Source organism: Adiantum capillus-veneris, chromosome 21 (genome assembly GCF_014529385.1).
Source record: "Adiantum capillus-veneris isolate H3 chromosome 21, ASM1452938v2, whole genome shotgun sequence".
Taxonomy (NCBI): Eukaryota; Viridiplantae; Streptophyta; class Polypodiopsida; order Polypodiales; family Pteridaceae; genus Adiantum; species Adiantum capillus-veneris.
In genome coordinates this window covers 35,608,241-35,680,329 of record NC_140951.1, presented here as the reverse complement: position 1 = coordinate 35,680,329, position 72,089 = coordinate 35,608,241, and the positions used below count along the sequence as shown (strand labels likewise).

Sequence of the window (72,089 nt, the reverse complement as noted above, 5' to 3'; positions counted from 1 at the left end):
AACACCATTGTTGCTCCCTTCTTGGATACATGTTGACTATTTTGAGGGGGTCGATTATCCTTAAGAGACTCTTGGATTGCCTTGGTGAGGTCTGTCAAGAATGTCTCAAATACCTTTGGCTCATTGGCAATGGGCTTTGCAGTCATGGGTTCATACTCAATGGCTTGTGAGCTAGTGGATCTCGTGTCAGTAGACACCCTCATGCCTGCTATCATCAAGTTGTCCTCTAATTGGATTGCATTGGCAGTGACATCTTCCCAGGTTGTGATACCTCTAATCACTAGTCCATTATAGATTCCTTCATTCCTCAACCCTCGAATGAATCGATCAAGTAGTTGGTTATTGTTGAAGCGCTCATTTACAGGGCACGAGAGTTTAAGTGCTTTAGACGACTAATGAAGTCCCTTACTGACTCTCCTTCCTTACGTTCGGCCTTCTGTAGCTGAGATGCTACACCCCAAAGCACACCTTCTCGTATGTACTCCTTTAGAAACAACCTTCGAAGGGTAGGGTAGATTGTTTTCTCGTCCACCCTTAGGGTCCTATACCAATCTCCAGCCTTCCCACTTAATGTCAAGCTTAAGGCATTGCACTTATGTAGTTCGTTGCGTTCCCCTAAGGAATCACATACTTGTTCAAACACTTCAATGTGTTTTCTAGCATCTTCGTCCCCATTGAATTTTTGCGTGAGTTTGGCAATTTGTACTGCCTTACTTCTAGGCTCTCTATCAGATGCATGACGCATATTTTCCGCGATAGATCGACCTATGGTTTGAGCAAACGCTGCCAAGTCACCTATGTGAGGAGGTAGGGCCGGTGGAGGTACTCTTGGAATCATATGTGGGAGAGGAACGGGTACCGGTCTTGGCATATGTGTGATGATGCAGGATATGGAACATAACGGGCATAGGTCCACTCGGATAAGGGCTAGGGAGCGGCACTGAGGAGCATAAGCAAGTGGTACAATTGGAGGTGTGGGGGCCATGTGTGCATAAGGGGCTAGAGGCACATATGGTCGAGGCCCCATATTAGGTACTACGACACTAGGTAGTGGCACTGCGCTAACCGTAGATGTCATCGGTACATTCTCTGTCAGGCTTATCCCTGGAGTGAGCACTGTGTTTTCCTTAATAGAGGGTTGAGCCAAGTTAGGGAAGCTAAAGTTTTCGCTCGGAGGCTCAGATTGCATAGAGACCCCAGGTGAAATGACGTAAGATGGGTCCATGGGGCTCATTAGAGGAGTCTCCATTTGTGATAGAGTAGGCTGTTGAGCCTTGCTCGTATCCAGAAATCTCATGGGGCCAGTTGAGAGTATATTTACCCCTCGGTTTTGCCTTTCTAATTGAATAATGCCATGGATAACATTACAGATCATTTTCTGTTGATCTTCGATGCTCGTGGCACTAGAGGTGGATTGTACAATCTCTATCCATCCTACATGGTAGGCGTGGCCAGAGTGTAGATCCGTCAACACCTCAGTGTGGAGGTCGTATGTCCAATGATCATTAATGAACAATCCTTCTAGAGTCACGTGTTAATGGTTTCTTGTGAGGTAGAAGCAATGTTGCTCCCCGTGGTTTTACTTGTCACCAACGGTACTCTAGAGGGAACTTCTGAAGGAGGCGGCTCAACAGGGCCTTCTTGGTAAGAAGTTGGCAGGATATCCACATGGACACTCTTTGGGGGTGTGGGGTCCACGTGCGATGTGAAAGGAGAGTCCACTTCCCCACCCCCTTCGTGTGCTTCATTTGCATCAGGTTCCGAGCGAGTAGCTCTACCTAATGTTTCCATGAAACGGCTAAACATACTAGTACTAGGCTGTGGAGCTTCGGGAGGTGCATGGTCTTCTCTCTCAGTGTTTTGGGTAGGGTATGCTTCCATGATTTCTGAGTCGGAGGAAGAATCACTAGCGGCTATTTTAGGGTCTTGGGTGGTGCTACCTTGTGTCCCCGCTGAGGGTCTAGAGCTTATCGTGGATGGGTAATGGGTGTCCGTATGAACAGAGGCACCCTCAATATGCTCGTGTTCTAGCACCCGCCCAGAGCGTAAGTGCATGTGCTTTTGATACCCTTAGGTGTCAAAAAGCTGCTCTAGGAGGCCTTGTGACTAGTTTTTAGCGTGTTTTTTGTTTGTTTTTTTGCTAGATTTTTTAGAGCGTGTCGTGGAATGGGCCGTGTGATAGCTCGAAACGAGCGTATCGGTCAGAGGGTCGTGCCGTGCTTTACAGCCCTCCGTTTGGTCACTCTATGCCCTCGGAATCCCTAAAACTGTCAATTTCCAGTAGGGAACTAGGCCCAAACTAGAAAGTCTAAGGGTGCAAGTGGGAAGAGAAAGGAGGAGAGTGGAGGACTTGTCCCACATGCTCTCATTCTCTCTTGAGGGAGTAGGGTATATATATAAGAGTGAGTCTAGTATATATCATAAGACTGAGGACTGAGGCCTGGGCCTGGGCCTGGGCCTGGGCCTGGGAAAACGATCCCGATCTATCTTTTATACAAACCAACCCGTCCGTTTTAAGAGTCAAGTTTTTTATTTTCGAAAAATTTAGCCGCCCGCTCGCTCGCGTTTTTTATTTCCGAATTTTTATTTTCTCTTTTTTTAAAAAAAACAAAATTATTATTTTTTTTGGGAGAAAAAATAAAAAACTTTTTTTTTTTTTTTTTGTGCAGAAAATACAGAAATTGAAAACGCAGGTATGCAAAAAATGCAGAAAATGCAGATATGCAGAAAATTGAAAATTGCAGAAATTGCAGAAAATGCAAAAATTACAGAAAATTAAAAAAACGCAGAAATGCAGAAAATTGCAGAAATTGAGAACGCCGAACTTGAAAATGCAGAAATTGCGGAAATTGAAAAAACGCAGACAATAGCAGAAATTGAAACTTGAGAGCAATTGCAAAAAACGCAAAAAACAGAAATCTCCACACACTCCTTCCCTGCCTTTCCTATGATAGAAATTGCACCAGAAGAAAGCGTAAAGTGCTAACCGAGCTCAGTGTAGGGCATATCCCCGGCAGCGGCGCCAAAAATGTGCGCTCCTTGCCGCACTGTCGAAGCAAGGGACTTGCCAATACACCGTATGCGAGCCACAAACGGCTCCAAGCACACAACAAGCCTAAACTAGCAAGCTCAAGAAAACAAAGGGTGTGTCACTCACCGCTCTACGCTCGCCTTCGTGGTGGATTCCTCGCCGCGATGAAGAAGAAGCTGCAGTCGTGCCGCGCTCAACCGCTTCGCCGCCGTCGTGCCTTCGTAATGCTCGATCGCACACACACACTCCCTCTCTCTCTCTCTCTCTCTCTCTCTCTCACACACACACACACACACAAGGAGGTGAAGAAGAAGAAGATGGAGATGGAGCAAGAGCACTCTTCAATTGCACAAATGAGAGAATGAGTAAAAATTAGGTTTAGTTGGCTTTTATAGGAGCTCACCCCATTCACACTTGGGCGCCCATGCTTAACCAACTAATCCCTTGAATGTCCAAGTTAAAGTGCGCCTCTCATCGGCGATCACTCTACCTTTCCCTATTGGTCCGACAAGCCCGGTACCTGACTCTACCAAATACATAATACGCGTCCATCGTAGGTGATGGGTGTCCGTGAGCCGTGAGGGTTAACAAGTTATGACTGCATCTTTGTTTTGAAGAAGAGACACAAAAGTGTAGAAATGAGTACAAACTCTAGTCTTTGCAGGTAGTTTTAACATAACCAACATGGAAGGTCAAAAAATATCTAGTACTCTGTCTTTTGAGCATAAATCTCATAAGCTAGGAGCAGTATTGACAATAGAGGAAAATCACTTGGTATCTTCACTTTTATACCAATCTTTTAATAGAAGATCCAAACCATGTGTACTACAACTAGAAAGAAAAACATGTTGGTACCATCGCTTCAAGATTTTTCCGGCATTCTTGCAATTCTTTGCATTGTCCATCACAAATTGGACTACATGTTTAGCACCCACTTCCTCTATCATAGAGGAAATTACATCAGCAATATAAATCCCAAAATTAATTGAACCATGTGAATCCACATCACAAACAAATGTTTTGCCTCTATGTGAAACAATCATTAAATTAATTAGTGGTTTTCTTTGTACATTGGACCAGCCGGTGCTGACTATAATACATCTAGAAAGCTCTATATTGCTAAGAATTACTCTTTGCACACGTTCTTTTACTTGAGCATATCTTTTTTCCAATAGATCATTTTGCATAGCATGGTATATGGGCGATGAAAACCTTGGTCCAAACTTATCAATTTTCTTTCATGCTCTCTTCCAATGCTCACTGGCCACCATCTTTATAGCACTCCCTGAAAAGTATATTGCTTCAGCAAGAGGCGAGCTGTGCATCATCGAGTAGACTGTTACGTAAGTTTTCTTGCAATGAAGTTTGATGCGTAGACACCTTTTCCCAGGTCAAAATGACACTTTGATGAAGATGCACTGGGTAGATTGCTTTTTGGCTGCAAATTGGGATTTGTTGGAGTGCAAGCCGATGATGCTTCCGGAATTTGTTGATTGAAACCATGATATTTTGGCATCCTTGAAACATTAGTATTAGATGTGTAATGTTTTCTTGATTCTTTCTTTTGAATTTATTTCCTCAAGCGTTTGACCACTGTAATTGCACTGGGGTGGATACATGTGCGACCCTGTTTCTCGCGTCCACCTAGAAAATGTTCCCTAGTCGAGGTGCCCCACCTGATTTTGTTGTATGGCATAGCTTACACTCCAATCCATGAATCAATCACCGATGTTAAATGCATATTGCCACTTTATCATAGGTGCCTTTTTTTTTTTTGCTATTTTGAATTTGGGTTCTATCTCACTAGGTCCAATGTTTTCTTCCATCTCAAATAACCTATTCAAGAAAGCATGGAACAATAAATATATAACTAAAGTAACAACAAAGATACTCACGTACTACAAAAATGTACATCTTTGCACAAACATATACTAATTTTGATGATAAAATGTAGCCACACAACAATTTAAAAATTCAAGTATTGTGTTTATTATGCTTTAACAAATAGGTTGTTTATTGTATCTACTTTAACAAAGAACAAAGTTGATGACAACTCATGCTAACTTCATCGCTCAAAGTTTTTAGATTATGCATTATTTGTTTTTTAAACTTGCTTTACATGCATAGTCAAATATATAGACCTACTTAATCGATAATTTTGATGTTCTCTAAAATGTCCTCATATATTAATCTTTGTATATGTATAGACATCAATTTTTATTAAACCTCGAGCATCATAGCATGATAAATGCAAGTAATCTTTAAGCCATATAAATGTGTGTTTTCAAATTAAGATACATGATATTAATAGCATACATGCAATGAACATTGCATACCCGATGAAGGACGTCTTTTGAATCCAATTAAGGATACTTTACACCAATCAAACAAGGGATGTATGTTTGCCCAATACTATAGTATAAGACAGTAGATCCTTTTTTAATGGGGATCATATCAAATATCAAGAACCAATACTAGCCCCTAATCAGGACTCTTGGATCTATCAATTCATTTATAAAATAGCATATGCAAGCAAGTAACGTATAAATTACATGTGCTGCTCAAATGCAATCAAGCTCGGGTGACTCTAACTTTGTCCATAAATCTCCGCAGGTATGAGCTACTAGAAACCACATTCTGTCCACAATTCAAAGAACTAAAGACTAGTTGCTTAGTAGCCTTAGATGAGCCTATAAGGAAAGATGATCGTCCCTAAAATAAGGACATTCTTCTCAAAAGGACCCTCCTACCCAACCGGGAGTTCTAAACAAAGGAAATCTTTCCCAAAAACCTAAAAATGTGGCTAATCATCTGCTTTTTATAGCTATGACATAGCCTGCCAGGATTAAGATATTCTCAATGGGCCCGTCGGGTATTTCATTTACTAGACAGGCCCCAACCGGAATATCTAAATCCCAGACGGTTTACAAGTAGACCAAGTGTAAGCCGATCATTGCAAAAGTTGTGTGAATATGGATGTGATCACATCATAAATTATGTTATTAACACATGTTATTAACTTGTTGATGCATTTGTGAACATGTTAATGAAATCCTTGATCCTCTCTCTACACCTAAACATACGTATACCTAAACCTAAATATATGTTGTCGTGCTGTGGCATGTACATAGTGGGCACAAACACTAGGAGATTTATTTTGTGACTTTTAGATACATAAGTATATTTCCCATAATTTATATACGCATATCTAAGTATAATAATAATCTTTTTATTGCATCCTATTATTTATCTCAAGGGTAACATATTCTTACTTTACCATTACTAAAGTATTATGGGAAAAAGCATCAATAGATGCACCTCTTTAACTTGGAGGGGAAAAAATATTGGTTCTTTCTTTTTACTATCTCAGTATCCTCTTACTTTAGCTAGATCCTATAGCTAATGTGATTTTCAATATATATATTCTATGTATTTTCTATATTTTTCTTATATTTATTTTTAATAGCTACTAAAAATGAATGAAATCATAGTGGGACACTAGCTTGCATGATTTTCATAGATACTCCTATTTTAATACATTATTGCAAGGATGATTACAAAATGTTGTCAATGAAAAATTTCATGCTTTCATATTGCATGAGGTGTCCATTGGAATCAAATGGAAGTCTAAGCTAAGGGGACCACAAGAAGACTTTTACTGCCAAAAAGATACCCTATTTTGAATATTTTTTTACACGTGATTTCAATCCAAATTGAAAAAGTATATACAATTGGGGTCGTACATTATGAGCTGAATTTTTGTCTCTACTTTTATTTTTCTATTTGGAGCTACGGTTTGGGAAATATGCTCAAAATGGTTTAGGAGATATGCTCAAAATGGTGGACCCCAATCTGTCCACATCATGCAGGGACGACCCATTTCAAACTTTGTAAGTTCCTATTCACACAGGCTCCTCTCCTTCTTGTGTAACCATTGGGGGTTCCCTTCACATATAAAAGGGAACCTTTTCTTCCTTGAAAACCATTCATTAGGGAGTGAGAGGATTAATGCCTAACTATACTTAGCTATAAACATAAGTCTAAGCCTAAGCTTGCTCCTTGAGGAGGGCTAGAAAATCTTGTAAGCAATCTCCAGAAGATTAAATCTAATCAAAGTAGGACGTGAACTTGATGTATCAATCAAGGCTTGAAGTCTTCCCTCTTCTTCTCTCTCCATCCAAATGACGAATAACTCCTTAAGGGTTTGTCAAGTAAGATGTGTTTTACTTTGAGGTTTTGTTGGTGTCCTGTTGATTTATTTAATTCAACCTACATCTCTAACTTTATCTCCTTCTCTAACCAAATCTATCTCTCTCTCCCTTAAATTCTTTGCTAATCTATCTCTCCAAGTATCTTGGTCCATAATCACCTATCTATCTCTACATAAGCCTCTACCTCTATCTCTAGCTATCGACCATAACCAGATCCTTTTCTATATGCTTATATTATCTTAAATGAATAACCCACATGATACCAAATTTCATAATGTACATTCTCTTAGGGTAAATGTGTGTTTAAGTCAAAAATTTCACTTCCAACAAAGAAGTCATCACAAGAAATTCTTCTCTCTCCACTCTCCATTATTCTCTTAGATTATTATAACTCATTTGATGTGCACATATTTATTTTTCTCTAGAGGGTGAGTCTTGATTGATTACGAACCATGAAGACTTATATACACAATTCATTCCAATTGCTAGGCAAAATATATACATCTTTGTGAGTACAAAATTACAGTTTCAAAGAACAATTTGGGGTTTGTTTGGAAGACAAAGATTAGCCGCTATAAATGCATCAATAAATCCTTTCATCCTACCCTTGATTAGATATGATAAAATCTTGGATGTTTTCACCTTTGTCTTATTTTGAGAGTTCTATGCATACATGAGAGGGTGAGAGAGAGTCTTCTATAGTTGCATTTTAAGTATTCCCCACCAAACACCACACTTCATGGACTGAATTATTGCTACCTCCTCACAAGCTCTCATACATGTGTACAATGCATGCTCTTTGTAGAATTGTGGAAAAGTTGGTGTATCTGTACATTGGGTTTGCTTGGAAACTCAAGAACTCAAAAGAGAAGAAGGGCGTGGTAGAGGCACTTGAACTAGTTTTGTCAAAGATGGGTCTCCATGGGGAGCAATGTGAAAATCTAGTGGGATGAGAAAAGGTTAACCAATGATAAAGATGTGCCTTGAAAACCATCTATTGGTGGGGTCAAGGCATGCCATTTTTTATCTAAACCAACAAGCGAAAAAGATAAGAAGCTAACCAAGCGTAGAAGGATATATCAGTCCACCTATGTCATCAAAATTGAGTTTCAGCAATTTAAAAATCTGCATATGATAGTGAAGGACCAAGAGCCCACAACTCGCAATGCCAAGGGTGAACTGTGGCATTCCATCGATGTGCTATTTTCAAATGTGTGACAAAGATAAGTGGACACAAATGATCTTAAAAATTTTAAGGAGAACCTTCAGCTACTAAAGAAAGCATTTAGGGCAGCATTGAATGAAACTCAGATTACTCATTACATGGTATTGTTAAAACATCCTTTTAAATGAAAAGGACTAAAAGGATGTTTAAAATTCTTTACAACTTGTTTTATTTGTAGCACATCATTTTCAATCACTTACCATACTTCATTCAATAGTATGGAAACCCAGGCATATGGAACACCCAAGGCTTGGGAAAATCTCATTACATGGACAGGAATGCATATTTCAGACATACACAACATGGTGGCTCTCAAGATAAGGCAGACAATTAAAAAAATTTGTTTCAGTGGTTTTATCACAGAATCCTTCACCGGTTGCAACAAAAACATGTATTGGACTGCTCGGCAATAGCAAAAGCAATTAGGCATTTGCAACAAAAGAAAAGGAAATGAGTAGAGGCATTCAACAACTCCAGTGCTCGTGAAGGCTAGAGCAAGTGGAGAGAGACAATGCATATGTTAACCATATGTGGATCAAGAGAATTTTATTTTAGATCACAACATCTACAAGAGATGTCTAATGATTTAATAGATCCTGTACAAGTCACAAGTCTCTCAACTTGATGACAAATAGTGGATATCTTTTTTCACATTACCCTTGTATTGGAATAATTAAATGTTTTCCATAATCCAAGAGTTCATATGAGTTTTGTTTACCTAAAGTGAGTTCCATTACTGCATATGTGTAATAATAAGCTGCACGACCACCGGACAATATCCAAAACATTATGTTGCAAAAACTTTGTCGATGAGGATAACTTTGTTTGCAATTTGTGCTAGCATTGGTCCACCTAGTAAGTGTGAGAGAATCTTGAGGACGAACGTTGCAGTACTTCCCTTTTTGGGACACTCCATTGTGAAAGACTAGTATGGGTGCCTCAAAAATTCTAGCAAGGTATTTTTATAGTGTTGCATCCCTTCCACAATACTCTCTTGTCCGACGATGAAGGAAGTCATCCTTTTCAGTAATCCATGATTGTACACAAAAGGATGAGTTAGAGAAAGATAGTGACAGTGAGATTTGGAGGGGGGGGGGGGGGGGGGGGGGGGGGGGGGGGGACCTACCATGAAGCTCTCATCTTGCATATATAAGTCATCCTTCCATAGGTCCACTGACCTCATGGACCCTTGTGCGGGACACGTAACCAATCCTCTACTTCTTGATTACTGCTTGATGGCTTGAGATTATTTCTGATAGCTTGGAAGGTAGCCTCATCTGAGAATGTCTCTCTATACTTTTTTGTCTCATCAAAGCAGAGTTTGAGACACTCTAGTGGGTAATTGAGGTTTACATCGCCTCGTCCTCCACTGCTGTCACTTAGATACAAATCCACTCCTCTCCTCTTGAAATTTGGAGATTGTGGTAAGTGCAAAGTCCTCCCTTAAAGAAAATATACTTTGAATGTCATGGAGGAAAATGTATGATCGATCACCAAATTTGAACTCTGGCAGTCCAAGTAGCATCAATGTGGCTTGCTTCTCATTAAAGCCAGACACATCTAAAGGTAGTTTGATTTCAAATGTTTTAACTGAGAGTATTTTGCTTCGTTCCACCTCTTTAGCCTCCACCTCAAGATTAATATCATCCTCAATCTTCGACACCTCATTGGACTCCATGTCCTCATCATCCTGTTCATCGGGTGGTAGATCCTCTTCCTCCATTACCTTTGAAGGACCCTTCAAGAGACTAGCAAATAAAGATAGAAGGAACCCAAAGGATTCTTTGATTAGCTTGCAATCTCGTTCGTGCATAGGACACCATGAGTGTCTACAAATGATAGGCAGATGATGGTACTTCTTGTATGACTATCTTGTGGAATCACAATCTTTTAAGTGCACCACCACCATGTCAACAAGGACCACCCTATCCCTTTGGACCTCAAGCTCAAACTTGTATCTTTCAGACTTGAGGAAACCACTGTGCTAAGCTATAAGGTCATCAAGAATGAATGGGGCATTAAAGATATAAGAGACCTTGTCGAACATTTTAGCAGCTCGTGCAGATACTGCAAAATCAAACAGCCTTTCATCCACACATACAGGATCTTCAACACCATCTACCCCTTCCTCCTTACATTTTGTAGTTGGCTTATAGGCAGAAGAAAGATCAATGTCTCTCTTTTTGGTGCTAGTCTCTCCAAGAAATATATCTTTGGTCTCTGCAAAGTCCACATCTCTCTTTAAGGAGCCTCTTGGCAACTGAGGTGGTCTCCCTTCTGCTTCCTGTTCACCAAAGACAATTTATGGATCGACCCTTTGCCTCTTCATTCTATGAGATCCTAATCCTAACAAAAACATAATACATGCAATAATAGGTAAGTATTGGGACTAAGAAGCTTCAGCAACATACCATAGACACACCAATTGACTTTTTTATTAAATATTATAACACATTTCTCAAAAATTGCAAGTTGTTGGTGTCTTGTTTGGTTGTGTGTGTGTGTGTGTGTGTGTGAGATTGGTCTCATAGGTCATGTTGGCATTTTAAAGAGGTTAATAGAGCATCTCATTTTATTTGAGTGCCTAATCTCCGTGTTGGAGTCTTGTTTGGCTGTGTGTGTGTGTGTGTGTGTGTGTGTGTGTGTGTGTGTGTGTGTGTGTGTGTGTGTGTGTGTGTGTGTGTATGTGAGAGAGAGAGAGAGAGAGAGAGAGAGAGAGAGAGAGAGAGAGAGAGAGAGATTGGTCTCATAGGCCATGTTGGCATTTAAAGAGGTTAATAGAGCATCTCATTTTATTTGAGTGCCTACTCCTCTATCTCCTTGTTTCGCTACCCATTTTATGCTCTACAGTGCACGAAGGACAATCGGCAGACAGAAACTACAAATACGTGCGCCATAAGACAAGAACAAAGTATCGTCTGTGTGTGTGTGTGTGTGTGTGTGTGTGTGTGTGTGTGTGACAGTGTAAGATCCCCAAATTTTGGGTCTATTTTAAAAATAGATTCTAATCTCCGTTTTGTCAAATTTTGATTTAAGATGCTTGATTTACACTATTGTAAGGTTCTAAAGTAAAAAGCAAAGTCGTTACCATATTCCAATAGGTCAGACGGACGTTTGGTTTAGTTTTCACAAGTAAAGTGTACCGACCTTTTCTCCCTTGGCAACCACTAAGGATCCCTTTGAGATCTTCCGCCATTTGTTTCCGAATGCAATGTTGTGACCTTCATCGTCCAATTGTCCTGTAGAGATCAAGTTTTTGCAAAGAGAAGGAACATGCCTAGCATCTTTAAGCTTTCATTCATTTCCGTTAGCAGTTTTGACACAAACTGTACCTTTGCCGACAATTTCACAAGCTTTATCATCTCCCAAGTATACATACCCAAAATTATCTTTGGTGTAATCTTGGAAATGTTGCTTGTGTGGTGTCGCATGGAATGAAGCCCCAGAATCTACTATCCAGGAATTAGACACATTGTCTAATGAGAGAATTAGAGCATCTTGCTCTACTGTACCTGCCACATTGGACTCCGATGTTGGCTTGTTGTCTTGAGACTCTGACTCCTTCTTCTTCTTGGACTAGCAATCCTTCTTGATGTGGCCCTTCTTGCCGCAGTTCCAACATTCAAGAACTGTGACTTGCTCCGCCTTGAGTGATCACGACCCTTTTGATTTTTGAACCTCTCCTAAGGCCTTCCTCTTGTTTCCACTGACAATGCAACACTTGATGATTCACTTGAGCTTCTCCTTCACATTTCCTCGCTTAGGAGAACACCCACCACATCACCAAACTTAAGAATATTTGTGCTACAGATAGAATTACTTACATCCATCACAAGGCTGTCCCAACTATCTGGTAGAGATGATAGTAGTAGGAGAGCTCGCACTTCATCATCGAAATTGATTTTCACTGATCGAAGTTGACTTACATTGGTGTTAAAGTCATTTAGGTGTTCTGCAACTGAACCATTCTTTTCCATCTTTAGATTGAACAAGCGCTTCATGAGAAATACCTTATTGGATGCCGATGATTTCTCATAGAGGCCGTCAAGTGACTTCATCAAGTCCTCCGTGGTCTTCATCTCCAAAACAATAAAGGCCACCGTTGGCGCCAAGCTTAACCGGATTGTTCCCAGTGCCTTTCGGTTAAGGACAATCCATGCTTCATCTACCATCGTTAAGGGCTTATTTACGAGACCGCCTAGTGGTAAATAGAGGTCCTTCTGGTAGTGATAGTCTTCAATCTGCATCTTCCAATGTTGGTAGTTTTGTCGTTGAACTTCTCGATCTTGAGTTTCCCTTCCTCCGCCATTACTCCCACTCAATTCAAGGAATCCTTTCCTTGAGATACTTTAGCTATGAGAAAACCTTGCTCTGATACCAGTTGTTAGGAAATATGACGTAGCTAAGTAGATAATTGAGTAGATTACTTAATGAAGAGAGATAATTTTCACACACAAGAGATTATAAAGTAGAGAGAGAGAGAGTACACACGATATACGTGGTTCACCCAATGTGGGCTACGTCCATGGAAAAGCAGCCACTCAATGGCTTTAGTACTTCAAAACAAGAAGTAGATTACAAAGTGATTATACCCTTTTGGAGCTCCCAGCTTGTTTCACTCTCACCACCTCACATCAACTTCACAATGCACCACAGTGATTCACAATCCGTTTTTGTGTGTAGAAGAGGCCTCCTTTTATAGGCCAAAAGGGATGCCCTCACTCATGAGAGGCAGGTGTGTGTAGCCACCCTTGCGTTGACAAGTCCAAATCAGACCCTCCAATCCGTCCATGTGTGGCCGCCCTTGAGAAGATAAGTCCATCTTTGAAATCGACCACCGGCCCACCGCCCATCAGCCAACTGGCCAATCGGCCAAACGACCGGCCGTTTTTCGATCGCTTTCGACCACCATCCGGCCATAATATTCCGACGAAGCCAGTCTCGAGCTTCGCTCGAGAGTGACCGTGAAAATTTTGGTTTTTGACGAGTGATTTTTCTTCATGCATGATGGCTTCTCCTCATAATGGGGGCCTTACAAATGTGCGTTTTTAATACAAAAAATTACAAGGGGTAAATCAAGCTCCATACTTAACAATATTTCTCTCTCTTTTCAAGGATTGTCAATGCCAAATTAGCTAGGTGTAAATTGTTATGTTGCTTTCTCAAATTAAGTACTCTCTCTATGCTCATTAGGACTTGTTCTTAATGAAATGCTCACTATGTTATCAATCTCTGCTACACATAGGTGACTAGTGCATTAAATGTTACATGCCTCTAACACTATGTATCTCAAGCTCATAGGCACCACCGAGCTTCACTTTACCACCATGAGTTTTCATACATAGAGAACCATCCTCTATGAGGTGCCACATGGAAATTGGCTCCATAATCTGTGATCAAAGCTAGCATTTTGTGCAATAAGAGCATTTGGGCTATTATTTTGGTGAAAACTAAAATATATGAGGAACTTTGGACCTTAGGTACATCTGTAATCTTGAGAGACTTTAGCACATTGAGATCCTTAATCTTAGCTTTTTCTTTGTCGTCATTGTCAGACTTCTTGCTATTTTGAGACTTTTTCTTATCTCTTTGCCATGCACAACAATCTTTCTTTAAATGTCCTTTCTTGTGCCAATGATAGCACTCAATGGTGCACAAGGAATCTTTGCATTTTTTCAAAGAATTCCCACAACCTTTGCATTTGGTACGATAATGAGTGCAACCTCTTCGACCTTTGTCGCTTACAATATATGCATCACCTTGCTTTGCAGGATCCATGGACGTCTTGCATGTCTCTTCACTAGGTTGACTGGAAACTGCAACATCACAAGCTCCATGGACTTCCCGTTTGTCTCTTCACTGATTCGAGGGGAAACTACAACATACCATATTGCATTGTCAAAATCAAGTCCTTGTGACGTCAATTGACAAAAAAGTGCATTGAACACATTGAAGTGCTAAAAAACCATGTCACCTTCTTTCATACGAAGCGCAAAGAGCTTGTTCATCAAGTACACCTTGTTACTTACGCCTTTTCTCTCATATGTAATGCATAGCTTGTCCCATAAGGCTCTAATAGTAGCTTCACCCACTATAGTGAGGTACACAGACTTTGTGATGTGTAGGCACATTGTGGACCTAGATTTATTATCAACAATTTTTCTCTTTGCAACCATGTAGCCATCACCCTCTGGGCACTCAAAGAGTGGCTCTAATTGGCCCTTTTGGTTTGACACATCCTGGATTTTCTCTTTTTACATTAAAAAAATCATACCACTGAACTTTCTAGTATTGTAAATTTTCTTATCAAAAGAAGATGTCATATCTGTGAGACTTGAGCAGTATGGTGAGAAATTAGAATGCAAAAAACTATGGCGAGAACCTCCTTTGTAATAGGAGCAAAATCTCAAGCCAAAATGGTGCTTCCTTCGTTCCATCCTAACAAGATACTAATGGAGGAATGGTTTTTAGAAGCGGCACGTGACATGATGCAAATGTATGGTTAACATAATCATTTTGGTTTTTTTAAACACATTCATCATTGCCATGATTCTCACCATGACCACCACCACCACCACCATTCACTTTCTCTTCTTGTTTGTCATTACTAAAGCCATCCCATTGCCCAACGTTCCATGCTCACACTCTTTTTCCAAAACTTTACTTTTTCCACTCATCCAATGTTATTGTTAGATTCTCCTCTCCAATTTTCATGGGTTTGAATGGACGTTGCAAAGAATTTCCCTTTGCAAACACTCCTCAAATTATTGAACATGAGAGCAAGTATGTTGTAGCCTATTGCATGCTAGGTCGTGTATGTAATATGTTGATTTGTGCCTATCAATTGCATGTATGCAACATGTTTATTTGTGCCTATAAAGTGTATGTATGCCTATAAAGTGTATGTTGCAAAGAATTTCCCTTTGCAAACACTCCTCAAATTATTGAACATGAGAGCAAGTATGTTGTAGCCTATTGCATGCTAGGTCGTGTATGTAATATGTTGATTTGTGCCTATCAATTGCATGTATGCAACATGTTTATTTGTGTCTATCAAGTACCTTGCAATGGAGACAACTTGGAGCTTCATTTTCTGATCTTCACACCCACACAAACTGCACAAAAGTATGGATTTTATCACCCCCATATCCTATCATGCATTGATGTACGCATTAATGATACCAAACCTAAATGAATCTTGTTCAAATTGCACGGATAAGCTCAACGATACCTTACACGGATAAGCTCAATGATACCCTACAAAGAGCATTCACTTTGAGAGATCACGTGTGTGGGTTTTTATCTTTAATTAAGAGTGCATTAGGCTGGTTAACCTTTAAGAGAAATGACTGAAGATTCTCAAATGGTAAAGTGTAAGTTGTGTGTAGGTGCAAATCTTGTTTGTGACCACCACCACCAACTAGTTTACATACTTGGGACCATATTTTCAAGCATGGATAACTTTGCTTCTAGGTGGTGGAACTTACATGGGAACTTGTGTGTGTGCTTATTTACAACCCCGATGATTCAGTAATAATATCAGGGGCCGTCACTTGTGTGCATGAAATGGCCCCTTTTAACCCCTATATACGTGACCATTGTTTGTGAAGTGAACCTTTAGTACCTCTGTAAAACCCCCTCCCTTGCACTCATGTGTTACCATATGACAACCCTTAGTGAATTGGCATTAATTGAGACTTAGTGACACCCATTATTAAATCATGAAGATATTTGTTCGTTAATGATGGTCATGGGCGTGCAAGTGTAAGCAATTTGTCATGTTTATCTCTCAATATCTCATATGGTCCTTACCTTCAGCTTTAAAGGTAGGGCCTCATGCATGTAAGGCCTTTGTGAGTTTAAATTTTGATTTTGTAGGTGTGTTGTTCCTTTTGAGTCCCTTCATCAGGACTAGTGATGCTCTTCACTATTGATTTCTTTTAAGAGGTTAAGATTTTTTTGGAACATCATGAGAAGAGCTTGGTATTGATATTCTTAATATGTGGTATATGCAAATGAAGCATTATTGTTGTATACAACTTCAATGGTGTAGATGGCAAGCTGCATGTGCAATGCAAGTGCTACATTGAATGAGCTACTTGAGTGAATGTCAAGAAGTTGGTTTTCTTATCATTCAGATCCACGACACATTGATGCATCTCTGTTGTAATCCTTAACGGTCATCAATTAACAACACAATATGTGTGTCAACTCCTTGGTAAAGCCCTCTGTTTATTTTCTATTGGTTTGTGAAAGGATCAAGGGAAGTAATATATCTTGTAACAAACAAAATGCAAACATGCAACCACCGTCTTCAACCAGCATGGGTGCAACTTGCCCCTACGATAAAGGCCTGGATAGTGAGATAGGTCTTTGGACCAATTATATAGTTGATCGGGCCTCTCTTCAAGAACAAAGAAGCGCCAATGAAGGGATGGTTTTACTGATGTGGGTCTATCCTATTTGCTTGTGCTGGATTTCTAAACCATATTCCATGTGTCCTATCTCATAGTCTAGTGCATCATGTTTTGTAATGAGAAATGTTGCAAATGCTGTATATATGGATCCTTAAGTCTTATCATCAGCTCTTAGATGAACCCATTCGCTTGTGTCCGATTTCTAAACCCAATTCTGTGTGTCCTATCTCACGGTCTAGTATATCATGTTTTGTAACGAGAAATGTTACAAATGTCGTACAAATTAATCCTTAAGTCTTATCATCAACTCTTAGCTGAACCCCTCACAATCGTGCAATCTCACTGTCCATTTTTTAGGACCTTTACTCAACCAACGGGCGTCAAGATTCAAGCACGGGTCATTGGATCCGATAGGTGCTCAGGGTGCCAAGGAGCTAGCGAAGATTTCACACACCTGTTCTTGGTCTGTCCGACTATTAGAGTAATGGCAGGGAAGGTGTGCAAGTGGATACAAAAAACGTGGAAGATAGGCTTCTTCAAGAATGATTTGTGTCTAGGGGGGAGACAGTTTCAAAGTCCTGCCCTTCTTGTTTGTACTCAAATTGTAAGATTTTGCTTGTTCCACAATATCTAGAAGGCCAGGAACTGCCGCGTCTTTGATAACGACCTTTTTGTGGCTAGTTTCTCAGTGTTTGTACAAGAAAGTGAGGAGCTCATATATGTGATAGGTAAAGGTCACAACTTGGATGACTCGCTTAGAGCAACCCGGGACATTGGGTTAGCTTAAATATGATGTAATTCAGGATCCTCAAGGCTCAGCACGAGCTTGAAGGTTGTAATTTTCTGTATGACATTCTAATACAATCACTTACAATTGTGAGTTTTGCCCCCCCCCCCCCCCCCCCCAAAAAAAAAAAAAAAGCGACCTTTACTCAACCAAGAAGAGAATGAGTTTTAACTGTCAACTGTAGAGCAAAAACATGGCAACGAGCTCGGATGCAAGAGCCCCCGCCACTAAAGATCCTCCCCCTCCCCTTCTCCCTGCCGCTGACGCGCACGTGCCGCCTCCCCTTTCCTCCATCGCCTCTCCTCCCAAGACACCTGCTGCATCTGCCCCTCCGGTCAGCTCTCTCTCTCTCTCTCTCTCTCTCTCTCTCTCTCTCTCTCTGTGTGTGTGTGTGTGTGTGTGTGTGTGTGTGTGTGTGTGTGTGTGTACGATGAAGTGATAATCGTAGTTGTAGTCACACATACTACGCTTGCATAATCGACTCATTTTACAAGGCAGCTTGTTTCCATCCGTTGCAAATGGTGTCTTCAAGTTCATGGATTCTTGTTAGTTGATACACTGATACGATACCAACTCATATGGTATGAGCGAAATGCAAACGTATGCAGAAGTCATGACCTATTGACAAAACAATGTTCAATGGTATCCAACTTTGTGTGTATCGGGGATCAAACAACAAAATAAAACCCTTGTGTACAGAGGTTCTGTCACTCTATCTCTATTACTTTCTTTTACTTCCTTGCATTTCTGCTCTCTACCTAGGGCTAGTCACTAATGTGAGCCTACAAGTTGGACCGTCTACTATGCCACAAGGGTAGTTGTAATCAGACTGCCCTGTCTATTATGTAAGATAAAATAATTGCAAAGTAGGATCTTGTAGTAAATAAAAGTAGATAAACGTTGCAAATTAAACAATCAAGAGTTTTTTTTGTTTGGATTACCAACTTGATACAATGTGATGGCCTTGTTCATCCATGCGCTCTCAAGGTAAAGCTTAAATGACGACATAGATAACTTAAGTTAATAGGGTGTACAAATAGCAAGGATTGGATATCACAAAATTGGATGCTTTGGCTCATGGCAATGGCCTCTATTTATAGTGTTGGTAAATTAGTTTGTACCACATGGGCAGTTTGGACGGCATTGTCTGTGCTCCGTTTGTGGCCTCCGGCCATGATCACCAGAGAGACGCCAAGTCACATATGAAGCAAGCTTTTGTAGTTGGCATTAGACATTGGTATGAACTTCTCATGCCGAGATGATTGTGGTGTTGAGTTTTCTATTTACAGTATTTTGATTGTCATTAGTCAATCTTTGGATCTTCACTCATGTATGAATTTGTGGCCTCCGGCCATGATCACCAGAGAGACGCCAAGTCACATATGAAGCAAGCTTTTGTAGTTGGCATTAGACATTGGTCATGATTGATATGAACTTCTCATGCCGAGATGATTGTGGTGTTGAGTTTTCTATTTACAGTATTTTGATTGTCATTAGTCAATCTTTGGATCTTCACTCATGTATGATGTACATTGTCTCTTACAGTTTATGGTACTGAATACTGAACAGTGAAAACTCAGATCATTATACATTTAAATAGTCTGTCATGCTATCACTGAAATTGGTATTGTGTCCCATGTTCGTATCATGGACCATGGTAGGTCACTTGTGACTTGATTGATGTTTAATGCAAGTAGGGATTTCCATTTAGCTATATAGAGTGATAGTGTACATATTTGTAGGCTTCTCTTGTGAAATTCCTTTTTTTTATAAAATTTATAAAAGGGTTATTTATCAATAGTGCGTATTTTTACGTACCTTAAACCTCAATTCATACAGGAGTGCGTACCTTACATACCAAATACATACAATATTTTATGTTTGGTTCCACCTTGGTTGGTTCTGATTCGGGCTCGAAGACGTGGATGCCCGTTGTTTTGGAAAATCCTTATTGTAGTGATCCTTAGCCTCAGGGCAATTACGGCAAGGAGGAGATCCTCCAAGGAGGGGACATTTGCTTTGGTAATGCCCATATCACCCACATCTGTAGCACAAAATGGGTCGATTGGACGGGCGAGACGGAGGACGAGGTGGTCTCTGCTCTTGCTGCATGCAGGTGGAGGCTGAGGTGTAGAAGCTCTGAGGGACCGAGGGAGTGTTAGCGTGATAAAAGCTCTGAGATGGAAAACTGCTCTACAAACCTTGCATAGGGGGGTGTATTCAACAAAGGTGGCATGTAGTTTGGATGGCGATAGCGGAAAACCATGTTAGATGGAGGTGTCGACCCTTGTCGAATAGTAGGAGCAAGGCTTTGTTGAAGGTGCCGTAATCCCTTTAGGTAGTAGAAATCCTTGTCTTCATGTCCAGATTTTTCACATAGGTGGCAGTAAGCCGTCCGAAGAGGGCATTCATGTGGAGGATGCCCTATGGAGCGACATGAGCTACACCAGACCACCGCTTTAGACTCTTGCTGAGCCTTTGCTCTTCTAGCGCCCACTTGATTTGGTCCAAAGCCTCTTGATGTGGGGACTTTTCTTGTCGAAGAGAGGAGGACCTCTCTTCGACAGGAGGACCTCTCCTCCTGAAGAGCTTGTTGTAATTTTGATGCTTCGAGTTCCGTGCTTAAAGAAATCAAGGGGTCAGAGGCACTTTCCATGAGGACTGAGGCGGACACTACTTGGGGGGAGTCCTTGAATAACCGCCTTGCCCGGGAGCAACCGCAATAAAATCCTCTAGAGTTGCTTCAGGTCGAAGAGTCTCCCGCAACTTTTGTTGAGACGTTTGGGGAAGAGCCTTCTCCACCCACTTCTTGATCATGAAGTCTCTTGGCTGCTGGGGAAGCTTGGCCACCAGAGACTTCGTTCTTGTCATGAGTTTTGCGAATGTCTCATTAGGTTGGAGCACCAAGTTTACCAACTCATCCAAGACTTTCTCTTGAAAGTCACCTGGTCTGAAAGCTTCACGGAACTGTCGCTGCTGTGTTGCCAATTTGTAAAGTGGTTCTCTGGAACTGATTGTACCTTTTAACTACTAAGCCATCCAAGGTGGACGGAAAGAGCACTAAGTAGGCATCTTCTCTGTTTAGGCCTCGACCTTTACAGAGGGATACAAACGTCCTAGCGTGGTCATTTGCATCCTTGGTGGAGAGTCCTTTGAAAGTCGCATAAAATGGACGAGCTCTGACAATTCCGAGGTGCCGACTTTTGACATTTGAGAGTGTGGGAAGATTGAGTGTGTCAGGTGTAGCGGAAGGGTTTAAGGATTTAAACTCGGATCTAGTATTTTGCACAAACACAAGGTTACTTTATTTCCCTTTAGAGAACTAAATTGAACACAATGAAAGAGAGGCAAAGAGAGAGAGAAAAGAGAGACGACACCACATGTCAGGTTCCAACCACCCTCAAGGGCTCCCTTGCTCTGTTGCTAGAGCAAGTACTTGCTTTAATTTTTTTCCAAGTAAGAATTTCCTTCTATTAGTTAATACAATTGCCCATCGGGCTGCAAACTGTCCCAACAAGGATCCATCATTAAGACTCATCTAGGAGAAGTCCTATCGGAAATTGAGTTCGCTGCTGCTGTTTCTGCGCACGCCATAACCCCCCCCCCCCCTTGTCACAAAAATACGGAAGCGTAAACTGACATTTAATTGCACTTCAAATACTCAAGAGAATTAGAGAGAGAGAGAAAGCTTGACACTTCATTGGGGACCAGAAGATGGGCTGGTCCCCCCCCCCCCATAAAGAGAATATCTTTATTACTAAGGGAGAATCTTTACAAGCACAGGAACGGGGCGAAAGCCCGTCCTCTATTCTTTCTTGGCCTTTTTCTGCTTCTGACTGAGAGAGTAGAAAAACTGCTCTCTGACTACTGAGAGGATCTATCCTCTTCTGCGAGATTTTGGGAAGCTCTCGTAGGGGAGAGTCTACCTTCCACAAAACTCATCGGAAGCTCTCACGAATGAGGGTCTATCTTCCGCTAACTGTGCCCCTTTGGACGTAATCATTCCTGCAATTAACCAACCACAGAAACATGCCAAACACACACACACGCTTGCTGTAATTTTCTGCACATAACCAGAAATTGTTACCTGAGCGCGTTCCAATGCCAAAATGGAGGTCCTTTTCGCGATGGAAATACTCCAAACTTGGTGTATGTGTAGAGTAGGTAGTGGGGAATGAGATTCTAATAAGACTTTGCTGAAATTCACCCTAATACAAGTGATTAGGGGCTGAAAACAGGGAATTTGTAGCAGCTAGACAAGGGAGAAAGAGAGTTTTCTACTACTTTACGCGATGAAACTTCTCCCAAAGCTGCAAGCAACCATGAGAGGCGTTGTTCTAGGTGATGGGTGCTCAGAGGCTCCACATACACCACAAGGTGCTGCTCTCAAGCTTCAATGGAGAGCTTCACTGCGTAGAGGATGATCAACTTGGGGGGGGTAGTGCACTGCCAACCTGGCAAGAGGGGGAGGGGTTGCTTTCTTATAGCCTCCCAGAAGAGGGGGCGCTAGCATGAAGAGAGAGAGAGAGAGAGAGAGAGAGAGAGAGAGAGAGAGAGAGAGAGAGATTGCATGGGAAAGTGTGCCAAGTGGCACACTTACTTTAAAACTTTTAAACCATTCAACTTTTGACTTTTAAAAATCCTATGCTAGTTAATGAAATGTGTAATTAAGTGCACAACTACACACATAGATGCAACAAATGAAAACTTTATCTGCTCCCTAGCGCATTGCCGTACCAGCAATGCTCTGGCATTACCTGTTCGCACTTGTCCGGCCATTTGGTCCAGCGCAAATCATTTAAGATACTTTTAACTAACTTATCCTAAGGCCGTAAACTAGTCAGGCCTTAGGGTTAGTAGTATAAGGACCCCATCTCATTCCTGTGCTTGCACTAGCGCGCGTAATTTTTTGAGCCTGTAATCTGAGGCTACTATCTACCCCTTCATTGAAGACCCGATTTTCCAATCACTAGGTCTTCAGGGTATTTTCTGCTAGGGTCTCCTTGAGGTGCACTGGCCCAAACCTGGGCGCACCTGAGGCCCCAAAAGTGCTAAATCTATTCTGATGTGCACACAACTAATTAGATAATTCTTTTCTCGTAAATAAATTAATTATTTACAAAGTCTGACTTAGTTACATCCCTCTTGGTTCTAAACAGTTGACCTCAACTGAAGAGCGTCAACATAACTGTGCAAGATGTTTGGGTAGTCCTTAAGATCGGACTCAGTCATCCACTTTGCATCTAAAGGAGTGTAATTCTTGAACTTGACTAAATACTTTCGATGTAGACTCCCCGACTTGAGTTGTCTCTCCGAGTGGTGTATTATCTGTTCAGGATGAAGGAGTTCCTCAGTCTCTTCGACTTCTGGAGGATCTTCTTGTACTGGCGCCACTGGAGGAGGTCCAACATATGGTCGGAGGAGACTGACATGAAAAGTATTATGGATGTGCTAGTGAGAAGGCAAATCCAATCTGAAAGTCACGTCATTGACTTTATCTGTAATTTTGAAAGGGCCGTAAAATCTATGGGAAAGTTTGACAACTTTCCCTTTGCCGACCCGCTTTTTCAGTCTAGCTTTCTCAAACCGAAGCAGGACATATTGTCCTTTTTTTAGATTGAGATTCCTTCTGTGCTTGTCTGCTTTTCTCTTTTGTAGCTCTTGAGTACGAAGAATCGCTTGCTTTACTTGTTGATGGGCAATATCAATATTGCGTACAAATTCATCTCCGGCGAAGATGTTTTCTTTGGTAACCATAATAGGAAGTAAGAGTGGCTTCCCATAAATAATTTCGAAGGGAGCTTTACCAGTTGAAGAATGTATGGTATTATGATACGCAAACTCAACGATTGGTAAGTACTGTTCCCATTCGGATTGTCGTTCCGAAACATAGCACTTGAGGAGATCTAAAACAGTGGCATTAGCGATTTCGCTTTGACCATCTGTTTGAGGATGATAAGCTGATGAAAAGTCAAGCTTAGTTCCCAAGTTTTCAAACAATGCCTGCCAAAATAGACTAGTCATGCGGGGATCTCTATTGCTGACAATAGTCTTTGGCAATCCATGGTGTTTAAAAATCTGAGCTAGAAATATTCTAGCCATGTGATCAGCTTTGATCGTCTTCTTTACTGGAAGAAAATGTGCTTGCTTACTGAATCTGTCTACTATAGTCCAGATTGCATCATTTCCATTCTTGGATCGAGGAAGATCCGTAATAAAATCCATGGCAATACTTTCCCATGGCGTGTTAGGCACAGGGAGCGGCTGAAGCTTGCCATACTTTATGTCTGTCATATTTTACTTTTTGGCAGACTAAACACTCACGTACATGTTTTTCAATGTCCGCACGGAGTGACAAGTGTTGGCCAAAAGAAATACCTTTCGAGGGCACTAGTGGTGGAAGCAATTCCCCGATGCCCGGCATAAGGAGAATTATGTGCTTCATCCATCACCTTCTGTCGTAAGGGCTGAGCTATGCATATTGCTTGTTGACGATAGAGTGTATTATCCTTGATGGAATAAGGTGGCTTTGAGTGACCAGCTTGAAGATCTGCCCAAATTGTGGCGAAGTCTGGATCTTGAGGATACATCTCGCTGAGAGATTCTAGTTCTTCATGATAAATTGTTGTTAGTGCATTGATCTTTGGACGCCTGGAGAGAGCATCTGCAACTGCATTCTTCGTTCCAGAAGTATGTAAAATCTGAAAATGGAACATTGAAAGAAAGTTGGCCCATCTCATCGGCTTTTCTAATAACTTTCTCTGTGTGAGAAAGTAGCGAAGACTTTGATGATCTGTCTTGATAATAAAATCAGCTCCTAATAGATAGTGTTTCCAAATGGAAAGAGCATGAATTACTGCCATTAGCTCTTTCTCGTATATGGAGACATGCAACTCTGCATCTTTAAGGCGCCGACTTTCATAGGCTATCGCGTGACCCTCTTGGTTCAAAACTGCTCCTACACAATCTCCAGATGCATCGCAGTATACCTCGAAAGGTTTGCGAAGATTAGGGACGGTGAGAACAGGTCCGTGACTGAGTAGATACTTAAGCTTTTCGAAAGCTTGTTTTTGTCCAGACCCCCAATGGAATGGAATCCGCTTCTTTGTCAGGTCATGGAGGGGACCTGCTATCGCGGCAAAAGCTCGAATGAAACGCCGATAATAGGAACAGAGGCCAAGGAAACTTCGTACATCATGTACTGTAGTTGGCGTAGGCCATTCTACAACTGCTTGAATCTTAGCAGGGTCCATCCTCACCTGATTGTGAGACACTATATGGCCCAAATAGTGGATTTCTTTTAAAAAGAACTCTCTTCTTAGCATTCACAAATAATTTGTGTTTGCGTAATTCTTCAAACACTAAGGCGAGATGCTTATAGTGTTCGTCTTCCGTCTCTGAGAAGATTAAGACGTCATCAAAGAAAACGCCTGTGAAGCTTCTATATGAGTGGAAGATTCTATCCATCATTCTGTTGAATGTGGCTGGTGCATTAGTGAGTCCAAAAGGCATCACTAAGAATTCATACAACCCGAAGGTTGTTCTAAATGAAGTCTTATGCACATCCTGAGGAGCTATGCGGATTTGATGATAACCGCTCTTCAAGTCTATACGACTAAAAACACTTGCTCCTTGTAACTTGTTAAGAATGTCGTCAATCCGAGGGATTGGAAATCGGTTCTTGATTGTGATCTTGTTTAGAGATCTATAGTCTATGCACATGCGGAATGTGCCATCCTTTTTCTGTACTAGCAAGACAGGTGAACAATATGGAGAAGTACTAGGCCTTATTAAGCCCTTCTCCAAAAGTTCGTTAACCTGCTTGAGAATTTCCTCTTGCTGCATTAGACTGACTCGATAAGGGGGCTGATCTGGAGGAGAACTTCCTGGGATCAAATCAATTGTATGATCCTTAGCTCGCGAAGGTGGGAGTTCATTTGGAAGTTCAACTGCGAAGCAATCTTTATAACTTTCTAATAACTTAAGTCTTTTTTGCTCTAAAGAGGAAGAAAGTTGTGAAACAGACACATCTCTCTCTCTTGCAAAAATCAAGTACGCTGAAACACACTTTTTCATTTCTTTCTTGATGGCAATGTGATTGGCGATAGGGATACGCCAATCACCTGCATCTGCAAGTACAAGATACTCCTTTCCTTTATGAGCAAAGGATAAGGTTTTCTGAACATAGTCCGGAATGGGATGCATCTTGTAGTGCCAAGGCATTCCCAAGATAACATCGCATCCTTCAAGTGAAGCTAGTAAGAAAGACTCTTGATCCTTGTAGTCGTCGACCTTTAGATTCAACTTCCCTATGATTGGAGTAGAGTTTGAGTTCTGCCCTTTGAAAGCAGATTGTGCTTGAATAGAAACTCCAAAACGATTGGGCTGTAAGTTCAGGTCATCAGCTAGCTTGGTAGAGATGAAGTTGTCTGTACTGCCAGGGTCAAACAAAATAAGAGCCCGTTGGTTGTTGATACTACCCCAAGCTTTGAGAAGAGCTCTTTCTTTTCCATCCTTGGTTGTATTTCCCTGTACATCTTGGACTGCATTGGAAGAGGGTGGTTGTGGAGGTTTGGTAGGACAGTCACCCTTCATATGACCAACTTGTCCACACTTGAAGCATCTTCCTTCACTAATGTATGTTCGCAACTCAGCAGGAGAGAGATATCTCCCTTTCTTGGGCTGATTTGGCTTTGCTTCTGCTTCGGAGGCGGTTCTTTTCTTCTTTTGCGAAGAAGAAGTAGAGGTAGGCTGCTCATGGAGAGCCTTCTGCTTTGCATGGTAAGTGCTTTTCTCCATCTTCCTGGGAGTACCCTTGTCATGTATTCCATCAGCTATGCGGGCTGATTCCATAAGTATCTGCAAGTTACCTCGAGGGTAAAGCTTCATAGCCTTTTGCAAGGCTTCATGCAATCCTGCTTCAAACTTGCGCATCTTTTCCGAATCGTCAATCTTCTTGAATGGAGTGACTTTCAAGAGAACGTCCCAAAACCTATCCACATAGCGTGGAACAGTTTCGTTCTCCGACTGTGAAAGTCGATCCCATTCTTTCTTTACCTCTTCCTCATAGTCTGGAGGAAGGAACTGTGAGTAGAACTCCTTCTTGAAAGCAATCCAATCTTGGGGTTTGCGATCTTCCAGGATAAGGGTTAACCACCAACTGCTGGCGGTGCCTTTTAGGTACATACTAACATGGCGAAGCTTGGATCTTTCTTTAAAATTCCCTTTAGCAAATGCAACTTCGAATTGGCGGATGAAAGCCAAAGCTTTGTCATTGTCACGCCGTCCATTGTAGGTGTCGAATTTCACATCTTTGTCTCCCGACTTGAATGTTTTCTGCCTGTGGTGCTTCTTCTTGTGGTGCTCCTTCTTTCTATGCTTAGACTCCTTATGGACAGGAGTCTTTTCCCTTGAATGTACTTCTTGTTGCGACGGATCGTCAAGAAACATGTCTTCCGGAGCAACGATGTCATCCAGATCCTTCATGAAAGAGAACTGAGGGGAATCAGGGGGTTCCTGCTCTTGAACCTTTGGGTTAAACCGCACATGACGTTCTGGAGGTTTCCTGTGCCTCTCGTGCATGCGGGAGGTTCCAATCAAAGGATCTTTCCTTGGTTCTGGCGCCTTTGGGTTCTGCGGGATTTCTCCCGACCCCATCGGCATTTTCTCCTTCCCTTTCTCAAGAGTATGGAGAATCTTTTGGACTTCTGGATGGGAGAGAGCTTTTTGTAACTCTTCCACCTACTGTTGAAGGAGAGAGAACTCTATCTCGTGTCCTCCCATTTCTGCAGACTGCCAAGAGTCGTCAATCCCTTAAGGAAGAGAGAGACGACCTTGCTCTGATACCACTGTCACAAAAATACGGAAGCGTAAAGTGACATTTAATTGCACTTCAAATACTCAAGAGAATTAGAGAGAGAGAGAAAGCTTGACACTTCATTGGGGACCAGAAGATGGGCTGGTCCCCCCCCATAAAGAGAATATCTTTATTACTAAGGGAGAATCTTTACAAACATAGGAACGGGGCGAAAGCCCGTCCTCTATTCTTTCTTGGCCTTTTTCTGCTTCTGACTGAGAGAGTAGAAAAACTGCTCTCTGACTACTGAGAGGATCTATCCTCTTCTGCGAGATTTTGGGAAGCTCTCGTAGCGGAGAGTCTACCTTCCACAAAACTCATCGGAAGCTCTCACGAATGAGGGTCTATCTTCCGCTAACTGTGCCCCTTTGGACGTAATCATTCGTGCAATTAACCAACCACAGAAACATGCCAAACACACACACACACGCTTGCTGTAATTTTCTGCACATAACCAGAAATTGTTACCTGAGCGCATTCCAATGCCAAAATGGAGGTCCTTTTCGCGATGGAAATGCTCCAAACTTGGTGTATGTGTAGAGTAGGTAGTGGGGAATGAGATTCTAATAAGACTTTGCTGAAATTCACCCTAATACAAGTGATTAGGGGTTGAAAACAGGGAATTTGCAGCAGCTAGAAAAGGGAGAAAGAGAGTTTTCTACTACTTTACGCGATGAAACTTCTCCCAAAGCTGCAAGCAACCATGAGAGGCCTTGTTCTAGGTGATGGGTGCTCAGAGGCTCCACATACACCACAAGGTGCTGCTCTCAAGCTTCAATGGAGAGCTTCACTGCGTAGAGGATGATCAACTTGGGGGGGGTAGTGCATTGCCAACCTGGCAAGAGGGGGAGGGGCTGCTTTCTTATAGCCTCCCAGAAGAGGGGGCGCTAGCATGAAGAGAGAGAGAGAGAGAGAGAGAGAGAGAGAGAGAGAGAGAGAGAGAGAGAGAGAGAGAGAGAGAGAGAGATTGCATGGGAAAGTGTGCCAAGTGACACACTTACTTTAAAACTTTAAAACCATTCAACTTTTGACTTTTAAAAATCCTATGCTAGTTAATGAAATGTGTAATTAAGTGCACAACTACACACATAGATGCAACAAATGAAAACTTTATCTGCTCCCTAGCGCATTGCCGTACCAGCAATGCTCTGGCATTACCTGTTCGCACTTGTCCGGCCATTTGGTCCAGCGTAAATCATTTAAGATACTTTTAACTAACTTATCCTAAGGCCGTAAAATAATCAGGCCTTAGGGTTAGTAGTCTAAGGACCCCATCTCATTCCTGTGCTTGCACTAGCGCGCGTAATTTTTTGAGCCTGTAATCTGAGGCTACTACCTACCCCTTCATTGAAGACCCGATTTCCCAATCGCTAGGTCTTCAGGGTATTTTCTGCTAGGGTCTCCCTGAGGTGCACTGGCCCAAACCTGGGCGCACGTGCGGCCCCAGAACTGCTAAATCTTTTCTGATGTGCACACAACTAATTAGATAATTCTTTTCTCGTAAATAAATTAATTATTTACAAAGTCTGACTTAGTTACACCCCCCCCCCCCCACACACACCTGTCCCCCCCTTCGTGCTGCCTTGTCCCTGCCAGCTTTCCTCATCCCCTTCCCTCTCGCGCTGACCTGGATTGCCCCCTCCCCCCCTTCCTCCCCCGCGCTGCCACAGCCTTTCCCAATTCCCACACTCCCCCCCCGATATTGCTTCCCAGCGGCATCGATTTGCCCCGCCTCTTCGCCTCGTCTTCATCAACGCCTGCAGACACAGAATGGCGGCTTTTGCTCCACCTCAGAGGGATTCTACAGAAGCCTCCTCACCTGACACCACGGAGCCGACCCTTTGACTTGCTCTCTCGCCAGAAGAGCAAGCGAGCTCGATGGCCAAAGTGGAACGCTTGCAAGCCACTTCGGTTATCTGTAAGATCATTGGCACTCGGCCCAGTCGGGGCGAGGTTCGAGATCTAGTTCAGGCCCGCCTTCTCTCCGATGTGGGCAAGATCACCGATGTCTAGATCCTCGGGAGAGGGTACTACCAGATAAAGTTCGAGTCTTCATAGATGACGACTAAGGTGATTTCGATGAGCCCACTCGGCATTCGAGCAGCTCGAGCTTACTTCAGACGATGGCATCATGATTTTGACCCTACTACAGATGTGCTTGAGCAAGAGGCCAATTTGCCGATTTCGGTTTGCTTCTCAGGCCTGAGGCGAGAGTACCTCCCTCTTCTCTCTAGGATTGGTTCCATGTTCGGGACAGTTCTGGAGTCTCTGCGCATTGCAGCTTCAGTTGTGGCCAAGGCCGCAGGTTTACTACTGTGCGGGTTCTTGTTCGAGACACTCTCCCTCCCGAAGGTGGTACTGCTGCCTCGGGTGAGTGGGGGTTGCATCATACAGTGTGGAGTATTCGGGTCTCCCGAATCAGTGTTTCATTTGCAGACAGATGGGCCATTTGGCAAAGGCCTGTCCTTGCAGGAGACCTCGACCCACAACGCATGCACAACCTCCCAAGGTTGGGCATGCCCAGTAGCCAGATACACAAGACGCACAGGCTAGTACCTCGACAGAGACTAGCGATCAGACAGCTGACGGTTGGCAACAGGTGCCTGGCCGCCGCCGACAGGGGTGGGCTCGCCGCACTGCTCCCCTTGGTGGCCGACCTTCTGCAGCTTAGCAGCAGTGGATTCCGACAAGGAACCGTTTTGACCCCCTTCAACAAGACCCGCCGCCTGAGGAGGCCCTGCCACTTCAGTTCCTCCGTCCCTGCCTCCACCTCCTCCCTCAGACGCTGCCGCTCCGCCTCCCCTGCCTCCTCCCCCTCCTGCACCTCCACCTCCACCCCCGCCTCGCGTCCCTCTTCTCTCCCCGGTGGGGCCCACAGCCTCATCTCCCGATGCCTCCTTCACTCCTCCTTAGACGCAGGGGACTGGACACGCGTCTGTCGCGAGGCGATCTCTTGGTAGTGCTTTGGCTACGAGCCGTGTGGCTCGGGAGGGACAGCCCCTTTGGAGGCCGCCTTTTCTGGTGCAGACTTCGCCTTTTGCAGTAGTCCCTAGAGGTTTGACTAGCTTTAACATTCGTAGACTCTGGGACTTCTTCGACTACAGCTTCACATGGTTCCTACGTGACTCTTCTCCTGACCTGGAGGAGGCTTGCTTTCGAGTCCACGTCCTCTTTCTTGCAGCTCGAGGCATTGGGTCTCTCCTTCCCGCTGTGCGATAGGGATCCTACAAAGTGGACCCTGCACACAATTCTTGACTGGCTCGAGATTCAGACTATTGAGTTCTCACACCTCACAGGAGACTTAGGGGTGACAAATCTGGATAGACACTTTGGCCTCTTGCCAACTTCAGCGTGAGGCCACCGGATGCAGTGGGTTGTAGGCACATTGTGGTGCATCTGATTGCTGACACTCAGAGCCCTCCTTGCTATGTATTTGTACATGACGATTCTTGGACAGAGGATGTAGCCCTACGGGTTGCACGCTCGGCTTGGGCGTGGGTGGGACAGTCATTCCATATGCGCTTGTCTAGAGGCCGTTCGGATGCGGATTACTCCCCATCAAACCGGTCTCAAAGATAGCGAGGTTGGATGCTATTGCAACATTTGTTTTCTCTCATTGACTCCATGAGGATCATCTCATGGAATGTGCAGGGATTAGGAGGGCCCCAATTTCAACGTCAGAGAGGTCGGCTGCGTCAGGAGCTTCAGCGATGCCTTGTGGGTGGTGAGATTGATATTCTTATGCTACAGGAGCATCATCTGTGTGAGAGCCGCATTAGACGGTGTGGTCAAATTTTGCGTGGTCGCTATGAGACGTTTTGGTCAGCTGCATTTGGACCTGGAGGCATCCAGGGAGGGGTACGTATGACTATTGCTGATTCAGGCCATTGTGGGTAGAGGTATTATTGTACCAGGCAGAGCTCAGTGGATTACTATGCAGGTTCAGGGTTGCCTCATGGGTTTCCTGAACATTTATGCACCCAATGTGGCAAGTGCACGGGCAGAGTTCTGGTCTTAGGTCGTGGAGTCTTTGCCGCATGCAGAGCAGTGGTGTGTTGGGGGGCACTTCAACATGTTGGAGGACCCCTTTGATTGGATTGGAGGTGCCTCACGGTGCACGGGGCTGAGCTGATAGCTTGGGAGCGGTTTTGTATGACTTTGAGGGTTTCTGATGTTTGACAGCACTTAGGTTTTGTGAGACCCTTTGACAGCTTGGTTTTCTCTCGTTCTGATCGCAGAGTTGGAGGAGTGAATCTATCTAGGATAGATCGTTTTCACGCTAGTGACTGCATTTGTGACTTGTGTGGGTCAGTTTGCATCTTCTCTGGGACATCCTTTTCAGACCATGCACTAGTGATCCTCACAGTGACAGATAGACAGAGGGGCAGCACGATGCTACGCATCTCCGAGAGTTTTGTTTTATCTAGTTTTGTTTCGTAGCAAACAAAGTGATTTAGTTTGTTTGTTTGTTTTTGTTTTTCTTTTCTTTTCTTGTGTCCCTTGCATTTATAGTTTTATGAGTGCTTTATTCCCTCTTATAATTTGTGAGTTCAAACTATTCTGAACTTATGAAGGTATATCCCTGAGAGGATCTTGCTGGACTCTGAGCTCAGAGAGCGAGTGGTGGCTCTTTGGATAGAGGGCTTGTACACGCAAGACTCTTCGGATGACAGAGTGGCCTTTGGACTTTCTCAGCTTAGTCAATTCTTTCTTCAGGAGTCTACGGCCTGCTTGGCTGCAGCGAGAGAGGAGGAGCAGCGTCTTCGACGGGGCATTGCTTCCCTGTAGAGGATGCAGGAGCAGCACCCAGACAGTCCCTGGTTAGAGGAGCAGTTGCAGCAAGCTCGCGAGGAGCTTGCCAGCATAGAGGAGAGGCGTCATGAGTTTGCTTTCCATGGATAGGCATCTTAGTGGACCCAGGTGGGTGACAGAGTGACGGGGGCGTTCTTTGAGATAGTGGGACCCCGGCATGTGCACGCTAGTGTCGGCCAGTTGAGGAGGCCTGACGGGTCAGTTGCTTCAGAGCCAAAGGACATTGGTGCAATTGCTACTAACTTTTACCGTGACCTGTTGTCTGCAGAGCCTCAGTCAGAGCGACGGGATGCATGTAGAGAGCAGGTTTGGGCACAGATGCCTTGTCTTGTGACTGAGGAGATGTGCCAGAGGCTTGAGCTGCCTCTTCAGCTAGAGGAGCTCCACGTGGCCCTCAAAGCACTTCCCCGTGGTCGATGCACATTTGAAAAGTGCCATCTTTCTTCTGAACAAGCAATACTGGTGAACAATAAGGAGAAGTACTAGGACGAACAAGACCCTTCTCCAAAAGTTCATTTACTTGTTTCAGAATTTCTTCTTGTAAGAGACTAATTCTGTAAGGTGGTTGATTTGTGGGTGAACTACCCGGAATTAGATCGATACGATGATCTTCGGCCTTTCAAAGGTAAATCTTGATACAGAGTACTTTCCAATTTTCAAATTCGAATGCCCTTGCATAGGAGTAGAATTTGTGGTCAACCCCTCAAAGTCTGAACCATAACTAATTGGAGTTCCCAACCTCGGAAGTGAGACTGAGAGATTTTTAGGTATCCAACGAGGTGAAGTTATTTGTCGAGCCTGGATCAAACAGGAGCAAGGCTCTTTGCCCATTCAAACACCCCCACCCCTTTAGTAGCTGCTTTTTCCCTTTTTCCTTTCTGGTGTTAGCTTGTACATCAAGGATTGAATTTGATGCAGGAGGAGGAGAGTCTTTCTTATGTTGTGGGCAATCTGGTTTCGTGTGGCTTTTCTTGCCACAGTAGAAACATTTGCCCTCTTCCATGTAGGCTTTCAACTGAGAGGGAGTGAGGAATTTACCCTTCTTAGCCCCCTCTGGCTTCTTTTCCGGGCCTTTGGGCTGATCGAAGGCCGCTTTCATGTGGGGGTATCTGTCTCAGTAGAGAGAGCCTTCTACTTTGCATGAAAGGTACTAAACTCCTGCTTGCGAGGAGCTGCTTTCAAATGCAAGTTACTGGCTACCAGGGCGGATAGCATCATATTTTGAAGAGTGTTTCTAGGGTACACCTTCATGCTTTTTTGAAGTATTGTCTGGAGTCCAACTTCAACTTGCGCATCTTCTCTTCATCATAAACTTTCATAAAAGGAGTGACTTTGATGAGAATCTCCCAGAACTTATCGACGTAGTCAAAAACAACTTCATTCTCTTTTTGGGAGAGCCAATCCCATTCTTCTTTACATTTGTCTCGAAATCAGGAGGAAGGAACTGAGCATAGAAGTGCTTTTGAATTCCTCCCGATCTTTGGGTTTGCGCCCTTCGAGAATTGTAGTGAGCCGCCAATGGCTAGTTGTATCTTTTAGATACATGCTAACATGGCATATTTTCAAGCGTTCTGAGAAGTTTCCTTCTGCGCAGGCATTTGAGCTGACGGATGAAAGCGAGAGCCTTGTTGACAACCCTCCTTCCATCGTAGTATTCAAACTTGATATCTTTATCTCCAACTTTGGACGTCTTCTTCTTCTTGTGATGTCGGGACCGCTTCTTAGAGATAGCTTTGGAATCTTTGTGCATAGGGATTTTGTGTGGACTCTTCCTTTGATCCTCGTCTTACTTTCCTACTTTTAGTGGTTGATCTACAACCTTGTCTAGATGCAAGTGGAGATCCTCGTCAAGAACGATATTATCCATGTTTTTTTATAAAAGAGTAATTTGACGAGTAATTCGGCGAAGGGATTGAATCTTCTTCGTGTTGTCGGGAGGTTCCTACTGCAAGGTCCCTGTGGGGTTGTGTTGGAGCCCCGGTTTGAGGTATTTCTTGAGTTGGCCCTGGAAAATATTGGGGTGGCTTCTCCACCATCTTTGCTTTCCCTTTTTCAAGGGTCTTCAGCACTTGTTGCACATCGGGCTGAGCGAGAGCGGCCTGTAGTTCTACCATCTGCTGCCTAAGTCACTCGAGCTCTCTTGCTTGTCCTGCCATGATGAGTATTTTCTTTTTTGCCAAGGACTGTCTCTCCTTAGGAAAGGAAAAGAGAGGACCTTGCTCTGATACCACTTTCATAGAAACGGAAGTGTGCACTTAAATACTTCAGAGTTAAATTAACTCTTCTACGTAGGATTCCGCACAATGAAAATAGTACTGAGGCAATAATGCAAAAAAGGACACAACACTAGAGACCAAAAAATGGGTTGGTTGCTCGGGAGCACCCTTGAGGAGATTTTTTATTAGTTTTGAACTATTACGAGCACATAAAGCGAAAAAGTTTACACTGTTCTTGTCAGAGGGACTATTCTGATGCATAGAGATGCATGTATTCATGAGCCGATTTGGCTGAAATTTGTCATATCTGTAGCCGAGAACGGTTATTCTTGCTGCATTCTGGAGTTTTCTTGGCGGGAACGATCTCTACTGCTATTTGTTCACCTGGGATACCCGAATGGGAGCCCCTTGACTGAAATTATCGATTCGAATTCGACAGATCACTGAAAAAGTGAACGAACATTCAATTTTACGCTTGTTTGAGTGCGGCTGTTCCCAAGGGGGACGCACACAAGCTCTAATGGCTGTCCGGCACCTTCGTTATGAGCTGTATAGGTTCTGCACTGCCCTCACAAGAGCTCTAAGCATAAGATTGCTAGTGGGAGAGAGAAAGGACTGAACTGAGCACTGAGAGAGAGAGAGAGAGAGAGAGAGAGAGAGAGAGAGAGAGAGAGGGCTGAACTGGGAGCTGAGAGAGAAGACTTTGTGAGCGTGTGTAAACTGTTGCAGAGAGCTCTCAAATGATAGCGCTATCTACTTATAAGGCCTAGCGTTGGATTTTTCCATGCTAGATGATACCGGGGAGAGAGAGAGAGAGAGAGAGAGAGAGAGAGAGAGAGAGAGAGAGAGAGAGAGAGAGAGAGAGAAGGCTCGCAAACTTGCCAATGCTGGTCTTTTCTAAAAACTCATGCTAGTTGCTGTATTATTTTAATGTTACTAAATTTGGTTGTGTTCAGATTGGCCTGACCACCCATTTTCAGAGGTTTTAAACCTTACACTTAATAACGAGCGTTAAAACCTGGGTTTCTGACCCATCAAGAGCATTATTAACTTTGTTGTTTTCATACCTCTCTCGACTTAGTTTGCCAACTCCCGCTGGGATGTATTTCCACTGTCAAGTCGGTCACTTTCTTGGGCGACCACCGTAAAAATATTAAATTATAACTTTTTTGAGCGAATTGGGGACACCATCTTGTTCATGTGCTTGTTTTGAATTGTTCTGCACTGCGTTCGGCTACTGCTCTACTTATCATACTATCCGGGCACGGACAAATTCCCGAGATGGCACAGTGCATCGAAAAATTTACTCGTTCTTTTAAATTATGAATTGGTACCAATAAATTCATAAATCATTGTGTGTGCACAAAAATTGATTTTCATCTATTTGTAGCCGTATCTTAAAATTTTACAGACCCTAACTACTGCGATGAGGACATCAAGGCGAGTAGAGGCCCCCATCCAGTTGGGAGCGAGAGGCGTGTGCCACTCTGTTGGTATAGCCTCGATGATGCCTTGACATATGCTCTGTATCCCCCACATGCCGCGTAGATGCTCTGACTCTCCTTAGGAAGTGCTGTAAACTGCAACCAGTCTCCCAGGGTGTGGGCTGGACCCTCTGCCATGGAACCCAATGAGACATGGGGTTTACTGCCAACCATGTGACCTCGCTGTGTATTGACCAACTGGCTCCATGTAAGAGGCTACCTCAAGCGCTTCTCAATGCATGTGGGCTGATGCTGCTCAAGTCCACGCTTGAGTTGCTCCAAGACCGAAGTAAGCTCAATGCGAATTTGTCCTCCCATCTCCTCTCAGGCCCACTCTGCGCATCTTCATGAAAATCCAACAAGTGGAGGGGCTCCAAGGGCCACCCGTCTGTGGAACTCGGCCTCTGATCAGGTGTAACAAAACCTCTTTACAAGGCTTCTTCCTTGGAAGATGACCTCGGAAAATGAGCTTCCCAAGGAGAGCTCTACTCTACCATGCTGGATCGATGATGCCCAGCCCCCCCCCCGAGAGCAAGGTAGAGTGATGACTTGCTAGGAGACTTTGGCCCGAGCTGACTGCGTGTCTCTCCTTGTCCATAGAAAGTTCCCGATCAGCCTCTCTCGCTGGTTGATGCAAGAACTTGAGAAGATCGAGCAAGATGTGATGGACCACATGATGGCCAAGAGCACCTGGTTGGCCACAACATCCTTGCCAGCAAGAGAAAGCCGTGTCGAGCTCCAATGCAACAACTTTCTCCTTATAGCTGTTGTCCAAGCTATGCATAATAAAAATGATAATCTTATTCTTCCTGTTTGGACAAGCAGCGAAGTTGAGGTCACATATTGTCAAGTTTGGATCTTTGTACTTCTTTGGTTATTTGCAGCCTTGTATGTTTGTAGTAGTATTCATTTTTCGATTTCGTATGTAGCTTACATTAGGACTTCAAAATTTGTTCCTTTAGAAGTTGTGTGAAGTTTGATTTCTAGGATTAAGTTTTTAAGATGTCTTATCCTTTTTTGTTTAAAGTTGAGTACTTGTTTTAAGTTTTAGCCAAGTAAGCTGCGTCAACTTATTTTGCGCATGCCTTTTCTAAACATATTTTTAAGTTAATAATGTTTTGTTTTATCTAGTTTTGTTTCGTAGCAAATAAAGTGGTTTAGTTTTTTTTTTTTCCTTTTCTTTTCTTTTCTTGTGTCCCTTGCTTTTATAGTTTTATGAGTGCTTGATTACCTCTTATAATTCGTGAGTTCAAACTATTCTGAATTTATGAAGGTATATATATAACTTCCTCCTAATGGCTAGGAGGAGGGTAGCACTCTGCTGCTCTGGTGACAAGTCCAAGCCAACCCTGGTGTGAGCAGGCCCTGGAGGTGTTTTGCTGTGTGAGGGACTCACACCTGTGCAAACTGGACTCAATGACCTCCAAAAACATGCATGAGAGGCCCTGAGTTATCCGCAAACTTGGCGTTCAAAAGCTCTTCTCCTCAAATGGGTAACCGTAGGCCACGCAAACCAACCTTCTGTGAGGCTAGAAATCTGTTCATCGCCTCTGCGTAGAAAAGAAACTGGAAGGGGGCAAGATGATACTTTCAAGTAGTGGCCGATTTCTCAAACTCAAAGCCTTTGCAAGAATTTTATAGGCTGAGTTGAGAATGGTGATGGGCCGCCACTGCCGAATCTCATATGGAGATCCCTCCTCCTTGGGGATGAGATAGATCAAACCCTTGCTCATGCTATCAGGCATCTCCCCAGTGTGCAAAATGTGTTGGTATGCACTACATAGGTCCTGTCGAAGCATGTCCTAGCACTCCAAGAAAAAGTTGGGAGTCAAACCATCCTCTCCTTGGCAACTACCATGAGGGAGTGCTTTGAGAGCCTCATGAATCTCTTTGGCAGGAGAGGGCTCTCAAGAATTTGTCGCATCTCCTCAGTGACGAGGCAAGGCATCTGTGACTACACTTGCTCTCTGCATGCATCCTTGCACTTTGATCACGGCTTAGCTGAGAGCAACTTTCGGTAAAAGTCGGTAGCTACTACCTATATGTCCTCAGGCTCTATGGCAACCGTCCCATCATGTCTCCTCAACTGGGGAACATTGGTATGCGCATGGTGGTGCTGCTCCTGCATTCTCTGTAAGAAGGCAATGCCCTGACGTAGCTGCTTGTCCTCTTCTCGGGTTGCAACCAGTCGTGCTGTCGACTCCTGGAGAAAGAAGCGACTAAGCTCCCTGAGACCATTGGGCACTCTACGAGTAACATCCCCCTGTGCATCCAAACTCTTGGTCCACAACGTAACAATATGCTCTTTGAGCTCTATATCTAGCAAGATCCACTCCTTTGCCTGCCGGCTAGAGTAAGGATCATTGGCTCTATATCTACCAAGATCCTCTTAGGGTTGCGTAACATAACACTACCACTCCTTTGCCTGTCGGCTAGAGTAAGGATCATTGGCGCGTGATCAGAGAAAGTAGTCCTTGCCAAAATGCCTACTGGACCACCCAAGTCACATAAGTGATCATTAGCATACAAGTGATCTATCCTGGATAGATTCACTCCATGTGCTTTATGGTCAGATTGAGAGGCTGTATGACAGCCGTGCAAAGCCAGCATTCTGCCATACACCCGAGATCCTCAAGGTCATACATAGCCGCTCCCAATGTAAGGTGCAACGGAAATGAATGTTGAACTTTGCTCAAGATGAGTGCTCCAAATTGTGCTCAAGGTTCCTTTTTACTTACGGAAGGGAGAGCCTTCCGTTCCTTTAGTGAGAGAGTGCAATGGACACAAACAAAGTGATGAACACTGTGAATGAAGGTGCATGAGATTGAGAGATAGAGAGAGAAGAATATGACACCAAAATGTTGTCAAAACCCTCCTCCGAAGGCCCCACTCTCTATGGAGAGAGCGGTTTACTATTGATTGCACAATCTGGTACAAGATGTTGATGCAAATCTAATGGGGCTATGTCGATGTCGACGGTGTGGACGACGAAGACGAGACTATGGCTGAAAACTGCATGCTTCGAATTTGCAACTGCTTGCTGAATTTCTACTGCAAAAACGTTGACTGTGGGCTGCTGAAAACGCTAAGTTTGCTGTCCCAAAAACGCTGGTTAAGACTGAGGTAATGCCGCGGAAAACGCTGCCTGCTGGTGCTTTCAAAACAGTGGATAGGCTGGCTGTTTTGATGTGGAATCGTTGCTGTTCTTGCCTTCCAAAAACACTACTGGCTGGCTGATCTTGACATCGCTTTCTGCTGGTCTTTCCTTGCTGAATGTGGCTGCCGGAAAACACTAATGGCAAGGCTGATTGGCGCCAAGAGCAGGGGCTGAATCTGTGATGAAATCGATGATGCAATGATGCTGAAAACGCTGATTCAAGGACCTGAAAATGCCAGGCTATGGCGAGGGTTGTCTTGCTGAAAAGGGTCTCCAGAGGCCTGCTGCACTTGAGTGCCTGATGCTCTCCTTCTTCTTCTGCCAGACAGTGCTAGCTTTGGTTTGCTTATATATTATCTTAGCAAAATTGCCATACCTAGTTCCCAACAAAAGTCGCTTATTTAAAAATGTAAAAAATAGGGAAAATAGGTTTAATGCACTGGAAAATTCCCCCGATGGATTTTGATGGTAATGCTGATGATCATGCTGTGTGCAACCGGAGGATATGCATCTAATCTAAGTGACTGGTCATGCACGGTCTGCGAACAGACTCACAAAAGTGCCAGAACACTTTCTATCCTAGATTGACTTGACTGGATTGAACCCTGTTCATGCTGTAGCTTGTCCACGGACACATAGGGTTGGATGTGTCACGTGATATCCCCTCCTTTTCAAAGTGAGGTACTGGTAGCGAACTGTATGGCGTCGAGGGAGATCGCCAATAGCATCCAGAATCTTGGAAAGAACTCTTTGCCGGCCCACTCTGATGTGTGGGTCGTGCGGTACTTGAACTTCATAAAGGTGTGCAATGCTTGCTTCTTTGGGCCGCGCCGAAAGCGACACAAAGTCATCTGTAGTTCCTTCAATGCTTCATCTTTGTCCATAGTCATGTGTCTACCTTCTTCAAGAATCTCTGAGGCTGAAAATTCCTAAAACCACTTTCAACACAAAAACATGAACATACCTATTCCATGTAAAGTGATTGGAAAAAATCTTGTCTTCCTCAAAGACTGTGCATGCAATGTAGATGAACAAATAGACGGAGTGCCAAACCTTTTACCACACACACGCAAACAATGAGATCGAATCTTGTCTTTCTGATCTATATCAATCAACTGTGGCAAAACACAATGGAAATGCCGATGCTTGGTGTTCATACTTTCTTGTGCTCTTTTTACAACTATGTCGTGCCAAGTAAGTGACATAGAATGTGACTTCCTTGAATGCATACTTTTCAGCTTTTCATGAATAATCCGCATACATTCATGCTCATTCATGAGTGAAACGTGCTCAAAGGGATCACATAAAGACACTGACTAAAATACAGGAAACGATCACGAATGAAACACTCGAACAATGCGTGCTGACGAATCATTCGAACACATAGTACTTCCTGTAAGGGGTCTTTGGACCTAGGCTCGAGAGCCAAGATCGGATCGTCGTGTTTGATCGAATGTGCCTGGGGGGGGGGGGGGGGGTGTTGTGGATCTTGACTCGAAAGTCAAGATCGATTCTTCGTGATTGATCGAATCTGCAACGAGGTTAACTTCGCTAGAAAAAGCATTAACTAAACCATCAACCCTGTGAACAATCACGTCTTGATCATACAAATCATCATGCTTGTGAGAAAACACATCTTGATCATTATGCAAATCATCATGCTCATCATTATCATGCAATTCATCATACTTATCATTATCATTCAAATCATCATGCTCATCAGTATCAGGCAATTCCTCATGCTTATCATCATGCAAATCCTGTGTGTCATGCTTTGGAGAAGAAGAGACTGAGAGAGTCTCCTTTTCCCGAATCTCTTGCATTTGTGCTTGCACTTGAGAAAAGAGTCGCAATAACTCTTGCATGTGTTGCGCTTGCTCATGCTCACGCTCTATGGCTGCCTTTCTTTCTGCGTGTCTGCGATCCATTTCTGCTTTTCTTTCTTTGCATTCACGATCAAATTCTACCATTCTTTCTGCTTTTCTTGCTTTGTGTTCTAACTTCCTGTGCATAAACATTTGCTCCAACTCCTCCATAGGAGTTAGTGCAATCATGGGTGTAGATGGGGAAGGGGGAGGGTTGGAAAAACCTCCTGGTGGGGAAAATTCGTCTTCGCCTCTCTCATGCTCATCACCTCCAAGCGAAGTATCCATTCCGCTTCGAGTGATGACCATCCACTGAAGTCGTGGTTTCTTGTGGGTTCTTGTGGTCTTGGGTTCTTAAGTTCACAAGGAACTTGGGTTCTTGGGGGTCTTGGTTCTAGGGGTTCTCGAGTTCTTGGGGTTCTCGAGTTCTTGAGGTTCTTGCGGGTCTTGAGGTTCTTGGGTTCTTGAGGTTCTTGAGTTCTTCTTTCGCTTGCAATCTGTGTTAGAGAAGGATCTTCTCTTCACCCGAGTTCTACTCTTTTCTGCGGGCGCACCCCTTTGCGGCCTTCCGCTCACACCAAGGTTTCTTTTTCCCACCTCACGTCGATTGGCCGGCCGTTAAGTGCACGGTCAGCTCTCAATGAGTGGAAAGAGGCACAAGGGGAGGCTGGACAAGCCCTTCTTTCTTGGGTTTCCTGTCACTCTTCAAAAACACGATTAGGAATCGACACGCCCAAGTGAACTTGGGTTCGTGCGACCTCAACGAGAAAAAAATTTATTGTGGTTCTTGTGGTTCTTTCCTTGAGTGATACAGAACATTGTCAAAGCTCTGATACCAATGAAAGGTGCAGCGGAAGTGAACGTTGAACTTTACTCAAGATGAGTGCTCCGAACTGTGCTCAAGGTTCCTTTTTACTTACGGAAGGGAGAGCCTTCCGTTCCTTTAGTGAGAGAGTGCAATGGACACAAACAAAGTGATGAACACTGTGAATGAAGGTGCATGAGATTGAGAGATAGAGAGAGAAGAATACGACACCAGAATGTTGTCAAAACCCTCCTCCGAAGGCCCTACTCTCTATGGAGAGAGCGGTCTACTATTGATTGCACAATCTGGTACAAGATGCTGATGCAAATCTAATGGGGCTATGTCGATGTTGACGGTGTGGACGACGAAGACGAGACTATGGCTGAAAACTGCATGCTTTGAATCTGTAACTGCTTGCTGAATTTCTACTGCAAAAACACTCACTGTTGTAGTAGGCTACAGTGTCACTTTCACAAGACACAGTTAGTACAGTTGGTTTGACTTGGTTCACACTGGACGGACTCTCTGGGCTGGGCAGTGACACGTGGCAGGGATACGGACGGTGGTCTATTGGACATCGTGGCCAAGTCACCACCACCACTCAGTTTGGAGATAGACTTAGATGGCTGACATTTATGAGCCGTTGGTGGCTCTTTATGGGGGTACATGTGAGTAGTAGCTGTTGGGTCACGATTATCATCTTCTAGATATATGGTCCAGCGTCGCCGATTTGGGTAGCGAGTCTATACACACAGCACGTCTTCACCCTCCCTGCACTCCCATTGTACCTGTGAGTCTTGGGCTGGAGCTGAGTGTGCTGCCACGCCAGAGTCTGTATCTGTTCTTTGAGATAGTCGAGTCATATGTTCTGGTCTGCTGTTGTGTCTCTGTGAGCTCAGTTGTTATCTATTGTTCCTTTGTTTTCAGTCTGTTTTGAGTGAGATTGTCACGCACATTGCACTGAGGAGCACCCACTGTAGAGAGCACGACACACTATCCGCGCTACAAGTGTGGGCTGCTGAAAACACTAAGTTTGCTGTCCCAAAAACTCTGGTTAAGGCTGAGGTAATGCTGCGGACGCTGCTTGCTGGTGCTTTTAAAACGTTGGATAGGCTGGCTGTTTTGTTATGGAATCGCTGCTGTTCTTGCCTTCCAAAAACGCTACTGGCTGGCTGATCTTGACATCGCTTTTTGCTGGTCTTCCTTGCTGAATGTGGCTGCCAAAAAACGCCAATGGCAGGGCTGATAGGCGCAAAGAGCAGGGGCTGAATCTGTGATGAAATCAATGATGCAATGATGCTGAAAAGGCTGATTCAAGGAGCTGAAAATGCCAGGCTATGGCGAGGGTCGTCTTGCTGAGAAGGGTCTCCAGAGGCCTGTTGCACTTGAGTGCCTGATGCTCTCCTTCTTCTTCTGCCAGATAGTGCTAGCTCTGGTTTGCTTATATATATTCTTAGCAAAATTGCCCTACCTAGTTCTCAACAAAAGTCACTCATTTAAAAATGTAAAAAATAGGGAAAATAGGTTTAATGCACTGGAAAATTCCCCTGATGGATTCTGATGATCATGCTGTGTGCAACCGGAGGATATGCATCTAATCTAAGTGACTGGTCATGCACGGTTTGCGAACAGACTCACGAAAGTGCCAAATCACTTCCTATCCTAGACTGACTTGACTGAACTGAACCCTGTTCATGCTGTAGCTTGTCCACGGACACATAGGGTTCGATGTGTCACGTGACATCCAAGCAACCAACTCGGCCCCATGTACAGTACCACGACTGCCCCTAATCTTGTTCAAGGGGTCCTTAAGCATGTTGAAATCCCTCCAATGCACCACTCCTCTGCATGAGGTAGGGACTCCACCAAATGTGACCAAAACTCAGCCCATGCACTTGCATGGTTGAGTGCATAAATGTTCAGAGAACTCGTAAGGCAGACATGTATCAGCATAGTGACTAACTTGCTTGGCACACTGATGCCTTTGCCCACAATGGCCTTTTGCCATAAGTCCGCAATTGTCACGTGACACATCCAACCCTATGTGTCCGTGGACAAGCTACAACATGACCAAGGTTCAGTTCAGTCAAGTCAATCTAGAATAGGAAGTTATCTGGCACTTTTGTGAGTCTGTGTGCAGACGGTGCATGTCCAGACACTTAGATTAGATGCATATCCTCTGGTTTCACACAGCATGATCATCAGATTTCCATACGAACCCATGAGGAGCATTTTTACAGTGCCTAGACCTATTTTCCCTATTTTGACATTTTTCACTTATTATTTTTAAGTGACTTTTGTTGGAAAGTAGGTAGGACAAATTTGCTAAGTTTGTATATAAGCAAACCTAGCGCTAGCACTTTTTGGCAGAAGAGGCAGCAGGAGCACCTTGCTCAACAGGCAACTTCTCAGCAAGACCAACCCCCGCAACAACTTTGGCGTTTTCTCTCACCAGAAGGCCTAGCGTTTTTGCACCAGATCAGCCAGCGTTTTTGCACTTGTAGATTCCGGCAACAGTAGAACATCAGATCAGCCTAGTGTTTTGCATTTGCAAGACAACCGGCAGCAGCAGAGCAGAATTCAGCCCTAGCGTTGTTGCATCTGCAGGACAACTCAGCGTTTTTGCAGATCATCGCGACAGATTCAGCCCTAGGACCAGCGTTTTCAGTTTTCAGCCCTTAGCACTTGCAGAAGAAGTCCCGAACCTCGCAGATCTCACCTTCCCTAAGCAGATCCTCGTTGCACGGTCAGATCTCGCGAAGTTTGTAGTTTCAGCTCGGAAAACGCAGATTTCAGCATCTGCGTTTTCAGCGTGTCGTCGGCACATCATCGCCATCGACATCGTCAGATTTGCAGATTACAGCCCATCTCGTCGTCGTCCTCATCGTCGTCGACATCGTCGGCAAGTCCAAAGCATTGTAGAGATTTGTGCAATCATAAGTAGATCGCTCTCGCCATAGAGAGTGGGGCCTTCGGAGGAGGGTTTGACAACATTCTGGTGTTGTATTCTTCTCTCTCTATATCTCACTCTCATGCGTCTTCATTCAAAGTGTTCACCACTTTGTTGTGTCCATTGCACTCTCTCACTAAAGGGACGGAAGGCTCTCTCTTCCGTAAGTAAAAGGAACCTTGAGCACAATTCGGAGCACTCATCTTGAGCAAAGTTCAACATTCATTCCGTTGCACCTTACATTGGTATCAGAGCTTTGGCAGTGTTCTGTATCACTCAAGGAAAGAACCACAAGAGCCACATAATTTTTTTTTTTGCTTGTTGAGGTCGCACAAACCCAAGTTCACTTGGGCATGTCGATTTCTAATCGTGTTTTTGAAGAGTGATAGGAAACCCAAGAAAGAAGGGCTTGTCCAGCCTCCCCTTGTGCCTCTTTTCACTCATTGAGAGCGGACCGTACACTTAGCAGCCGGCCAATCAACGTGAGGTGGGAAAAAGCAACCTTGGTGTGAGCGCAAGGCCGCTAAGGGGTGCGCCCGCAGAAAAGAGCAGAACTCGGGTGAAGAGAAGATCCTTCTCTAACACAGATTGCAAGCGAAAGAAGAACCGCAAGAACTCAAGAACCTCAAGACCTCAAGACCGTCAAGAACCCTAAGAACCAAGACCCCCAAGAACCCAAGTTCCTCGTGAACTTAAGAACCCAAGACCGCAAGAACCCACAAGAACCCAAGACTTCAGTGGATGGTCATCACTCGAAGCGGAATGGATACTTCGCTTGGAGGTGATGAGCATGTGAAAGGCGCAGAAGAATTTTCCCGACCAGGAGGTTTTCCGACCCTCCCCCTTTCCCATCTACGCCAAGGATTGCACTAACTCCTATGAAGGAGTTGACGCAGTTGTTTATGGACAACAAGTTCGAACGCGAAGCAAGAGAAGCAGAAAGAAAGGCCTACGAAGAAAGTATGGCAGCCATAGATCGTGAATACGACGCAAAAATGGAAGCCATAGAGCGTGAACACAAGCGCGAGAACAAAGAAAGACTAGCAAGATTTGATCGCGAGAACAAAGCAAGAATGCAAGAGATGTTGCGACTCGTTTCTCAAGTTCAGGCACAGATGCAAGAGATTCAGGAAAAGGAGACTCTCTCAGTCTCTTCTTCTCCAAAGCAAGACACACAGGATTTACATGATGATAAGCATGATGATTTGAATGACAATGACAAGCATGAAGCATTGCATGACAATGAAAAGCATGATGATTTGTATGATCAAGACGTGATTGTTCACAAGGATGATGTGCTAGTTGATACTTTCTCTAGTGAAGCTAACCTCATTGCAGATTCGATCAATCACGAAGAACAGATATTGGCTCTCGAGTCGAGGTCCACAGAACCCCCACATGACAATTCGATCAAACACGAAGAACCGATCTTGGCTCTCGAGCCTAGGTCCAAAGAACTCTCACAGGAAGTATAATGTGTTCGCATGATTAGTCAGCACGCATTGTTCGAGTGTTTCACTCGTGATCGTATCCTGTATTTTAGTCAGCGTCTTTCTGTGATCCCTTTTCCTAGGCATGGCATATTGTACGTTGAGCACGTTTCACTTATGAATGAACAGGGATGTATGCGGATTGTTCATGAAAAGCTGAAAAGTATGCATTCAAGGAAGTCACATTCCATGTCTCTTCCTTGGCACGACACAGTTGTAGAAAGAGCACGAGAAAGTAAGAGCACCAAGCATGGGCATTTCCGTTTTGAATTGCCACAATTGATTGATTTAGATTAGAAAGACAAGATTCGATCTCATTGTTTGCGTGTGTGTGGCGAACCGTTTGGCACGCCGTCTATTTGTTCATCTACATTGCATGCACAATCTTTGAGGAAGAGGAGATTTTTTCCAGTCACTTTACATGGAATGGGTATGTTCATGTTTGTGTTGGAAGTGGAATTTTCAACCTCGGAGATTCTTGAAGAAGGAAGAAGCATGCCTCTAGACAAAGTTGAAGTATTGAAGGAGCTACAGAAGCCTTTGTGTCGCTTTCGGCACGGCCCAAAGAAGAAGGCATTGCAGACCTTTATGAAGTTCAAGTATCGCATGACCTACGCATCACAGTGGGCCGACGAAGAGTCCTTTCCAGGATTCTGGGTATTGTTGGCGATCTCTCTCGACGCTATACAGTTCGGTACCAGTACCTCACTTTGAAAAGGAGGGGATGTCACGTGACACATCCAACCCTATGTGTCCGTGGACAATCTACAGCATGACCAGGGTTCAGTTCAGTCAAGTCAGTCTAGAATAGGAAGTGATCTGGCACTTTTGTGAGTCTGCTCGGAGATCGTGCATGTCCAGACACTTAGATTAGATGCATATCCTCTGGTTGCACACAGCATGATCATCAAATTTCCATCAGAACCCATCAGGAGCATTTTTACAGTGCATAGACCTATTTTCCCTATTTTTGACATTTTTCACTTATTATTTTTAAGTGACTTTTGTTGGAAAGTAGGTAGGGAAAATTTGCTAAGTTTGTATATAAGCAAACCTAGCGCTAGCACTTTCTGGCAAAAGAGGCAGCAGGAGCACCTTGCTCAACAGGCAACTTCTCAGCAAGACCAACCCCCGCGACAACTCTGGCGTTTTCTCTCACCAGAAGGCCTAGCGTTTTTGCACCAGATCAGCCAGCGTTTTTGCACTTGCAGATTCTGGAGACAGTAGAACATCAGATCAGCCTAGCGTTTTGCATGTGCACGACAACCGGTAGCAACAGAGCAGAATTCAGCCCTCACGTTTTTGCATGTGTAGGACAACTCAGTATTTTTGTAGATCATCGCGACAGATTCAGCCCTAGGACCAGCGTTTTCAGTTTTGAGCCCTTAGCAGTCGGAGAAGAAGTCCCAAACCTCGCAGATCTCACCTTCCCGCAGCAGTTCAGCCCGGAAAACGCAGATTTCAGTATCTGCGTTTTCAGCGCGTCGTCGTCACATCATCGCCAATGACATCGTCATCGACATAGAGTCAGAATTCAGCAGATAAAGATTTGCAGATTACAGCCATTAGCATTTTCAGATTTCAACCCGCCTCGTCGTCGTCCTCATCGTCGTCATCATCGTCGGCAAGTCCAAAGCATTGTAGAGATTTGTGCAATCATAAGTAGACCGCTCTCGCCATAGAGAGTGGGGCCTTCGGAGGAGGGTTTGACAACATTCTGGTGTCGTATTCTTCTCTCTCTATATCTCACTCTCATGCACCTTCATTCACAGTGTTCACCACTTTGTTGTGTCCATTGCACTCTCTCACTAAAGGGACGGAAGGCTCTCCCTTCCGTAAGTGAAAGGACCTTGAGCACAGTCCGGAGCACTCATCTTGAGCAAAGTTCAACATTCATTCTGCTGCACCTTACAACAATAGTTGTACATACACCTCCTTGAATGCCACCAAGCCCAAGAGTAGTAGACCAAAAGGTCTCATAGCGATCACGCAAGATCTGTTCTTAGCGCCTAATACGACTCTCACACAAGTGATGCTCCTGGAGCACAAGCATATCAATCGCTCCACCCACAAGGCATCTCTAGAGCTCCTGTCTCAGTCGACCTCTCTGACATAGAAACTAGGGTCCTCCTAGCCCCTGCACATTCCATGAAACTATTCCCATGGGGTTAGTTAGAGAAAGCCGATGTTGCCATCACAACGTATCTTGCAATCTTCGAGGTAGGCTTGGATGGGGAGTAATCCGCATCTGAACGACCTCGAGAAAGCCATGTCTGGAGTGTCTGCCGAACCCATACCCAAGCAGGACGTACAGTCCCTAGAGCTACATCCTCCGTCCAAGAGTCCTCATGAACATATACATAGCAGGGTGCACTCTGAGTGTTTGCAAAAATGTGTATCACAATGTGTCTACATCGTGCTGTATCTAGTGGTGGCAAACTTGGCCAACGTCCCCGAATACTCCACATTGTGACGGAGCCAACCACCACTCACCAGAGGTAGTAGAACGACCTTTGAGAGGGTGTGGGTGTCTCGAACCAGAACATGTACTGTAGGTATGTCCACTGCCTTGGCAGCAATGGAAGCTGCCGCGCAAGGTGTCTCCAACACGGTCCCAATCTCAGAACTTATATTGGAAAGTAGTGGGAGGTACTCTCCTCGGGCTAGGGAAGCAGATTGAAATGGGCAAGTCTGCCTCCTCAACAAGAACATCGGTACCCGGATCGAAGCCATGGCGCCACTGTCGAAAATGAGCTCTCATTGCTCGGATGGGCAGGGGGCTCATTGCAATGACCTTGGACGCCATCTCGAAAGTCTCAAACTCTATCTGGTAGTAGTCGCGCCCGAGAAGCTGAATGTCGATGATCTTCCCCACCTCTGCTAATAGGCGGGCTTGGAGGAGGTCACGCACCTCTCCTCTATTAGGTCAGGTGCCGATTATCTTGCAGATAATAGAGGTGGCGTGAAGGTGCCCCTCCTCTGCCTTTAAGCTCGCCTGCTCTGTCGGCGAAAGAGCAAGTTGGATGGTGGGTTCTGTGGTGTTGGGCAAGGGGGCTTCAATTGAGTCTCACTGTGGCGGAGCAGAATCTTCAATCTGTGTCTATTGCTGTGACTGCGTACGAAGACCGAAAGAGTGCAAGGGAGGTGGGTCGGAAACCGAAGAAAGGTCCGCCAACTCCTCCAAAGGAGAGGAGAGAGAGCACTGCAGAGGGGAGGCAGTGGCGGCGGGGGGGGGGGGGGGGGGTCAGCGTGCTATGCGAGCGATGGTGAGCAGTAGCAGCGAGCCCATGGTACCTTTCTCCGCTACCCACTCTTCCAAGTACTTGCTTTAATTACTTGCACACATGCTGATACAATGGCTAAATGCTGAATACTGAGTGCTCCATGTTGCTGATCTGCAAAAACGCTAGATAATGATATTGCTGCAAAAACGCTAGGGCTGATCTGGTGCAAACACGCTGGTTGATCTGATGCAAACACGCTGGCTGATTGGGTGCAAACACGCTGGCTGATCTGATGCAAAAACGCTAGGGCTGATCTGGTGCAAACACGCTGGTTGATCTGATGCAAACACGCTGGCTGATTGGGTGCAAAAACGTTGGCTGATCTGATGCAAACACGCTGGCTGCTCTGCTGTCATGGGCTGAAAACGGAAAAACGTCGGTATTGATGGGGTGTTGGCAATGGAAACGCTGATGGATGCTGAGGGAAAATTCTAGGGTACTGCTGGGTACTGGGTAGTGATCTTTTGATGCTCCCAATGGGAATGAAGGGGTTGCCTATATAGGTTCTTTTGCGATTTTACCTACCTACTTTTTATAAATGTCATGTCAAAGTCACTTATTAATAAATGACTTAAGTGAATGTTCATATGCCTAAATGCTTAAGTGACTATACTGTGCAAGAGAGGGTATGCAACTATGACCTGCCAGAGCATGCACGTCCTTCTAGAGGCTCACTAAGTGCCAGGGTAGATCCTAAGCTAACTAAGACCGACGTTAAACTGTAGCAGTAGCTTGTCCACGTGGCTCAAGTGCAATGTGCACAGAGTGATTGCTTGGGCATAAATCTGAGCATAGGTCAATGGGAGAGCCTTGAATCAGAGATGCGATGAGATCGACGGTAGATCCGATCAAACTGCCTACTGAAGGGGTCGCACTTGATCGAGGCTGGAAGTGAAGTTTGCAATCAATAATGCAACCGCCAAGGTGTAAATCTGCAAGCAAATCAGAAAATCAGGCAACAAAAAATGTAGAAAGGGGTCGCTTTGGAGCTGAAGATAGTAGATCCGGCTCCTGTTTTGCCAAAATGCAAGAGGGGGGTTGCCAAAATGCAGAGGCAATCTGCCTTATAGGGTCCGTTTGGACTTGGATAACTGAGAATGAGGGGGCAGGCAGGTGTCAGTTATGTGCCAAAAAAGTGACCTAGAGTCCTGGAAATAGGGGGCACCCAGTTTAGGATTGACTCATGCTCATCAATATATATGTAGGGCCATTATAGCAATGCGACCATGAGATGCAACCTAGAATGCCATCATTTGATGACATATCTCCAACAGTCGGCTTCCAAAAATCTGGGCACCTAGTTTGTAGTCTAATTTAATGAAAGACCAGCCAATTTCTTCATAATTTTGAAGTGTAAACAGGTCAATTACTTAAAAATTGATTTGTTCATGCAGTTTTGACCTGCAAAACTCAATCAAAGTTTAAATTGTTGTGACACATGCTAACTCACACTTGTCTGGGCATCCCCTGTAGCATTCACTCTGGAACATGTGCATGTAGTGATGCATTGCAATTGTGGAATATATCTATTTTTGTCACGTGCACATCTAACCCTGTGTACGTGGACAAGCTACTTCATGACATGGCTTCAGTTCAGTTCAATCAGCCTAGATTAGGAAGTGATCTGGCACTTTTGTGAGTCTGTTTGGAGACCGTGCATGTCCAGACACTTAGATTACATGCACATCCTTTGGTTGCACACAACATGATCATCAGATTTCCATTAGAACCCATCAGGAGCATTTTTAAAGTGCATAGACCTATTTTCCCTATTTTTGACATTTTTCACTTATTATTTTTAAGTGACTTTTGTTGAAAAGTAGGTAGGGAAAATTTGCTAAGTTTGTATATAAACAAACCTAGCGCTAGCACTTTCTGGCAAAAGAGGCAACAGGAGCACCTTGCTCAACAGGCAACTTCTCAGCAAGACCAACCCCCGCGACAACTCTGGCGTTTTCTCTCACCAGATTGCCTAGCGTTTTTGCACCAGATCAGCCAGCGTTTTTGCACTTGCAGATTCCGGCGACAGTAGAACATCAGATCAGAACCCATCAGGAGCATTTTTACAGTGCATAGATCTATTTTTGCTATTTTTGACCATTTTCACTTATGATTTTTAAGTGACTTTTGTTGGAAACTAGGTAGGGCAAATTTGATAAGCTTGTATATAAGAAACCCTAGCACTAGCACTCTTTGGCAGAAGAGGCAGTAGGAACTTCGGTTCAACAGGCAACTTCTCAGCAGGGCCCCCAACAACAGACCTAGCGTTTTTGCATCAGCAAGAGGCTAGCGTTCTTGCCTTGAAGACCCGCCTTGGCGTTTGCATTGCAGATCAGCCCCGACGACAGCAAGATAGCAGATTCCCACAGCAACACAGGAGATCAACCCTAGCGTTAGCAGATTTCCACCGCAAGACAACATTAGCCCTAGCGTTTTTGCATCAGCATAGCCATTCAACATTTTGTAGATTCACCACGACGGAACACCAAGAAGCACGAGCGTTTTTAGTTTTTAGCGTTTAGACACAGCAGAAGAAGTCCCAGACCTCGTAGATCTCACCTTCCCGCAGCAGATCCTCGCCGCACGGTCAGATCCCGCGAAGTTTGCAGATTCAACCCGGGAAACGCAGATTTCAGCATCTGCGTTTTCAGCGTGTCGTCGTTGCATCGTTGCCATTGACATCATCACCGACATAGAGTCAGAATTCAATAGATAAAGATTTGCAGATTTCAGCCATTAACACTTTCAAATTTCAGCCCGTCTCGTCGTCGTCCTCATTGTCGTCGACATCGTGGGCAAGTCCAAAGCATTGTAGAGATTTGTGCAATCAATAGTAGACCGCTCTTGCCATAGAGAGTGGGGCCTTCGGAGGTGGATTTGATAACATTCTGGTGTCGTATTCTTCTTTCTCTATCTCTCAGTCTCATGCACCTTCATTCACAGTGTTCATCACTTTGTTTGTGTCCATTGCACTCTCTCTTTAAAGGAACGGAAGGCTCTCCCTTTCGTAAGTAAAAGGAATCCTTGAGCACAGTTCGGAGCACTCATCTTGAGCAAAGTTCAACATTCACTTCCACTGCACCTTACATTGGTATCAGAGCTTTGGCTGTGTTCTGTATCTCTCAAGGAAAGAACCACAAGAACCACATAATTTTTTTTGCTTATTGCAGTCGCACGTAACCCAAGTCCTCTTGGGCGTGCCGATTCCTAATCGTGTTTTTGAAGAGTGACAGGAAATCCAAGAGAAAAGGGCTTGTCTAGCCTCCCCTTGTGCCTCTTTTCATTCATCGAGAGCGGACCGTGCACTTAGCGGCCGGCCAATCCACGTGAGGTGGAAAAAAACAACCTTGGTGTGAGTGCAAGGCCGCCAAGGGGTGCGCCCGTGGACATGTAGAGAAGATCCTTCTCTAACACAGATTGCAAGCTACAGAAGAACCTCAAGAACCTCAAGACTCCAGAACCGCAAGAACCTCAAGACCCTCAAGAACCTCAAGAAGTCAAGAACCTTAAGAACCCAAGACCCACAAGAACCCAAGTTGCTCGTGAACTTAAGAACCCAAAACTTCAGTGGATGGTCATCACCCGAAGTGGAATGGATATTTTGCCTGAAGGTGATGGGCATGAAGAAGGTGAAGAAGACCAAGAGGTTTTTCCGACCCCCCCCTTTCCCATCTACGCCATGGTTTGCACCAAATCCTATGGAGTCTTTGGTCAAGTCGATGATGGACATGATGGCACAACAACAAGAAGCGACTCGTGTTGCGATGGCACAACAACAAGAAGCGAATCGCGTTGCGATGGCACTACTAGAAAGAAAAGCAGAACGACAAGAAGCCTTGGATCGCAAAGCACGCTTGGCGGCCGGAATGAAAAGAATGAAAGTACAAAGAACGGAGGCAACCAAAGAAAGACGAGCGGCCTTGGAGGCAGATCGTGAGGTTCAGAGAGACCTACGCATGCAAGAGTTGGTCCGACAGGCTCTCACCTCGAGACCCGCGCCGGACAAAGATGTTGGTGGTTCATCAAGTGGCTCATGCTGAGATTCGAACTCCAACAACCCCGTCACAAAGAAGATCACGTTCAATAAGTATGATGATAAGATGGATGCTAGTGTTATTCATTTTTGGTTGCATCAATTTAATGCTTATGTTGCGACAACTAAGAAGACAAGAAATAGCAAGGTTTTGACGGCAGCTATTACCTTGCTGGTGATGCCATTAATTGGTACCACGCATGGCCAGAGACACAGTTGGCCGTGCACCTAGAGGAAGCCGAGGATGGCTTGCCCCTTTCCTTCGATTGGGCCGACTTACAAGACAAGCTCAAGGCGCGGTTTATGCCCCCACAATACCTAGCACGGTTGAAAGCCGATTGGCGCAGTTTCAAGCAAAATGGTATGCCAGTTATGTTTTTCTCTAATCGTGTTTTGTAGCTCGGCACCCAATTACGCAAATCGGTTGATGAGCGCAAGGAGGCTTTCATTTCGGGTTGGACGACTATATCAGGTTTGATGTCGAAGTCCTCGACCCAATCGATCTCAACAAGGCGGTAGTGATTGCTCTCGCACAAGAGATGAAGCACAACAAGGGAAAGCCTAAGGAAAACAAGACTTCCACAAGTACCTCTGAGACTTCTCAGAACCCTCAGAATGGTAAGAACGGTAACTCTTCTAACCAATTTTCCAATAGTCTCTCCGAAAAGAATTCTCCAAATGAACCGAAGGGTAAAACTAACACAATTGCTAAACCTAAGCTCACTCCAGATGAAAAGGTAGAACAAGGAATTTTAGGAGGATACATCACGTCGGAAGAGAAAAGCACTTATTCTAAGGAAGGTCGTTGTTTTCATTGTCACATCAAGGGTCACATAAAAAGAACATGTCCTAAGCTTGAATCTAAAGACACTAAAGAACCCACAGAACCCACTTACTCTGTCAATGCAATAAATGAGAATACGAGTGTGACCCAAGTCTCTCATGATCCTCCCATTGATGAGTCTCTCATTAGCCCGCTTAGAGGTTAGCATGACATCTCCTTTCGAGGTGTCAGGCTTCGCTCCCCGTATGGACTCTCTCATCACGAAAGAGTGCCTTGATGTTTTGTTCACTGTTCAACAAGCGTCCTTCCTCAGAAAATTTGTAGTCTCTCCTCTCTCAGGATGTGATATGCTTTTACGCATTCGATGGTTTCGTGAGCATAACCCTCTCATTGATTGGGTAGCTAATACGTTCACTTTCAATGCTAAAAGTGACTCTCCCATTGTCATTCGTGGGGGAGCAAGTTGTTCATTTTTCATCTCTCATTTCTAATGTGCAGGCAAAGATTGACACGATTTAGGAGAAGAAGACTCTCTCAGTCTCATCTTCTCCACAGCATGACCCGCATGATTTGGATGATAATGAAAAGTATGATGATGAGCATGATGATTTGCATGATTAAGATGTGATTTCTCACAAGCATGATGATTTGCAAGAAGATGATGTGATTGTTCACAAGGATGATGGGCTAGTTGATACTTTGTCTAGTGAAGCCAACCTCATTGTAGATTCGATCAATCACGAAGAACCGATCTTGGCTCTTGAGCCTAGGTCCAAAGAATCCCCATAAGAAGTATTATGTGTTCGAATGATTAGTCAGCACATTCGTGATGCTTTCTTGTATTTTAGTCACCGTCCTTATGTGATCCCTTTTCATAGGCATGACATATTGTACGCTGAGCACAATTCACTCATGAATGAGCACGGATGTATATGAAAAGGTGAAATGTTTGCACCCAAGGAATTCACATTCCATCTCTCTTCCTTGGCATGACATAGTAGCACAAGAAGGATTGAGCATCAAGCATTGGCATTTCCATTGTGTTTTGCTACAGTTGATTGATTTAGATCAGAAAGTACTCCATTGTTTGCGTGTGTTTGATGCACCGTTTGGCACTCCGTCACTTTGTTTATCTGCATTGCATGCACAGTCTTTTCAAAAGACTAGAATTTTTTCAGTCACTTTACATGGAATGGGTATGTTCATGTTATTGTGTTGGAAGTGGTTTCAGGAATTTTCATCCTCGAAGATTCTTGAAGAAGGTAGATGCTTGACTATGGACAAAGATGAAGCATTGAAGGAGCCACATATAACTTTGTGTCGCTTTTAGCGTGGCCCAAGGAAGCAAGCGTTGCAAACCTTTATGAAGTTGAAGTATCGCATGACCCACGCATCAGAGTGGGCCGGCGAAGAGTCCTTCACAGGATTCCAGACCCTGTTGGCGATCTCTCTTGACGCCATACAGTTCGGTACTAGTACCTCACTTTGAAAATGAGGGGATGTCACGTGCACATCTAACTCTATGTATACGTGGACAAGCTACTTCATGACATGGGTTTAGTTCAATTCAGCTAGCCTAGATTAGGAAGTGTTCTGGCACTTTTGTGAGTCTGTTCGCAGACCGTGCATGTCCAGACACTTAGATTAGATGCATATCCTCTGGTTGCACACAACATGATCATCAGATTTCCCCCAGAACCCATCAGGAGCATTTTTACATTGCATAGACCTATTTTCCCTATTTTTGACATTTTTCACTTATTATTTTTAAGTGACTTTTGTTGGAAACTAAGTAGGGCAAATTTGATAAGCTTGTATATAAGAAACCATAGCGCTAGCACTTTTTGGCAGAAGAGGCAGCAGGAACTCCGGTTCAATAGGTAACTTCTCAACAGGACCCCCCAACAGCAGACCTAGCGTTTTTGCATCAACAAGAGGCTAGCTTTTTTGCCTTGAAGACGTGCCTTGGCGTTTGCATTGCAGATCAGCCCCGGCGACAGCAAGATAGCAGATTTCCACAGCAACAGAGCAAATTAGCCCTAGCGTTAGCAGATTTCCACCGCAAGACAACATTCAGCCCTAGCGTTTTTACATCAGCATAGCCATTCAGCGTTTTGTAGATTCACCGCGACGGAACACCAAGAAGCACTAGTGTTTTCAGTTTTCAGCGTTTAGACACAGCAGAAGAAGTTCCAGACCTCGCAGATCTCACCTTCTCGTAGCAGATCCTCGCCGCACGGTCAGATCCCGTGAAGTTTCGAGATTCAACTTGGAAAACACAGATTTCAGCATCTGCGTTTTCAGCACGTCGTCGTTGCATCGTCGCCATCGACATCGTCACCAACATAGAGTCAGAATTTAGCAGATAAAGATTTGCAGATTTCAGCCATTAATACTTTTAGATTTCAGCCCGTCTCGTTGTCCTCCTCATTGTCGTCGACATCGTTGGCAAGTCCAAAGCATTGTAGAGATTTGTGCAATCAATAGTAGACCGCTCTCGCGATAGAGAGTGGGGATTTCGGAGGAGGGTTTGACAACATTCTGGTGTCGTATTCTTCTCTCTCTATCTCTCAGTCTCATGCACCTTCATTCACAGTGTTCATCACTTTGTTTGTGTCCATTGCACTCTCTCACTAAAGGAACGGAAGGCTCTCCCTTTTTTTCCGAGAAAAAGATCCTTCTATTAGTTAATGAAACTGCCCATAGGGCTACAACCTCTCTTCGAGAGAGGGCTACAACAACCATGATGGGGAGACTCTCCCAATGAGAAAACAACATGTGTACAATAAGGCTAAATCAAGAAATGGGAGGAAGGAAAAGCCACACAGATGGACGGTAGTGCCATCTGAGTACACCTTGGACCATGGTGAAAAAAGGCCCAGGACGCCAAAGTCGGAGGAAGGCCTCTCTGCGCTCCCTCATGCGGTTGGAGCTGCCCTGAAGTCTCTCGAGCTATCCTCTGAGAGTGTGGATCAGCTCTAACCAAAGATCACGAACAGTCTTTGCTGGTGGTACAGGGCGAGCCTCAAAAATGCGGAAGCAACGAGCCCGCCAGATGAACCAGAGTGTCATGCCACTGATGAGCTCCCAGCACTCCTCTCTCTCACTGCACCACTCCTGTGGAGTAGGCTCTGTGGCAGGTTGGAGTGTAGGTTTTGCCTCCCTTGCATCACTATCATCCTGCTGGTGGAAGATAGCTCAAGCTAAAGTGCCGGGCCCGTGAGAGTGGACCAAGCACCTGCCCCCCAAGTGTACTGCCGAGCCGTGGAGAGAGCAGGCATCAGCCGAAGAACACGAAGCCATACCTGCTATGCCAAGGGACAGTCCCAAAGACAGTGGCGCTGACTCTCCACAAGATGGTCACAAGTTGCGCATGCGGCCGAGAGACCACTATGCACAAGCCAGCTCCCAACTGCTGTAGCTCTGTGTGCGACCAATCACTGAAACAAAGTGACTCGCCTCGGCTGTCTGGAGTCCCACAACCTCTCCCAAAAAGCTGCCAAGAACTCAGCTGTGAGACCCTCCTCCTGCCAATGAGGTGCTGCAGCAGGGTGAGCCTCTCTCTGTGTTGCCAGAATGTGACGTCCCAGTCCAACAGTGTACTGAAAGAAAGGGACACCTGGGTGGTCTGCAGAAGAGAAAGGGTCCCTCCATAGCCACTCTCCAGGATCCCACTGTACTCGTATCAATGGACAACACTCCCAAGCCCACAGTCTTCAATGTCTAGTCTCAAGAGCAGTTGGGTCAGAATCGATGACATAAGTCCTCCCACATATGCCCACCACTCGGATCCTCTGAAAACAGCACTCAGTCACCTGCGGGGCCTCTACTACAACTCCCTGTAAGCGTCCCTCACCCTGTAACTCGAAAAACAGGGAGGGAACAGTCTCTGAACAAGCCCGAACTGAGATGAGAACCTCCAGTCGCGTGAAGGCTCCCATCCATCTGGGCGCTGCTAACTCGAGAGGTGTGAGCCACTCAGTTGGTACTGCCTCTGAGATGTCCTGGCACATGCTCTGCACCCCTCTCATGCCCTGTAACTGAAAGCCCTGCAGCTCCTCTGACAAGCCTGAAAACTGTAGCCAGTCACCTAGAGAGCGTGCTGGACCCGTTGCCATGGGACCCCAGGAAACATGAGGCCGACTACCAACCAGGTGGCCTCTCTGAGTGCTAACCATGGGGTTCCAAACAAGGGGCTGTCGCAGGCACTCCTCTGTGCAAGTAGGCTGGCGCTGCTCTAGGCCTCGCCGCAAGTGCTCCCAAGATCGAAGCAAATCCACAGCGAAGCAGTCCTCCAGTCCCCTGCTCAAACCAACTCTGCGCATCTTTGTGAAGATCCATCTGGTCGAAGGTTGCCAGTGGCCTCCTGCCTGAGGCACCCTAGCACGAAGACGCTGTAGCAAGAACTCCTTCCAGGGCTCCTCACTTGGAAGTAGTCCTCGGACAATTAACTTCCCAAGAAGGGCTCTGCTCTGCTGTGCTGGGTCTATGATCCCAAGCCCTCCCTGTGAACAAGGAAGAGTGATGACCTGCCAAGCCACTTTGGCCCGGGCTGTCTGAGTGTCAACCACATAGTAGCCAACAACACCTGGTTGGCCACTACAACTCTGCCATCCAAAGAAAGTCGTGCGGAGCTCCAATGTAGCAACTTTCTCCTGATAGATAGGAGGAGGGGAGCAATCTGTTGCTCGGGAGACAAGTCTAAACCAACCTGACAGCCCAAGTACCGAACTGCAGTCCCTGCAGTCCCTTTGGGGAATCCACCTGAAACCCTTGGGGAAGCCATTGCAGTTGATCAATGCGCCAGATGCACAATAGAAGGTCTCAAGAGCTTGCTCACAGCTATGAAGGTTGGCCTCCTGGCCATCCAAGTACAAGGCTGAGTCATCAGCAAACTCAACGTCCAATAGCTCATCTCCCCGAATAGGAAGTGCTAAGCCCCATAAACCAACCTGCTGTGACACCAAAAACCTGCTCATCGCCTGAGCATAGAACAGAAAGAGGAAAGGGGCAAGAGGGCAGCCTGTCTGACCGAACGTGTGAGCATGAAACGATCACCTCTACCTCTTGACAAAAGTACCTGACTGTGTGCCCGTCTGTACAAAGCTGACACCCCTCTGATCCAAGCATCTGAGAAGCCCATCTTGCGTAGAGTGCCCTCCAGAAAGTCCCAGTCAACTCTGTCATAAGCCTTCTCAAAATCGAGAAGAAGAATCACCAGATCCTCACCACGGAGCCGAGCTAGGGTAGAAGCCTCCCAAAAAGTAAAGATGTTGTCAAGGATACTGCGCTCCTTGACAAAACCTGTCTGAGTCCCATGTATAAGGCTCTCTACAAGTGGTTGGATCCTCAAACTCAGAGCCTTGGCAAGAATTTTGTAGGCTGAGTTGAGGATGGTGATGGGGCGCCACTGTCGAATCTCATCCAAGGAGCCACCCTCCTTGGGAATGAGGTAGATGAGACCCTCACTCATGCTGTCAGGCATCTCTCATGTGTGCAAGATGTACTGAAAAGCACTACAGAGATCTGGACCAAGCAAGTCCCAATACTCCAAGAAAAAACTGGGAGTCAAGCCATCCTCACCTGAACAGCTACCACAGGGGAGTGCACTAAGAGCCGTGTGCAACTCTTCAAGCTGAAGTGGCAGCTCAAGCCTCTGACGCATCTCCTCAGTCACCAAGCAAGGTATCTGTGTCCACACCTGCTCCCTGCATGCATCCTGATGCTTTGACTGAGGCTCTCCAGACAGTAACTCACGGTAAAAGTCAATAGCAACTGCACGCATGTCCTCTGGCTCAGAAGCAACTGACCCGTCGGGCCTCCTCAGTTGACTGACCTTAGCATGCGTATGCCGAGGTCCCACTACCTCGAAGAAAGCACCAGTCACTCTGTCACTCACTTGCGTCCACTGAGATGCGTGTCGATGGAAAGCAAACTCATGGCGCCGCTCCTCTGTGCTAACCAGCTCCTGGCGAGCCTGTTGTAACTGCTCCTCCAACCAAGAATTGTCTATATGCTGCTCCTGCATCCTCTACAAGGAAGCAACGCTTCGTATGAGACGCTGCTCCTCCTCTCTCGCTGCAGCCAGGCGAGCCAAAGACTCCTGGAGAAAGAAGCGACTAAGCTGAGCTAGTCTTGAGGCTACTCTGTCAGCAGGAGAATCCTGCATGTCCAAGCTCTCTGTGCAGAGAGCCTCTACTCGCTCTCTGAGTGCAAAGTCCATCAAGACCCTCTCAAGGATGCGAAGCATCGTGCTCCCCCTCCTCTATCTATCTGCCGCTGTGAGGATCACTGGTGCATGGTCCTAGAAGGAAGTCCCTGCCAGAATGCCAATTGTCCCACCCAAGTCATAGAAATGGTCACTAGTGTAGAAGCGATCTATCCGCGATAGATTCACTCCTCCCACTCTGCGGTCCGAACGAGAGAAGGCCAGGCTGTTTGGGGACCTCACAAAGCTAGAGTGCTGCCACACATCCGAAACCTGCAGAGTCATACAAAACCTCTCAACTCCATGCACAGTAGCATGGCTACCACCAATCCTGTCAGAAGGGTCCTCCAACATGTTGAAGTCATCCCCTATGCACCACTGCTCTGCCTGCGGCAGAGACTCAACAATCTGTGACCAAAACTCTGCTCGTGCACTCGCCACATTGGGCGCATATATGTTCAGGAAACCCTGAACCTGCATAGTGATCCACTGAGCCCTGCCTGGCACACTAATCCCTCTATCCACAATGGCCTGTTGCAAAGAATTTGCAATAGTCATACATACTCCACCTTGGATGCCTCCAGGTCCAAAAGCAGCTGACCAAAAAGTATCATATCGTCCACACAAGAGCTGACCACAACGTCTAATACGGCTCTCACACCGATGATGCTCCTATAGCATAAGGAGATCAATCTCTCCTCCCACAAGGCAACACTGAAGCTCCTGACGTAGTCGGCCGCTCTGACGCTGAAACTGGGGTCCACCTAGTCCCTGCACGTTCCATGAGACGATCCTCATGGGGAGCGAGAAAGAACAGATGCTGCCGCATCAACTAAACGTGCTATCTTCGAGGCTGGCTTGGATGGGGAGTAATCTGCATTCGAGCGTCCTCTAGATAGGCGTGACTGCAAAGAGTGTCTGGCCCAAGTCCAAGTAGCGCGAGCCGTACGTAAAGCAACCTCCTCTGTCCAGGAGTCCTCATGAATGTATACATAGCATGGCGAGCACTGAGTATCAGCAAAGAAGTGAACCACAATGTGTCTATATCCTGCTGCATCTGGAGGAGTCACCGCAAACTTGGCCAATGGCCATAGAGTCAAAAGCATGTCTGTAACTCCTAGGTCTCCCATGTGGTGAGAGAACTCTAGGGTCTGTGTATGCAACCACTCCAACACTGAGTCGAGGGTCCACTCAGTCTGGTCCCTGCCGCAAAGGGGAAAAGAGAAGCCAACTGTCGAGTCCAAGGCCTCTATCCCCCTGGCTGCAAGAAACAGAACATGAACCTTGAAGCAGGCTACCTCAAGGTCTAATGAGGAGTCGCCGAGAAAGCGTGTAAAGTCGTAGGCAAAGAAGTCCCATCGGCGCCGAATGTCAAAGCTCGTCAGACCTCAAGGGACTGCAGTTTGCTGCGAAGGGAGACGTCTGTAGCTGTAGAGGGGGTCGCAAGAAAGGCTATCCCTCTCTCGCCAAGCGACTCGTGGCAAAGGCGTTGCCAAGAGATCTCCTAGCAGCCGGAGATGGCCTTGCCCCCTGAGTCGACTGTGGAACTGGAGCGGGAGGGGGGGGGGGAGAAGAGGGGCGGGGGGGACCAACAAAGGTAGAGGGGCGAGGCGGCGGGAACAAGAGGCGGGGGGGAGACTGATGAGGAGGGGGGAAACTCGAGGGGTGGAGGGGCTGTCGAGGGTGAAGGTGAGGTGGGGGCTGGAGCAGGGACCTCGTCCTGCTCAAGAGGACCGAATCGATTCCCCGTGGGAACCCACTGTCGCTGGGCAGGCGCCTGAGGACCACTCTGAGTGTCAGGCTGTCACTGTGGCCCTTGCCAGCGTCAACCACGAACGTACTGCCATCCCTCCTCCGCTGGAGCCCCAGGCTCGGAGGGTGGCTCTGCCTGTGTGCTCTGTGTCTCTGCCTGGGGTTGCTGGTCAGCCCTTGCAGGCTGGGACTGAGTCTGTGGTGTAGGTCGGAGCCTCCTCCGTGGACAGGCCTTCGTAAGATGGCCCATCTGTCAACAAATGAAGCACTGGTTCGGGAGGCCCGAATACTCCACGCTCTGTCTAAACCAACCCCCACTCACCCGAGGAAGGAGGATGACCTTCGGGAGAGTGTGAGCATCCCTAACCAGAACGCGAACTGAGGGAATGCTGGCCGCCTTGGTAGCTACCGAGGCTGCCGTGCGAGGTGTCTCCAGGACAGTCCCAATCGCTGAGCCTATCTTGGACAAAAGTGGTAGGTACTCCCTCCGCAAACGAGGAAAGCAGACGGAGATGGGAATGTGTGCCTCCTCTACCAACACATCTGAAGCAGGGTCAAAACCATGTCTCCATTGTCGAAAGTGGGCTCAAATTGCTCGGATGGTCAAGGGGCTCATGGCGATGACCTTGGACGCCATCTCGGAGGTCTCAAACTCGATCTGATAGTAGCCTCGTCCGAGGAACTGAACGTCCAAGATTTTGCCCACCTCTACAAGAAGGCGGGCCTATAGAAGGTCACTCGGCTCTCCTCTGCTATGTCTGGTGCTGAGAATCTTGTAGATGACAGAAGTCGCCTGCAAGCGCTCTACCTCTGCGGCTAGGCTCGCTTGCTCTGTCGGTGAAAGAGCAAGTCGAATGGTTAGCTCAGCGGGGTCGGGCAAGGGGACTTCGGGGGAGTCCCTCTGTGGCGGAGCTTGAGCCTCCATCTGTGTCTGCTGTTGTGAAGAGAAGGCGAAGAGTCGTTGACGAGAGGAGGCCTTCTTTGCCCGAGTACATCGAGGAAGAAGACGAGCGCAAAAAACCGGGGATGCGAGGCGGGGCTGGCGGGATAGGAGGTATTGGGAGGTGGGGCTGGTGGGCTGAGGCGAATGGCGGGGCGGCAGGCGAGTGGGGCAGCGACGAAGGATGGGCAGTGGGTGGGGCGGGGGGCGCGCAGCAGTTGAAGGCAAAAGGCGCGCGAGGGCAGGGGGGGGCAGCGATGGTGAGGGGGGGGGGGGGGGGGGGCGCGGTGGCAGTAGCGAGCGCATCTGGAAGATCTGCTATCGGAAGGCTCTCCCTTCCGTAAGTAAAAGGAACCCTTGAGCACAATTCGGAGCACTCATCTTGAGCAAAGTTCAACATTCACTTCCGCCGCACCTCACAATTTTCTATGGTTTGAGGATCCATCTCCATGTAGTTTTTCTAGTAAATAATCTTAAGCAAGTTTAGTGTTATGGTCTGACCATGCGATGTTCACGAGTTGATGCCTCTAGTGGCACACTCTTGAAGTTCACCTTAGTATAGTTTTTTTTTCCGAGAAAGAGATCCTTCTACTAGTTAATGAAACTGCCCATAGGGCTACAACCACCTCTACTAGAGAGGGCTACAACAATCATAAGGGGAGACGCTCCCAATGAAAAAAAAGCATATGTACAATGATGCTAAATCAAGAGATGGGAGGAGGGAAAAGCCATGTAGGTGGACGGTAGTGCCATGTGAGCACACCCTGGACCATGGTGAAGAAAGGCCAGGGTGCCAGAGTCGAAGGAAAGCCTCTCACTCTCCCGCATGCGGTCGGAGCTGCCCTGGACTCCTGGAGTCTCTCAAAGTGTCCCCTGAGAGTATGGATCAACTCTAGCCAAAAATCTTGAACTGTCTCTGCTGGTGGTACAAGGCGAGCCTCTAAGATGCTGAAGCAGCGGGTCCGCTAGATGAACGAGAGTGTCAGGCCGCAAACGAGCTCCCAACACTCCTCTCTCTCACTGCACCACTCCTGTGGAGTAAGCTCTTTAGCAGGCTGGAGTGTAGGTCGACCCCCTGTATCACTATCATCCTGCTGGTGGAGGATATCTCAAACTGTAGTGTGGGGCCCGTTAGAGTGGACCAAGCAGCTGCCCCCCAAGTGTACTGCCGTGCTGTGGAAAGAGGTGGCATCAGCCGAAGGGCACGAAGCCAAACCTGCTGTGCCGTAGGGCAATCCCCATGACAATGACGTTGACTCTCCACAGGATGGTCACAAGCTGCACATGCTGCTGAGAGACCACTATATACAAGCCAGCTCCCCGCTGCTATAGCTCTATGTGCAACCAGCCGTTGGAACAAAGTTACTCGCTCCGGCTGTCTGGCGTCCCACAGCCTCGCTCAAAAAGCTGACAAGAACTCAGCTGTGAGACCCTCCTCCTGCCAATGAGGCGCTGCAGTAGGAGGAGCCTCTCTCCGTGCTATGAGTATGTTACGTCCCATTTGAACAGTGTACTGAAAGAAAAGAACACCTGGATGATCGGCTGAGGAGAAAGAGTCCCTCCAAAACCACTCTCCAAGATCCCACTGCACTCGTGCCAGTGGATAGCTCTTCCAAGCCCACAGCCTCCAGTGGCCTGTCTCAAGAGCCGTTGGGTCAGGATCTATGACACGAGTCCTCCCATAGATGCCCACAACTCTGATCCTCTTAAAACAATACTCTGCAACCTGTGGGGCCTCGACTGAGACTCTGTGTAACCGACCCTCACCCTGTAGCTCGAAAAACATGTAGGATACCGTCTCTGAGCAAGCCCGAACTGCGATAAGGACCTCCAGTCGCGTGAAGGCCCCCATCCATCTGGGCGCTACTCTCTCGATAGGTGTAAGCCACTCAGCAAGTACTGCCTCTGTGATGTCCTAGCACATGCTCTGCACCCCTCTTATGCCCTGTAGCTGGATGCTCTGAAGCTCCTTTGACAAACCTGAGAACTGTAGCCAGTCACCCAAAGTGCGTGCTGGACCCTCTGCCATGGGGCCCCAAGAGACATGAGGCCTACTACCAACCAAGTGGGCCTCTGTGAGTGCTGACCATGGGGTTCCAAACAAGGGGTTGTCTCAGGTGCTCCTCCGTGCAAGTAAGCTGGTGCTGCTCCAGGCCTCTCCCTAGCTGCTCCGAGGAACGAAGAAGGCTCACAACAAAAGTCTCCTGCTCAGGCCAACTCTGCGCATCTCTGTGAAAATCCAACTGGTGGAAGGTCTCCAAGGGCCTCCTGCTTGAGGCACTCTAGCTTTAAGCCGCTGAAGCAAAAACACATAAGATACCAAAATATGGGTTGCAGTGCAGACAATTGCAGTCACAGAAATGGAGGTTGTTTGTGAGGCTTGCATGGTGGGGCAGGCAACAAAGAAAGGCATCGTGACAAGGTACCTTTGTGAAAGGCATGACGGTCATCACATAATAAGTAATGTGCTAGACTATGTGCTAGAATGCATGGAGGTCCAAGGTGCTTGAGACAAACTACGAGGATATTGGCCAGCTTGCAAGTTTGTACGAGGATGTTAAAGTGCATGGTGTGTATGTCCTATCAACTACCTTATTTTTGTGCTAATTTTTCCTATCTAGTGCTTCTTGTAGTGCCCGAGTCTGCCTTGCATCTCTAGAGTTATGACAGAAACTCAGTATGGAGATCTTTGCATTGATGTATGCGCGCGCGCGTGTGTGTGAGCATACATCAGTACCTAGTTCTATACCCACTATTGGGCACTGACGATATTAGTGGGGATGTTCTAGTATTTAGTCAATAATATCCATGATGGAGCTGATGGTTATATTGTCTTGTGGATGATTACCATGAGTCTATACATTGTCAATGCATACTTCTCTATTTTGTGGACCCAAACGCTCAATTGGCTATTTCTGTGTTGTAAATCACATCCTTTGAACACAGATGATCAGTTTATTTGGTTTTATGTGAATTTAAGCACTTTGGCAACCCATTTAATCTCAACATTTGGTGAAGAAGGGTCAATTTTCTGTCTCTTCCTGCATGAACTACTGAAGAGCGAAGTCCAAAGAGCATTGCAAAGGATTAATGGAATCAAGGTATGTACTTCTAAAGCGCCTTTCGGTTAAAGCTAATGAATTTGTGGGCATACTTGAATGATCTTCTCAACCTGGCTAACCTAGAAGAAAGTTTGCAGAATGTTAAAGGTACAATAATTGTGGACAAGGAAGGAAACATCCTACATTCTACCTTTTCTGAGGTGAGTGAAAGAATAATCCAGCTAAGTTAGTATGTTACAGCTTGCAATAGAGTTTTGTGCATGTGGTGCGTATGCCCTATCAACTACCTTACTTTTGTGCTAAGTTTTCCTATTTAATGCTATTTTTAGTGCTAGGCTTCATTATGGTTGAGTCTCGTGTGGATGACTACCGTTAGTCTATACCTTGCACTTTCCTTAAAAGGTGAATCTGGGCTTACCCGGGATTCATCTAGGTTACATATATACGTATATGTGTGTACACACACACACACACACACACACACACACACACACACATGATCATCCATCACAAGGATGGATGGCTAAGTTACGTCAAATGCGCAAGTGAAAGCATACACAGAGCACAATGCTGATTTTTACCTTTCAAATTGTGATTCTTATCTCAGGATAATTTGACAACAAGCTATGCGGCACACGTGGTGGGCTTGACAACCATGGCAAGCAGCTCTATCCGCGAGATCGATAACCAAACTGAACTGCAAATGCTCCGTGTCAGAAGTGAAACTCATGAGTTTGTTATTGTACCAGAAACCCAATTCACACTGATTGTGGTTCAAGGTTTGAAGGACCCAGTGGTGGAAAAAGAGGAAGAAGTTTCTTCAGATAATGAATCACTTGAAAGTTGATTAAGCAAATTTTAGAAGTGGTGATGGTCATTGCTATGTTTATCCAAGAGAAAAGCAAGTCTTAAGATCACAACTCTTGCCTAGTGGAAAAAGTTCAAGTCCCATCTCTTATTTTTCAAGGTTTAATATGTAATAGATGAAAAATTATCTTAAATTTGTAAAAAGACCTTTATATTCAACCGAAGTCTTCACTGAAGGGATACAACATGAGCATTATCACAAGTGCCAAGGTCAAAGAGGGGACAAAAACATTAACTCCTAAAGGATTGTATAGTCTTATCAATAACAAAAGAAAAAGTTCCTATGCCAAAAGAAGAGGTTCTTGGAATAGAATTGAAATTTTTGAGTTTTAGTTAAGCCAAGAAACACTCTAGCAAGCCAAAAAATAAAGGCACAAAGTATGTGTGTACATGCTTGTGAACGCTACTACATGGATTGTGCCACGGAGAAGATATGCCTTATTTCTTATTTGTGTGTTACCATGTTTATAATAAGGGGTGGTAAAGGCTCATGTTGGCATTTTAAAATAAAAAAATGAAAAGAATTCATATGAGACCTTTAACTGAAGGGATCATTTCATTTTATAAACATAGAAGATGCCTCGTCATACAAGACTCTTAAATGAAGGGGGTAAAAAAGCGAAGATGTCAAATGCATGCCTAGCTCTTTTCTTCACTAAGGCTTGTATCAGAAAGCCAGTAAGTAGGGATTGGCTTTAAGGTAGAAATAGAGATGGGACAATTAGCAATGGGTGTTGCTTTGTCTTCAAAAGGGCATCAACCACAAGAACTTGAGTTGTTCAATGTTTACCGAGGTAGGGTTTCACATGTCATGGATCATGGTTGTGTAGGTGTCAATCACACTACAACGTTCCTAAGTTGTCGCTTCCTTGTTTGAATCTGTCCACTTAACTAGTACCTCTTGATATACTTTATGATGTGTTTGTCTATCTCGATACCCTAGAATCCTTTTTTTGTTTATGCGGTACTTTTGGTGGCTCTATCAAGTCGACCAAAACCTCTGAAAAAACTACGTTCTCCAAGCCGTGAATCGATTTCTTCAGTTTACTGACATGGAAAACAAGGTGAACTTGAGAACTCTCTGGTAACTTAAGTTTATATGCTACATCCCTAATCTTAAATTTCTTCAGTTTACTGACATGGAAAACAAGGTGAACTTGAGAACTCTCTGGTAACTTAAGTTTATATGCTACATCCCTAATCTTTTTAAGAATTTTAAAGGGACCACAATATCTAAGAGAAAGTTTGTTACACTTTTTTGTTTTTATGGTTTCTGATCTCGTTGGAACCTTTAGGAATACAAAGTCACCTTATGCAAAGGTAACTTTTTTTCGTCCTTCATCAGTATATATCTTAGCATGATCTTGTGCACTACGAATGCTTTTCTTTGCTTCTTTTAGCATATCATTCGTATCTTCAAAGAAATCCTTGACAGCTTGAATCTTCTCTTTCTCTAGGCTTACAACCATAGAAGACCTTGACTGAAACCATACATCAACATGAATGGTGTAAACACACACTCTACCCTTGTAGGATAAGTACCTATCATCAATGGAGTAGTTACCATACTTTTCTCCTCAACAAAGTTTATCACTCCCTTTTGAAGCCGAAGTTGTTAAAGGTGATTAAGGGTTTACGTCAAAGCTCTCCAGGCCCAAACTATACCCGAAAGTTTTGGTTAGTCTCTCCATACTAACTCTCGCATCTGTACTCATTGCACTATGGCTTGTCTCTCCAGACGAGGATCACATATCGACGAGGAAGGTGGTCATATCTTTGGAGTTGTGCGATCGCGTACAACATGCCAGACCTCTATAAAGGATTGATCGTGTTCACATAAGCCTCGTAGTGACTCATTCTTTAAAACTTTGAAGCTTAATTCTTTAATGTACAAGACATACAACTAAGTGGGTAAAAACATGTTAGCGTGACATGCATATTCAAAGTAGCACATCTAAAACAACTTGGACACACTATAAAATTTTCACAAATAATATCAAAATTTATTGGAGTTTGTACATTTAGATTCCTTGTTTTAGAAGCTTTTTATTGATATATCATGTATCATAGATCTTAAAGATCTAGCTCGTGTTATTGTACTAGTTAGCATATGTAAAAATTGTGCTAGTTAGCGCTATCCAAAATAGCTTAAAGCATGTCATGTTAACATGCTTTCATCCAAGTGCATCCGCTACTATTTTATATTTACCTCTCTGATAATGTATTTAAAGGTCAAACTCTTGTAGGATCTCCGCCTACTGAGATTTTCTACCTTCCAATTCATTTTGACTAGAAAGCCTGTTCAAGACTCAAAAGTTGCACCATATAAATAGTGTCTCCACTTTTTAAGTGCATGTACTATAGCCAACAACTCTTGCTCATAGACTGAGTAGTTATGTTGGGCACAATCAAATCCTTTTGCATAAGCACGGCTTCAACGGCCTCATTACTTGCGTCTGTCTCCAAGACAAACGACTCATTTGGACCCACTATAGTCAATATAGGTGCAGCTATTATAGCTGCCTTAAGCTTTTCAAAGTTTTTCTGTCAGGAATTTCCCCAAGTTATATTTTTATCTTTTGACCTTAATTGGTTTGTCAACGGGATTGTGATCTACACATAGTCCTTTACGTATTGTCAGTAAAAGCCCCACATACAAAGAAAAAATTGTAGTTCTTTGAGATTTTTTGGTGCTAGCTACCTGAGAATAACTTCTACTTTCTCAGGTTCCATCCGCATTCCCTCTACGGATATAATGTAACCTAGATAATGAATTTGGTCTCAAAGAAATTACATTTGATTTCCTTCGCAAATAATTTATGTTTTCTCAACAGCTCGAACACTAAATACAAATGCTTAAAGTGTTCTTTTTGAGATTTATTATAGACTTGTATATCGTTTAAGAAAACTACTACAAATTTTTTTAGTATGGATGTAAAATGCTATCCATCAACATCATAAATGTCACTACTGCATTGGTCAACCCAAATGGCATAACCAAGAACTCAAAATGCTCAAAACGGGTCCTTCATGTTGTCTTTGCAACATCTTATAGTTTAATTTTGATTTGATGATAATCAAATATCAAGTCACTTTTTTTTAAAAAAATTACTTTGACCCAAAGAGGTGATCAAACAACTCATCCATACTCTACATTGGGTATTTGTTCTTAATCGTTATATGATTAAGATCCCTATAATCTACGCACATATGCATAGATTCACCTTTCCTCTTTACCAGAAGAATAGGTGATACCCAAGACTAGAATTGTTTTTTTCATCTCTTGTGCTTTGGAGTGACTTAATCTATAAACACGTTTGCTAATAGGTTTTGACCCTGGCATAACATCGATGTCGTGGTCTACTTCACAAGATGGCAGTGAGCCATCTGGTAAATCACCATAAAATACATCCTTGAAATCCTCTAATAAAATTCATTAAAACATTTACGTACTTTTTCTCAAGGGTCTCTTTTGCCTTGGATTTTTTTGTTTTAGAATCACATGCATGAAAAATAGAAATTAAAACAATGGGTCTCTTCCAAGGCCACGCTTTTTAGGGTGTTTGTCTACGCAAACATTATTTACAGTTTCAACTATAGAATTTTTTAAATTACTTTCACTTAAAACAATAGATTTAAAAGAGGATAACAAACAAATACCTCTGCTATCTGGCCTCTACGGGCTTCTCTGTGTAGCTCCATGGAAGAAATGAGAGGGGTGAAGGGGACCCTATTGTCACCTTGTAGGGTGATGACCCTACCCCACCATGCTCAAACTACGTGTGTTGTGCAAATAGCTCCTCACTAAACTAGGGCCCATAGGCTGTACATCCACTCCTTGCCTAGCTAGGTACACTTTTTCGCTAGCCATATGCATGACTTGAAAGTCAAGCGTAGCCTTGTAGGCTTGCATGGCTAATAGAACCCCCAAGACTATGGTATTCCATACCGTCTTATCATAATCATTGGTCAAGCCAACTATGTACTCATGATCGCTTGCAGTTTCACGCAACCTTAACTTCTTAACCAACTAGTAGCTTAAGAAGTTATGGCTCGCTCCATCATCTATGAAAACAGTGACTGTACGGCCACTTATGGTACCCTAATAACTTTTTCTCTTTTTTCTCAACCCTACCTTCCGCATCTCATGTATCATAGTTCTTGATGTCATCCAATCTCTTTTTCAGAGCCTGATTGAAGTACAATCCATGTTCAACTGCTAGTTGTAAGCTAGGAATGACAAATTCCATTGGCAGTACTGCTTCAGTACCATAAACCAGCTGGAAATCGTAATGGAAAAGGATCCTTGATAGTCTGGGCATTCAACTTTCTATAGTCCATACACACTCTCAACTTGTCGTTCCTCTTAGGGACTACTACTATAGGAAACAACCAGTTGCTACTTGCTACCTCTGTAATGAGCCCTGTTTTGAGAAGATTGTCAATCTCCTCCTTCACCTTCTTAGTATAGTTGGGGTTCATTCTGTACCTTTGTAGCCGAACTGGTATGGCATTTGGTTTCATAGGAATTCTATCTCAAGATCTACTCCTTTTATATTAGTATGTTCCCAAGCAAATATGTCCTTGTATTTTTGGAACAGAGCCCTTGGTTTCTCTTTGATCTCCGACTTCAGATGCTTGTTGGTTTTAATCGTTCTGGGATGCTCCTCTGAGGTGAGATTCGATTCCTTCACCTCTTGAGCATCTGGTAGAAACCAGTTTGGGCCACCTCCCTTCTGTTTGGCCATCAAATCTACTTCTTTCTTAGTTCGAATGCCATCAGCGTAGTCATTAAAATGGTTGTTCATTTCCAATAGATCATTTTGAGTTTCTATTAGTGTTGCTGGATTCCC

General features: G+C 44.8%; 1 protein-coding gene across 1 annotated transcript; it reads left to right on the top strand.

Annotated features, from left to right (window-relative positions):
* The first annotated feature begins 17,841 nt into the window (after positions 1–17,841).
* Positions 17,842–67,550, top strand: LOC147430775 (uncharacterized). Its single transcript, XM_086494448.1, has 4 exons — positions 17,842–18,005; positions 66,367–66,408; positions 66,507–66,569; positions 66,977–67,550. The coding sequence occupies exons 1-4, from the start codon at positions 17,865–17,867 to the stop codon at positions 67,214–67,216; spliced, it is 486 nt and encodes a 161-aa protein (XP_086350574.1). The 5' UTR covers positions 17,842–17,864; the 3' UTR covers positions 67,217–67,550.
* Positions 67,551–72,089: the final 4,539 nt, after the last annotated feature.

Bases quoted from the DNA above. Each gene is read 5' to 3' on its own strand.
- LOC147430775 (XM_086494448.1), top strand. From the start codon at position 17,865: ATGGCAACGAGCTCGGATGCAAGAGCCCCCGCCACTAAAGATCCTCCC. The intron at 18,006-66,366 runs GTCAGCTCTCTC...GAACTACTGAAG, and splicing joins CTGCTGCATCTGCCCCTCCG to AGCGAAGTCCAAAGAGCATT. The intron at 66,570-66,976 runs GTGAGTGAAAGA...TTCTTATCTCAG, and splicing joins TACATTCTACCTTTTCTGAG to GATAATTTGACAACAAGCTA.